The 60,948-nt window shown below is 42.0% G+C and overlaps 4 protein-coding genes across 7 annotated transcripts; 3 read left to right on the forward strand and 1 right to left on the reverse strand.

The window, feature by feature from the left end:
• Positions 1 to 4,286: 4,286 nt before the first annotated feature.
• Positions 4,287 to 22,099, forward strand: SLC13A5 (solute carrier family 13 member 5). Its single transcript, XM_005154389.3, has 13 exons — positions 4,287 to 4,361; positions 9,082 to 9,189; positions 11,969 to 12,097; positions 12,956 to 13,092; positions 13,497 to 13,711; positions 15,611 to 15,779; positions 17,166 to 17,288; positions 17,830 to 18,042; positions 18,829 to 18,950; positions 19,235 to 19,347; positions 19,718 to 19,879; positions 21,099 to 21,236; positions 21,971 to 22,099. Exons 1-13 carry the CDS (start codon positions 4,302 to 4,304, stop codon positions 22,097 to 22,099), a joined length of 1,818 nt encoding a protein of 605 aa, XP_005154446.3. The 5' UTR covers positions 4,287 to 4,301.
• Positions 22,100 to 29,775: 7,676 nt separating this feature from the next.
• MED31 (mediator complex subunit 31) lies at positions 29,776 to 32,978 on the forward strand. The gene is made up of 4 exons (XM_005154390.4): positions 29,776 to 29,834; positions 30,386 to 30,463; positions 31,022 to 31,118; positions 31,817 to 32,978. The coding sequence occupies exons 1-4, from the start codon at positions 29,825 to 29,827 to the stop codon at positions 32,007 to 32,009; spliced, it is 378 nt and encodes a 125-aa protein (XP_005154447.1). The 5' UTR covers positions 29,776 to 29,824; the 3' UTR covers positions 32,010 to 32,978.
• Positions 32,979 to 33,151: 173 nt separating this feature from the next.
• TXNDC17 (thioredoxin domain containing 17) lies at positions 33,152 to 35,146 on the reverse strand. The gene is made up of 4 exons (XM_005154391.3): positions 34,962 to 35,146; positions 34,337 to 34,418; positions 34,008 to 34,083; positions 33,152 to 33,428 (listed from the first exon to the last, which is right to left on the reverse strand). The coding sequence occupies exons 1-4, from the start codon at positions 35,101 to 35,103 to the stop codon at positions 33,360 to 33,362; spliced, it is 369 nt and encodes a 122-aa protein (XP_005154448.2). The 5' UTR covers positions 35,104 to 35,146; the 3' UTR covers positions 33,152 to 33,359.
• Positions 35,147 to 35,240: 94 nt separating this feature from the next.
• KIAA0753 (KIAA0753 ortholog) lies at positions 35,241 to 52,398 on the forward strand. Of its 4 annotated transcripts, none has more exons than XM_034069059.1 (15): positions 35,241 to 35,270; positions 36,004 to 36,147; positions 36,568 to 37,180; positions 37,896 to 38,002; positions 38,297 to 38,359; positions 39,183 to 39,398; positions 40,346 to 40,556; positions 41,845 to 42,044; positions 43,051 to 43,220; positions 44,253 to 44,340; positions 45,662 to 45,835; positions 46,876 to 46,957; positions 48,842 to 48,962; positions 49,119 to 49,343; positions 50,817 to 52,398. In XM_034069059.1, the coding sequence occupies exons 2-15, from the start codon at positions 36,058 to 36,060 to the stop codon at positions 50,932 to 50,934; spliced, it is 2,478 nt and encodes an 825-aa protein (XP_033924950.1). In that variant the 5' UTR covers positions 35,241 to 35,270; positions 36,004 to 36,057; the 3' UTR covers positions 50,935 to 52,398. The 4 variants fall into 4 exon arrangements, with proteins under 4 accessions (XP_033924950.1, XP_012985823.2, XP_030909588.2 ...); XM_013130369.3 differs by lacking the exon at positions 35,241 to 35,270 and adding an exon at positions 35,291 to 35,371; XM_031053728.2 differs by lacking the exon at positions 35,241 to 35,270 and adding an exon at positions 35,291 to 35,371 and having other exon boundaries at positions 45,665 to 45,835.
• The last annotated feature ends 8,550 nt before the right edge of the window (positions 52,399 to 60,948 follow it).

A 60,948-nucleotide genomic window follows, 5' to 3' on the forward strand; every position in this document is an offset into this window, starting at 1 on the left:
AAAACACTGGCTCTGAAGCAGTGCTTGCTTAATGCAATCTCATGGGAACCTACTGTTTGTTGGAATCTAAAGAGCTTTGTGATATTCTGAGTATTAGCGCTTCTAGATGCACTTCCTCTGTAAAATACCTCATTGTTCCTCTCAACACAATGCAGAATAATCCTGAATGATTAATTCTGTTCTTAATTTCTGAAATACCTTTTTCTCCATGGCTTGATTCTTGTTTCACCCTGGCATTTTTTAGTGATGTCAAAACTGGGTGTTTGATCTAGAAAAATATGTAAAAGTCATATGAGGTGAGAATTTAACATATTTAACATCAGTCACATTCAGGAGGGAGAAAAATGGGTCCCTTTGTTGGGATGGAAAGTTACCTAGAGTTTCATCTCTGATGAAGCTGAGATATAGTCATACTATTTGCTTAGCAGGAACAATATCAGCCTTAAGCAAATAAGGACCGTTGCTGAAGACTTTGCAGGATTTGAGCTTAAAATCAATGGCTTGAGTCCTGGTTATTATTTTCCCAAACTCATGCAGACTATAGGCAATAGGTCTTGTTTGTGTAGATGTGAGCATAAAAACTCAATGGAATTAACAAATCCCACACTTTACTGTGAACGTAAACTTCACAGTGACCTTACTCTGGTCAGCATTTCAGGAAGCTATGGAGTCTAGAAATGGGCACTGGGACCCTGGGCAGTGTGGAGGTAGGTAGTGACTCTGTGAGTACCGCTCTTGGCACGTAGGAGGCCAAGTCAAATGTATCATTACTCACCTCATGCTTCCAAAGGGTTGGAAGTGGCAGAAGGATGTTGCTATGAACACAGGTCACCAGCATATCTAAAGACTGGGTGTCTTTAAGAGCTTGAGGTGATGTGGAAAGTCTGCATCTTGTGAGAGAGGGAAAGTTGATCTTTTTGTTCTTTGAGAGTTTAAGCAAAGTTTTGGAGGTCAATGGCTGGTTCCTTTCTTTTTGGGATGGACATCTTTCCATACCATTGCATTCCCAGAGCAGGAAGAGGAAGACAGATAGGAAGATTGTGGTGGATCACTGCTGAATTTTGAAGCTGACTGGCCAGCAATAACTTTTGTCAGTTTATGGGCTGCACTGCATTTATTCTGGTAAAAGAGAGTATTCATGATGAGGTGAAGATTGGCATTACACCCAACTGTGTGGTACACTGTCACTTGCAAGATGTGAGTCATGGGGAGGGTCAGGGGACACCCCCTCACAGCGATGTTTCAGCTGGACACACTGTATTGTGAAGCTATAGTCTGAAGAGCCAAGACACACTGCTCTTTCTTACCTCATATGTAGCTTTTCAGAGAAATAACCTGTCTGGAAATTAAACACAGACAATTCTCTCACACGGTTTCAAATGTGCTTACCAGATGTTGGCAGTATTGGCCATCTGGGAATGACTTACTGCATTTCCAACAAAGATTGCCACCAGTACCTTCAGAAGCAAAAACAAATTGAGAGAATCAGTAATGTCACTAGTCATCTAGGCAGGCTGCTCAGATCCACGTATGATCACTGGTTCTAGAGAAACACAGAATGTTGATTCCACTGGCCAAAGGGAATTAGAGCTGCTCTTGGCACCACTCAAAACCAATCTGCCATCCCTTCTCTCAAACTGCAGGATATTTGACATTCCACTGCAGCTCCATGTTTTGTGGTTCAAAATGCTTCACTCATACCCTGGCCTAGAGAATTCTGTTGCTATGGAGTTTTGCTTTCTATAGTTTATTTTGCCAATCCCTGCACCTTCTGATGCCTGTTCTTTTCTGGAATCATTGACAGGATTAAGGAATTTTTTGTTTTGACACAGTGCCCAATACCTTAGGCCTAATAAAGCTCCTCTCAGCTTCAGGAAACCAAGGTATGCATCACTCACTTTATATATGAAGGAGGAGGAAATTCTAAATATTTTTTTTTCCTGTGAGACAAACAGTAAGAGGAAGAAGTTCCATTTATTTCTGACAGGCAAAATTTCACTTCCAGGATGTGAGAGGCATAAAAGAACATGGCCAAAGACCTACCAGTCAGTGGAACCACATTGGCTTTACAATAACCAGCATAATAAAAAGCAACATTTGGCCCTTTCACTGTGGTTGGTTAAACAACAATCCCTTCTAGCTGAATTACTGAGGACTGTAGAGAAGGCAAGAGACATTTCAGTGACATTTAACAGAGTTGACCCAGTCCACGCCAATGAGGAATTTTGCAATGGCTAGCCTACACCCTCCGGCCATGTGGTTCTTCCTCTTCTCTTTGTTACAGGAAAACTAGATAATGTTGGGGAAAATAATAGAAAACTCTTCAAATCTCCACACTTTGTAGGGATGGAGAGGGAGAAAGAGCTCTCCCCAGTGTTTGCAGAACCTGCTCTCTTCTGTCATTGTTTTTATTCTTCTGGATAGCTTTTCCTCTAAGAGCAGAGAATAAAAAGATAAAAAGCCTCTGGTGCAATAACTCCTCCCTAAACAGCTGCTTACCCATCCTTTAAAGGAGGAGCAGCAGCACTACCAGACAAGTATTAGTTTTTAGTGGGAGTTTCACAAGCAGATTGGTTTGCTAGTCCTTAGAGAAACTATGGGGTGTCATCTTGCTTCCTTCCCAAATAAGTTTAATTCACAGCAGGACCTGAGCTGCCAGCCATACAGCTCCACATCTTTGCATAGAGAACTTCAGAAGAAATTTAAGTTAGAGAGAAAAGAACCAGAACTTCACAATTTCACTTCAGTGCAAGTGATCTTCTGATGGAAGGCCTACCATCTCTTGTGCCAGCTACTGCAACTGATCCCTTATAGTAGCATGACACAAACAGCTCTTCTCTGAGGTCATATATCCTGCCCAGTGTGGAGCAATGAGATACAGGAGATGCAAAAAATAAGAACTGACCTTCTCAGTCTGTAAAATGGGAACAAGATTATTAAGTCTTCTACTTTGCAGAGGTATTGGGAGGAGTCAATCACTAGTATTTGCATAATGTATTGTAATGCCATTCACAACTGATGCCCCAGATGTTACTCAGAAACCAGTGTGGTTCATTTCCCATGCGAACAAGCCCTTTCTGTTCCTATTTTTCTCTGGGAAATATGAAAGAAGAAGAAAAAGGAAGCCCAATAAGCCATTATTTAGACTTGGGAATAATGAGTGTTTATCTGGATTTTGTAACACAAATTATGTAATGAGGCAGAGAAAAGGCTTTTGAACAAATATGTTAATGAGGTGGCAGCTAAGGGAAGGTTACGGAGTTGCCAATTCCAAATCACATCTTTTAATATCATTTTATTTTCTTTTTGTTTCTTTCTTTCTTTTGTAGTCATTACCTTGCAAGCATTCAAATGTGCTTTAGAGCTTCATGCAGACTATTCAGGCATTACCAATTCTAGGTCAAGAAAGCCTGATCAGCAGCACACACTGACTGAGAAAACCCCACTGACTCAAAATTCATAATGAGGGCTTTTATGTAGGAAGTTGTTGGGCACAGGGATTGTACTGAAAGGACTGCTCATTCAGAGCCTCAAAAGCTTTCTTGGAAAAGTATCAGATGCTCCACTGGGAACTTAGTTGAAAGATACTCCTAAAGCAACACAGTGGACTTGCAGTGGCTGGAAAGTACTGATTGGAGGGAAAATGGAAAGTAATGAAACAGGGATTCTCTCTGAATGCTGGCAATAACTCTTTCCATTTAAATGCCATGTAAACCTTCCAGCATATAACATTATTGTACAAGAGCTCCTCCAGGCACCTTTTTAAGTTGAGCATCACACAGAGGTAAGTTCTGAGCTGGTTATTTTTTAATGTGATTTTCAAAAGCCTGGGCAGAAGTCAGTTCTGCCACTGCTAAGTCCTGGGATGTCTCAGGGTCAGGGTTTTTTCAGTTTTGTTTCTCAGTGTCAAGTATGGTACATCTTAAAGTCCTTGTTTAATATAATTTTGTTAACACTTTTGTACCTCTGGATGTTGCATGGAGCCTGCAACATGACTATGTGGAGAGTTTTTGTCTTGAGAGGGAATAGCAGTAATCAAATGGACTGCTTTAAAACAGGCAAACTGTACTTGTGTGCTTGGGCAGCATTTGAATTAGTGGTGAAAAATATGTGTATCTCTAATTAAATGAATCAACTGGTACCTGCAAAGCCTCCTTGCCACAGACTATTCCTATCCAGCACTAACAGGAGTAACTGGGATTGGCTTGTAGTGAATAAGATATAAGAGAAAAGCAGCTTATTGGGAAACTACATTAAAACCTTTCCTTTCCAATTTCTCCACCCAGACTGATGACCCTAGAATGCCTAGCTTTCAAGGGGACTTGATTCCTAATCCCTTTCTACTAGCCAAAACAATGCAGGTCAGCCTTTGTTAACTGGTCTTCAACAGTGTCCCTCTTTTGAGTGGAACTCTTTACAGTGGCTTACAACATTGAATCTGGTATCTTAAGTTCAAATTGGAAGATCACAAGACCCTATGTGTGGTTTGATAAGCAGACTGTCAAGCTCATCTCTGAATCTGCTGTCTTGAAAGTTGCTGCTGTTCCTGTCCCAGCTGTTCCAGTTCCCAGCCATAACCGGCCCAGTCTCTTGAGCTGGCTTTGGTGCTCACTGAACACTCCATTGAACATATTCAGCTCACTAACTCAGCAAAAAAATGTTCTGCTCTCTTCATCAAGTTAAATTCCAGTGAGGCCCAGAACTACCAGCGAAGAAACAGATAGAGAGCTGGGACAGATCAGTGGCAGTGAGCCGTGAGATGGGCTTGGGTCTGTTACTGCACCATATCCTTGGTCCTTCACATGCTTTAAAATGCCTGTGTTTATTAAGGCAGCATAGCAGCAAATGGGAAGTGGCATCCAGTAACCAAGAAAAGAGGCTGAGGTACAGGAGACGTGATTCAGCTCCTGGTTGTGCTTCATGTTACAACTGATATCTAAGTCTCTTTGTAACACAAAGATCTGAGTTCCTCTGTACACTGATTTGAAACTTACTACCAAAACAAAAAGAGCAGCAAATTTATTATTCAAAGAGTATCAACATTTAGCCCAAAGGCTGCTACAATCTTCCACTTCTAAATGGTGTCTGCAACCAAAAGTTACACCATTTTTTACCTACCATTTACCATAATTTTACCTAATGTCTTTAAAGAAGTAGTAAAAGACCATGAAAGCACACATCTTGCATACATATTTGTAAATAATGCGCTAGTCTCTGCTATGTTCAGAGCTGTACTCACTGAAGATTCCTTTTTCTTGAAGGCCTTCAGTTAGTGCTCAATTAGCATGAGCTAAATTTCAGGCTGTGAAAGGTTTTAGTTTGAATGCTCTCTGAACCATCTGAACTGGAGCACGATGGGCTTTCTGCAGCTTCCTTTTGCCTGGCTTTCAGACTAGTTCTGTAAAGTAAGCAGCTAAGGCTTTGTCTGCCTCCTCCTTGGCACAGTGAAGAGGAAGCTCGTGTGCAAATTATGTGAAAGATCTGCCATTCCTGTAGCACTCTCATCCAGCCAGTGCCAAGTGTATCTGAGTTGTAAGCACAGACTGAGGAAGGCAGGGAACAGCTGGAAGACTTCCAAACCGTACACGCTTCTCTGTGCTTCTCTCTGTTGGTGCAGACCCCTTAAAGAGCAGTGCCCAGCCTTGGCATTCATTGTAAACTGCCCTCTTTCCCCTTTTCATCCAGTCCTGCTCTCCCCTTCCTGCATCTTTACTATGCATTGCACAGCCTTACCACCTCCTTGTCTGAAGGTAGGCATCTTTTCTCTTGCACCCAGTATTCTTATTCCCACCCACATTCTGCTGTTTATGATGATATGTGAGTATGTGATTCTAACGTCTGGATTCAAGCAACTTCTCAGCCTCCTGATTCTTACAGCAGAACATGAACTGACACATGAAAACCTTCAATGGTTTGTAAAACAGTAATAGTACTACCTTAAATATGAAGTGTGGGTGGCAGGATGGCTTGAGCAAGGGGGTAACAAGGTCAGAATTTACCTTCAAGATTACAGGTTCAGTTCAGTGCAGGACTTTGTCCCTGGTGTTCTGCAGCAGCCAGTGGCTTTGCTTGGGTTTAGCAGAATTCCTAGCAGACTCCACAGGAACTGAAGCTGGGACTAATACGATTTCTCCTCAGCAGAGTCAGCACAGATGTTTTTCATGAACGCATATTTCACATGCACTCCAACAAACCAACCTACTCTCCTCCTGAAGCAAGTCTCTAGAAAAGGAGCCTACTTTTGCAAGAACAAGTAAAGAAACGAAAGTTACTTTTTCTCTGGTCATGCTTAAGATTTTTTCCTAGCTTTTGCTTTAGTCAGAGTGCTGGGAATGCCTCCACATTTAGGTTTCGAACCTCAGTTTATCAGTCTTGGCCTTGATTCATAAACAGATTTCAATTGCTAAGTTTGGGACCCAGGTCTTAGATACAACCATGCTCAGATAAAGGTGATACAGACACACTTTCTTTCAAATCTGGACTCCATGTTGTTCCTGTATCTCCCTCTCTCATTCCACTGGTATTGTCCAGGCAGCTCCATGGGTAGAAGTGGGTATTTATCTCTAAGGGTCAGGTCCTTGCTGATCTTGATTGGCAACTCCCTGTTTTCCTCCTTTCTGCTTTATAATCTCTTGGGAGGCCTGCACCATATTCTTATCCCTGTCACCAGTCAGCTGTTCCTAAGATCCCTAGGAAACATTGTGTTTCACATGCCCCTTCCCTTCTCCTCCCAAAGGTACACCATTCTGGTTGACAATTGCTATATGAACAGCAGAAAACGGTACTCCACTATCTTTCAAGCTGATTTCCTACTATTCAAATTCTTGTTCTTTTGTGTAAATCCTTTATTTGTTTTGTTGTGTATCACAGAGTGTACTTTGCATGACACACTGAAGGCAAGCTTGCAATAATTCTGCACAACAAGTAAGTATGGATTCCCTTCTCTGTATCAGACACTGAGGCATGGGCTAGTTAACTGATTTGCCTGCAGGATCGCATTCCTAGCTGATCTCATTCCTAGCTACAAGACTCCTTTCACAGGGCTAGTCAATCTAAAGATGTCAACACGTGTTTGTGGGTTTTCTTTTCATTTTTTCCTTACTACATCTTGTAAGACAGACAATCATATTTGCACTGCTCTATCAAAGTGTGCCTAGTACAGCTCTTTTACAGTTAATTCTGCGTTTTCTTATTTAAGTGCTTGTAGCCTCTTTTCTTTGTTGACTATAGACCATTTTTTCATTGGAGACTGGCCACAGAAATGCAAGTTTCGGCCATTTCCCCACTTTCTTCTAGGCTTTGCACTGGTGTGAAATTTCCTCTGTGTTGGTAAGTTATCCAGAGGGACTGCTGCTAAAAGGTCTGAAGATTTGGAGTCAGTCCAGATCCGGTTGGCTACTGTTTTCCTTAGTGGACATTCACTGCTTTTACAAACAAAACAGTAACATTGGAGTGTCTTGTTTTGAATTTCTGTCACTCAAGTTCCTCTGGTCAGCAAAGGACAAATAGCGCAGGCTGTAGTCAAAGCTCCCTCATTACTTGCTGTGGAATCTGCAAAGCTTTATTCCTGTGAGTAATTGCTTGGTAAGACTGTACTAAGGGACTGAAGGATCAGACTGTTATGATATGATTTACACCAGACTTCAATTTCAGGTGGCTGTTGACATCCCAAAAGCAGAACATAAAATATCAATTATCTGTCTTCAGTCTGATTTCCAGTAGCTCCAGTTGTTCCTTTCTGGCATCTTGACAGTGCTTGAGACCCTTTTAGTGGCACCATCACTTATAATTCCTATTCTGTGGCTACACTTGGACCAAATCACTAAAATGAATGGCATCAAAAATAACCTTTCAAATTAACCTTTCTGGGTTATTTTTAACCCAGGTCGCAGGCACACAATCCCTCACAGAATAGTAGGCAGTGAAGTACAACCATGCATGCCTGCACAGACCTTTGTTTTGGGGAGACCACCACTGTGGTTTAAACTCTCATTTCCCTAAAGGAGCTAAGTCCTTCCTCACCACTGTGTAAATGAGTGACAGATATCCCCCCTTGGCATCATCAGCACCTGCTGAAAGCCCAGCACCTGCGAGAAGCCGTGTGCCACACTTTGGTCCCTACATATACATCCCTACATTATGAGGGTTACCCACAGCCATGAGGCAGCTTTCCTCGCTCTGGGCAGAGGGGATCTGAGCACCCGGGAAATGCTCCCCCCGTGTCCCGACGCCCGTGTGATGGAGCGGCCCGGCCCCACCTGACCCGGGCCGCGCCGGCCTGAGGAAACCTCCCGGAGCCGGCGAGGGCTTGAGGGCACCGGGCTCACGCCAGGACGGTGGCTCCGGGGCGGCGCGATCGCTCCGGACCCGCGTCTGCAGCGCTGCCCGGGACGCAGCCCGGTGCCCGTTAGGGACGGAACGAGCCCGGTGCCCGTGAGGGACAGAACGAGCCCAGTGCCCCGTTAGGGACGGAACGAGCCCGGTGCCCGTGAGGGACGCAACGAGCCCGGTGCCCCGTGAGGGACGCAACGACCCCGGTGCCCGTGAGGGACAGAACGAGCCCGGTGCCCCGTGAGGGACGCAACGAGCCCGGTGCCCCGTGAGGGACGCAACGACCCCGGTGCCCGTGAGGGACAGAACGAGCGCGGTGCCCGTGAGGGACGGAACGAGCCCGGTGCCCCGTGAGGGACGCAACGAGCCCGGTGCCCCGTGAGGGACGGAACGGGCTCGGTGCCCCGTGAGGGACGGAACGAGCCCGGTGCCCGTGAGGGACAGAACGAGCGCGGTGCCCGTGAGGGACGGAACGAGCCTGGTGCCCCGTGAGGGACGCAACGAGCCCGGTGCCCCGTGAGGGACGCAACGAGCCCGGTGCCCCGTGAGGGAAGGAACGAGCCCGGTGCCCGTTAGGGACAGAACGAGCCCGGTGCCCGTTAGGGACAGAACGAGCCCGGTACCCCGTGAGGGCGGGAGTGGCCGGCCCCCGTCCGGCTGCGGGCGGGTCGCGTCGCCCGAGCCGTGTCCCTCCGTACTTAAGGCGGCGGGTGCTGCTCCTGCGGGCTCCCTGACCGTTTGTGCCCACAGAAGATGGCTCCGCCCTGCTTACAGACCCTGCTGAGGTGCCGGTCCTTCGCCATCCTCTTCCTCACGCCGCTGCTGCTTCTGCCGCTGCCGATCGCTGTGCCGACGAGGGTAAGTGCCTGCGGGGTCCCCTCGGAGAACAGAAACCCCAGCTCCTGCCCCCGCTACCCCAAGAGTCCCTGGTCTGGGCCCCTCTGCCCAGGAGCCCCTGCCCCAGCCGGCCACCCCGTTCCCTGTCCAGGCTTGCTGTGCTCCTGCCTGCTTGCCCACCTCGTGCAGGCCGTACCCTGGACATGCTGTGCAGCACCGGCCATGCTCGCCACAGCATCTCCCTTGCACCGGAGCAAAGTACCTGATCCTTGTTAAGGTAACTTCGTTTCCCCGCAGGGGACTGGAGCAGCTCCTTCCTGCACCTCATCTCTGAAGCATTTCTGCCACTGGGTCCCAGATCTCAGGAGCGCGTGTTGCAGGTTTCACTGCCAAATCTTCAGGCACTGGTGCTCAGCAGCCCAGCTCGCAGAAGAAGCTCTGTGCCAATCTCTGTTCACCCTAAGGGTTGTGCCACTGCCAGGACCCGGGGATCCCATGGACCCAACCTGTCTTGCAAATTGGACCTGATTCTTTTTGAGCCAAAGACAAATATACATATAACTGGCCTGCACATTTAGAATTGTATCTTGCACTATCCACTAGTGGTGGCAGTGGGCTGAAAGATAGGACTTCTGGGTTCTCCAGCCTGCCCGGCTGCTGAGGCTCTGATGCACTTCAAGGAGAGTTGCTGAGTGGCATTCTTCGTCAGTGGTGCATTTAGGAGCTGTGCATTGTGCTCTACGCAGCGATCACAACAGGTTTTTAAATGCAATATTCTCCAATTCACATCCATCTTACTCTAGAGGTGGTGATGGTTCAACTCCTTTGCTTTCAGTGGAGTTATACCAGCATAAAATTGGAATAACCCAGTGAAGAGCTTGATCTCTAATGTCTACTAGCATTCTTGGCAAAGTGTGAAAGCTCTGTTTATGGTATTTTAACCTACTAGAGCTATAGAGGCTATTCTAATGCTAAAAGCAGCCTTTCTTCTGAGTGATCTGTATTGCTCAATATATTATAAAGTGCAGGAAAATGTCATGCATATTTATAAGGCCAAGATTGCCAGCCATTCTGGTTCACCTGTGTAATATCAGCACTGCCTTTCAGTTGAATGCTGGTGTTTTACAGAAAGAGGAATTCCTGACTGTTAGACACTGCTTTGACCAACACTAAGACAATTTCCCTAAATATGGCTTAAGGTTTTGGCATTTGTAGGAATATTGTGTCATCGGTCTAATCTGGGAAATTACAGTATTTCACAGTGGGAAAGGAATATGTCCACTGGTGATTGCTTTTTCAGCTCTCAGTGAGAGGGCAGCTCACTGTCTCTGCTGTCAACTGACTCGACACCAAAGAAACATTCTGTGACTGTTCCCATAAATCACAGATTGATGTAGATATAGACACTGTCATCTATTTCATTTCAGATCCTTGGTTGTTTGAATTGCTTATGGTCAATTTGAGTCAATTTATAAGTATGGTTGTATTTTTGAACTTCATATAAATTATTTACTCTCCACTCTATGAAACCAGAGTTTCTTCTGTATTGTGATTTTTAGTCACTTCAGGGTGTTTATCTGTGTTCATACTGACAACATATTAACTACAATCAGTTCTAGCACTTGGCGACTGTGGTGTAGCATAAATTCTGTCATGAGCTCACCTCATACTTGTTAAGGGAAGAGACCTATAGGATCTGTGTGATATCTTTTAGTGTCTGAAGAAATATTCCTTTTTCAAAACTTGTGCTATAATTAATTCCTGGAAACCTGGAGGAAAAAGAAAATCATCTCATTGCTGACAAAGGCTGTTTTCTGGTTCCTCAGCTTCTCAAAAAAATAAAGGAAAACACACCCCTATTTATAAATATCACCTTACAGCACTTTTAAATGTCACTGTAACACCATTTATTTTTGCAATAGAGTCCCGTTTGTTGTTTTAAAATAAAATCCTATAAACACATACTCTAAACATGAGCAAATTCTGAACTACAGAACATTGGCTTAAGCTTTAAAACCCTGTTTACCATTGGCTAATGAATGCTTCTCTGAACTACTTTGAAAGTACAGACCAAGAAAGGCTGTGGTACAGGAATGCCTCATCAACAGTGTAAAAGGGTTGCAACATTTCTAACCTAGGGAATCTCCTTTCCCTGTCTCGGTAAGCACAGTCTGAATTGGGAAAGTAGTGAAATACCTCAAATGTGCTTAGTCAGAAAATAAAATAAAATAAAAAAAGGCAAAAAGATTTTACTTTAAGAGTGATTTTTAAAAGTTAAGAACTTTTAAATGATTCAGTGATAATAGTTTCTGGGTTCAGGTGTGCCACTGGACACACCTCAAAGACTTGTGATTTCTGACAAGCTAATCACATGCACTGGGAAATCTGGCTATCCCTGTCAAAATAATTAACTCAAAATAGAAATACCCAAATCTACAAACACTGTTAACAATTCTTGGCTCCTAGATGTGAAATCTTCTCACCTCAGCTGCCAAAAGGTAATTGTACACTGCAGACTGTATGTACCTAGTTGTGAAAGGTTTGTTTTTCTCACACTGTACATCTTGGGATCATACATTAAAACAAATACTGTGGTCAAAAAGATCTTTTTATGCAAGTGACTTCAGAACAAGCTTTAAAAGTACAAGTTTAAATCCTCAGGTTTTCTGCTACCTATTTCAGCATAACTGGTTAAGCTACAAAGAATTGAATATTTAGGCTTTTTGTAAGAGCTACCAACATGTTTCTTATCTTTAAGAATAATTTTCTGTGCTAAAATGTGTCTTCCATCATATTGCAGGAGGCCAAATGTGCATATATGATCATCATCATGGCTGTGTACTGGTGCACTGAAGTGATCCCACTGGCTGTTACCTCCCTCATGCCTGTGGTATTTTTCCCTCTGCTTGGAGTTCTGAGCTCTAAATTGGTAAGAAGCTTGCTCAATCCAGATCTGATACAGGGAAATACATTTCTATGCTCCCCCCAGAATATTTAGCAAACAAGTCAGGTAGGAAAGTGCTCCAGTTCTGTGGTGCTGTTCCTGACTCGAGCAATGTTCAGGGCTCCTGTATGGGAAGATGCTGAACTAAATATATATTTTCTCAAAATGTTATGGATGTGGGGCTTAAGGTAGTAGAGGGAAAGGTCTGTTTCTAGGCATGGATCCTGCTTCACCTACTAATGCCAGCAGTTTGTGTGTTCATAACCCATCCCGTAAGAGAGCAGTGTGGCATATTCTCTGTGAGATTTCAAAATGCATGGAACAAACTTCTTCCAACAGGGAGATCATGATGCCAGCAACTACACTAGGTCCCCTCCAAAGATCATTCTGGCTGTTTGTGCTAGTGCTTTAGTCCAAGGCTAAACTAGGTACTGTAGCTCAGGTTCACTTCCAGCCAACAAGCTAGTAAGGGTAGGTATGATTGCTAAAGGTGCTAAGAAAGCCATTTTGGAGCTCAGCATTTCTGGTACCTACACAATACTTTGAGCTCCTAACAATGTTTTAGGAAACTGCTGTCATTTTGTACTTTATTAACTCCTGATGATCCAGAAAGAAGGTGCATGATGCGAAAAAAGCCTCTGCACTGAACATTTCAGCACTTAAACAGGAGATCAAGAGTTCAGGAAACTGAAAGTAGCTGTAAGGCTGGATCTTCCCCTTCTGCCAGTGTTGGGATGGGGTCTGGTGCAGAAAATGGCTTTGAGAGAACAGAAGGTAAAACATATTAGTGAAGCTAGCAGGAGGCAGCATTTTGGCACCTGACCTACCTTCTCTGTCTTTCAGGTGTGCTTTCAGTACCTAAATGACACAAGCATGCTCTTCGTTGGAGGGCTGATTGTTGCCATTTCTGTTGAACATTGGAATCTTCACAAAAGGATTGCGCTGAGAGTGCTGCTGATTCTTGGGGCGAAACCTGCACTGTAAGAGTATTGCATTATTTCTTCCTTGCCTCTGTCAATTTTGCAGAGGCGTAGGGGTGGTGTTTAACAATCAGCAAAGAAGGGAACCTTCAAGAACTGCTTTAGCTCTCTGCACTTGTACAGACTTTACAGAGGTGAAGTTTAACAGCAGGAGCAGTGTATTTATCCTTTAGCCAAAATCAGCACCTGACTAAATTTAGGTGCTTGCCATTGGAGGCAAAATGATGACAGACTTCATAATGTGCAGACTAAGGAGCTAACTGGCTTTCTGGGATTCCTTCAGTGAAATGGCAGAACTGTCCTGGAAGGAAATCTGGACACTACACACATCTCTGTGACCACAGTGCCTAGAAGAGTCTGTTTTCTTTTCCTCCTTTCTCCTCTGACAGTTTCTCTCTTTTCAGCCTCATGCTGGGATTTATGATTGTCACTGCTTTCCTGTCCATGTGGATAAGTAACACAGCCACCACTGCTATGATGGTTCCCATTGTCCAGGCTGTCCTGGATCAAATGGACAACACAGAGTATGATATGACCATGATGGAACAAGCAACTGGACAAACAAATAAAGTGATCGAGCTGGAGGAAAAGAATGCGTCAGATCCCACTTCAGCAAATGGTAGGAGCCTCTGCAGTGAGTTGATTCTACTGAACTTGCTATGCTCAGAGCTCCCTGACCTAGAAAAAGTTCTCTGTGCCTTTTCCAAAGAAAGAGAATGGTGACCTGACTGAAAACACCAAATGCATGACACCTAGGTTTTACAAAATGGTTTCCCATTTTCCTGGTTGCCGTTTTGTTCTGCTTGGTGCTAGATCCCACGTAGATTGTTATGTTCTTTCCTTCAAGCTGTGGTCATTCTCCCATAGTTTCCCTAGACTTAACTGCCTTCTCATGGAAGTGAAAAGCATATCCTGTGGGAAGTATAATCCAACCCTGAGAATCCCAGTCTTGTGATTATCAGTGGGGATTCAGCTTCTAAGCCACGTAGGAGTGCTTGAAAAGCTTTGTGGAAACACAGCCTATTTCGGTTCTGGAGTAATACATATCTTTTTATTGACCTAATTGTACGTGGAGTTGGGGAGAAGAAAGAGAAATACTTTAAAAGCTACATGGACGAGAGGAGCTGGTGTCATTTGACTCACAGTAGACAAACTGCTGTTTGGAATGCTTTCAAGTGTGATCTTAACCTGATGCTTGACTCCACAAGGTTCTTCTGTCAATGCTGTGGTTCTGCAGTAGGTTTCACTTGATTTGAACCATGTGCACAAACTCAGTCCCTCTGGTTTCGCTTCTCTGCAGTGCCTGTAAAGAAGGCTACATTACTAAATACAATTAAAGATGAGATTTGTGGTGCCCTTCTCTTTCAGAAGAGGAAGGGCTGTTCTGGGGATCTTAATGGAGATGTGATTTTACCAAATTAGCAAGTTATTCTGCCACAAGTCCCTGTGTGACTGTGTGCAAGGACAAGTGCAAATGTTGGTAGCGCATTCTGTGTCCCACATTTCAAGCTTTCTGCCCAGGACACATCTGGCCCATTTTCTGGCTGACATGTCCATGGGAGACACAATGTAATAAAAAGGGTGTTTATGTATGCCAGACATTGTTCTCTTATGAGATTGACTCATAACTGCTGTAATTGTTTAGACCTTGGAGACATGGTTTAGATACAACTGTGATCTCTGCTTTTTGGTTGCTTTATTTCTTATCTCACTTGTGAAGGGAGAATGCATTATGATTGTACAAAGCTCAGACATCACGTTTATGTAAGATGTGCAAACCCACAAGTGTGTCACTTGGTCACACAGATTGCTCTGTAGGGATGCTCATTTCTAGCTTCCAAACAGTTGTATTAAAGATATATTTTCATATTTACAAATGCTCTTTTTAATGTTGGTTAGAAGTATGTGCATGGCTTTGCTGGCTAATTTATTGTAGCATGTAGTGAAGGTAATAAATGTGTGCAAAAATACCTTTTGGTATTGTTGAGTTGGTTGTAATTGCCATAAATTCGTTGTCCTGCTTCATTAGCCTAGTCAGACTTCAAAATTAGGCAGTTAACCTCAGAGAACAATGGACAAAGCAGCAAAATTTCATGGCTGATGTAAACTGACACAACATATTGATCTTAACAGTTATGCCAGGCAATACTTTGGGTTTGGGTGGGGTGTTTTCTGCCTATATTACAGCTATTAAAGCTAGTTAGGTTCTTTTTGTGGTATTGGAATGGTTCCAATGACTTCAGTATGTGGCTGGTGGTAAGCCTTTCTGTGAAACAGGAAATTACTGCTGAGAAACTATGGCACCTATATGGAACAACAGCAACTTTGGATCATGTAGACCCAGATATTCAGCCTCTCTCTTTAGCTACTCATGAACATGAGTCCAAAGTATTTGGAGACATATCTGTGTTTTCTTGAACTAAAATAAATGACATACACACAGTGTACTGAACCTACAGACCCTGTCCTGAACTTTCTGAAACCCTAACTTTCCCTTAGTCGTGTTCTTTGTGTTTAGTCATAAGCAGTGGACAAGACCCTGATGATGTCAGATCTGAAGAAAAGAAGAAGAGGAAGCGGATACGTAAGGGAATGACACTTTGTATATGCTACGCTGCCAGCATTGGAGGAACTGCAACACTCACTGGAACAGCACCAAACATGGTATTGAAAGGCCAGATGAATCAGTAAGTAATTTTTGCTGTTTCTCTTACTTATACTGTTTTACTGTTTCTGTGACCAGCTAATTTGTCTTAGATGGCAATTTCAGTTGCAAGCCATAAGCAATAACTAAGAGTGAGGAATGTGTATAAAGTGATGGGACTCATTGTTTCGCTTCAGCCTTTTTTAGGCAGCTATGTGTTGATGTCATAGGTCTCCTGAGAAACTTGGCCATACTTGCTGGCAACCAGCAGAAAGCTTGTTGATCAGAAATACTGGTTCTTCTGCCTCCACTTTTTCACTGAAATGTAACACATCAGCAGAGGAACTGCAGTGAAGAACATCAGAAGGGTGTATGATTAACTCATAAGTACACTGAAGAGAGCTAAACATAGTTTAGCCTCTCTTACAAGATTATTCCTCTATGCTGTGGCTGTGGAAACTGTGCAGACACTGTTGTAAAGAAAAGGGGTTATCCAAAAAATCCTCTCTTCACTGAGTGTGGGAATTGATCTAAATGCAACTCAATCTACAGTGGAAATTTTGCAGATTCCACAACAGTCCCTCCACAGTCTTTCCAAGTCCTGTAAGTGTAGATGAGGCCGTCAGTGACACGGTTTAGTGGTGGTCTTGGCACTCCTGGGGTAATGGTTGGACATGATCATAGAATCATAGAATAGTTAGGGTTGGAAAGGACCTTAAGATCATCCAGTTCCAACCCCCCTGCCATGGGCAGGGACACCTCACATTAACCATATCACCCAAGGCTTCATCCAACCTAGCCTTGAACACTGCCATGATGGTCCTAAAGGTCTTTTCCAATCAAGCTTATTCTACGATTCTATGATTCTGTTGGGAGTACTTCAGCCTCAGCTGCCACATTACCCATTGGTTTTAACACCCAGCTGGAAATTTGCTATTAAATAAAAATTGCAGTTCTTAAAATACTAACTTCATTTTTTGAAGCCAACCAGCGACTTTGTCTTCTGTTGGAGCGATCTGAAGTACAGCTATTAACTTCAGGAAAGACAATTCCTGCTGTCTTATTAGCATGAATGGGGAGGAAGAAAGAATGTCCTGTCTTGGGGTAAACAAACAGGCATGTTGGAAGTGAAAGCTACCTAGGATGTGTGTGGGATCTTTCAGCAGTGCTTGTCTTACTGAGATCTAAAAGATCAACATGAGCTTCTGTATGCATTAAAATAAAATTCAGGGAAAATCAAGGATTATATAGGTTTTCCCTGAAATCAAGGCTGCCTTCCTCTTGACTTCAGTTATAGGCTATGGATGTTACCTATGATTACATAAATGGTTGTTCCAGATTTACATGTACAATTATCATTTGCACATATTAAAGGGAGAGCAGATTACTAAATGTCTTGACATTCATACGAAAACATTTATCTTTTCAGGTTATACCCCAACAATAACGATATTGTGAATTTTGCTTCCTGGTTTGGGTTTTCATTCCCAAACATGATTCTTATGCTGGTATTTGCCTGGCTTTGGTTACAATGCTCCTTCATAGGATTCAAGTGAGTATTTAACTATATGATACTGTGGAAACCCCTCAGCTAATGCAGATCAGCTTACTGAGAAATACAGGTCAGACAAATCCGCTGACAAGTTACTAATTTTGTATCAGAAAGCATTTCCATTTCACAGGAATTTCTGAGGTCTGGAAACCTTTTGTGTTCATGGGAGTTGCACTAAGGCAAAAGCTTTATGTATTCTTAATATTCAGACAGAATTGCCTTTTTATATTTCAATTTCTCATCTGTGAATGTCAACCCTAGGAGAGCTAGAGTATCTGGTTTGCTACCCTTGATTCAAACCTGTGGTTTTCATTCTAGGCTGCTCAAAATTGGACAGATACTTAGATTCATTCATAGATTCCATTCTTCTGTGAGAACTGGCATGTCCCCATGAAATACTTTGACGCTCTTGTCATTTCTTTGTTCTTGGCCTCTGCTATAGTCTGTGTCTGTGCCCAGGAGTGACAGCTTCAGAATAGCAAGCATGTTAAATCCTGCTAGTATGTTAATACTTACAGTATTTTCTTCTTTTTTCTTCAAGCTTTAAGGAAAGCTGGGGCTGTGGAGCAGAGAAAAGTGATAAAGAAAAAGCGGCATACAATGTGCTGAAGACAGAATTGAAGAAGTTAGGCCCTATCTCTTATGCTGAATTCAATGTCCTCCTAATGTTTATTTCTCTGGTTCTCTTGTGGTTTTCCAGACACCCAGGCTTTGTAAAAGGCTGGGCCGCTGCGCTCTTCCCAGGAGGAGAAAAGTAAGTTTTAGGGGATTTTTGTCTTGCACCCTCTTGACTGTGAATCAGATTCCCTTGCTCTTACATTCCATTTTGAGTGTGGAGGAGTCATTAATTCCAACCTTATTGGGATTCACATGCTTCCTGGGCTTGATCCTATCACTTGTGTGTGAGATCACCAGTTGATCTATTGTTCGACAGTTTGTACTGCAATGAAGGCTGGAGGCTGGGACATGGAGAGAGCTGAAACTCCTAAAAAAGAGAAACTTCTGCAATGATGGTCTTAGTTACACTGGTATACATGTTACTGTTTTGTTTTTATGAGCTCCAGTAAGTTGTGGCATCATATGAATATTTGGTAATATCACCTCTGAACAATAGCTTAGAACTCACTGGGAAACTGATTTGGTGCTCTGAATGGGTTCTTTGCAGACTGTCTGTGGCATATTAAGGGGCATAAAATGCCCTTAATGCACAACGGGATTATTATTCAGGCCATTTCTTTACACATTGTCCTTTGAGATACAACTGTTGAACGCTGGCTTCACCACAGAGAAGGAATTCTGCTCCCAGGAGCAGTTTGTCATCTGTGACTCTGGTTATCGATGTGTACTGTAGCTAGCTTCTTTAACTACTGTCTCTGTTGTGGCAGGTCTGAGAGACCTCAGTCGTGACCTAATGACCCATATTGCTAATGTATAAGCCCCAAACAGGACACCAAAGAGAGTGACTAAGATGCTAGAAGGCAGCCATCTTCTAGGAGGAAAGATACCAATTTTCTAAGCTATATTCTCTTTTTTTCTTCAGGTATATCACTGATTCTGCTCCTGCTATATTTATTGCCTTGCTACTCTTTATCCTTCCTGCTAACAAACCCAAATTCACAAGCTGGAATGCAAGCACGTCTGATCCTGAACAGACTAAAGAAGGTATCTAAAAGAAAAAGTGTGACATTGTGAAACAGCCAGTTCCAGCTAACATGACAGACACATATACTGGATTTGCATGAAGTTCTTCAGGGTAGCTCACCTCTCTCTCACTTCTTGGGCAGGGCTGGGGCACCGTCCTTGCTCATGTGTACTACCCTTACCCTATGCAGGTTTCTCAGTAACACGCAACTGCTTATCGGGTCTTTTCCTGGTAGCTTATAGAACAGGAGACAAAATGTCTTCACTCTCTTAAAACATGTTCTGCTTTTCATTTCTCATTTCAGATACAAAAAAGCCATTAGCCCCGCTGCTAGAGTGGAATGTGGTTCAAAGGAAGATGCCCTGGAGCGTTGTGCTGCTGCTGGGAGGAGGTTTTGCATTGGCCGATGCAAGCGCAGTATGTCCTCACATCTGTTTTTCTCTGACTCAAAGGCAAACTTCCCTGGTTTGTTATCTAGTCCTGTATTACTGGGCATGCACCCAAAGCCACACCCAGCAGAGATATTGAGATCTGGAGGCAGATCCAAAGTAGCAAAACCTGGGAGGAGAGGTGAATATTTGTGGCTATTTTTCAGGAGTTTGTGTGCTCTGACCAAGTTCTTCAATTTATCTTACCTCTTGGAGGCTGACACACTTTGCCGAATGGTGTTTATATAATTCAGGTGTCATTTGGCATCATTTGGCAGGAATGCTACACACAGTGTGAGTTCCTCTTCACAAGCCAGGGGTTCTGAGCCTCACTGAAAATCATTCTTCTATCTTGCCAGAAATCTGGGCTCTCAGTTTGGCTGGGTCGTCAAATGACTCCATTAGGACACATCCCACCATGGGCCACTGCAACGGTAATTTCGCTTACAGTAGCTGTCTTCACAGAATGCACCAGCAATGTTGCCACAGCCACCCTCTTCCTACCTGTCTTTGCATCCATGGTAAGATTACTTCCATCCTGTTATCCTACCGACTGAGAAATCAGAGTTAAACTGGTAATCTCTAGTGGCAAAGCAGTATTGTATTTATTGTCTTGAATGTTGCTCCAATGTTAATCTGAAAGCCAGTAATGAAACAGTTCATCTGACAGTATACCATAATGGATAGTGATTTTAGCTGGTGTTCACTGCTATGTTTATAGCATCATATGTACATAAAAAGTGGGAATGCAAACTTTCTCCAATCTACCCTACCTATCCACCTGGAACCTGAGAACAACCAACCCGTGAGAAGCAGCTAATTCAGGATGCCTGTCTGATGGCACCCTCTCTGAAAAGGAAGCCAGTTCAAGCTTTCTGTAAGGTGTGTCCCTTGGACCTGGAGAAAGTGGAGTGAGAGTCCATTTTTTTAGTACAGATTAACAAACCTCAGTAACTTCTAGTCATTTTGTATTTAAACCATCAACTCACAACTGGAAAAACAACCAAAAACATTAAAATGAAACCAAAATCCAGCATTTTCTATTCATCCCTTTGTGTGGTTCCTTCATCTTCATGGTTTTCTGCTAAACAACAGAAAGTGGTAGGCCCAATTATTAGAAATGTGTCATTCTCCATAGGAAGCTAGAGCAATTTTAAAACTTACAGAGGAAAACCTGGTAACTTTTGCTGCCTTTTCTGAGCAGAATTGAAACTGTAACATAAAGGAAAAAATAGGTCACTTTGCTTTTTAATTTGGAAAATACAACCACTTTATTCTTAGACCACTTCATCAAAGTAAATTGATCCCAATCAAGGTGTTGAGCAATTAGTGACTTAAATTGGCACTTAAGTTCTGAGTCCCACAGAGTTTATGTAGCATCTGAGAGTGGTACTCCACATGCCTAGTAATTATAATCCCACCCCTGTGTTACCCTGGCACAAGCATGGTCTGAGGTCAAAGAAAAGACTGTTAGATAAATTTGACCAGAACTCCAAATTATACCATAGAGCAAAACAAACAATGAGAAAGAAACAAGCTTTGTTTTTAAGTATTGTGGGACAGGAAATGAGAGCAAAGTTATCTTTAAGTATGTGTGGATTTCAGAATAAAATGTTTGCAAATTGGTAATGTAATAGCAGGAAACAATATGAGCCCATGTGCCCCAATGGGCTGGAAAATGTTCTTTATGCTTTTCTTTTGGAACACTTTCAGTGTGATATTCTCTCCATTTCATTGCAGGCTACATCTGTCAAAATCAATCCTTTGTATCTTATGCTGCCTGGTACTCTTAGTGCTTCGCTTGCCTTCATGCTACCTGTTGCAACACCACCAAATGCAATAGTGTTTTCCTATGGCCACATCCATGTTTTGGATATGGTAAGATGATAATTGTCTGTTCTCTTATCTAAAGCTCCCTACTGCCCTTGTCCTGAAATATGGTGAGAGTTTAATTTTCTTAGCCAGGTATTTACAAAGTACCAGGAAGATCCTGTGGCTGTAACTATCACTGTATACCTCTCTCTTATGCAGTCTTAATATTGCAATAAGGGTTTGCATCTCTGAAGTAACAGTACCTTTCTCACAGGTTTTGACAGACATACAGCCCAGACCCATTGCAATTAAAAACTGACAAGTTATAAGTTTAACACTGAAGGGTTAAAATGCAGCCAGTGCTTTCCAGTCTTGTGGGGCTTTGGCAAGTGTAGCTGAAGCCTTGTTTCCACTGGAGCTGAAAGCAGAAGGTAACAATCAGCTGCCCTAGGCTCTGGTTCTCTGATTGCCTGCCAGACCACACAGTGCAGGTTTTGTGCCCAGTACCCAAGCATTATCGGGTTTTGAAGTGGAGACCTGAAGGAGGCAGAACTGTTCTTTAACTAATAAGAATAATTTGTACATGCCTTAAAGGTCCTAGATCAGTTATAAAGCAAAGTGTTCAAAGACTTTGCACAGTGTGTTCCACCTAAGCAAGAACATGGGACAGCTGGTACAATGGCTATTTCTGTGATTTATTTGACCATGTGTCCTTCTTGTGTATGTATAAATGGGCTTTGATGCAATTTGATGTGCTGGTGTTTAGTTATTGTTGTTGGTTTGGACTTGTGTCCTCACAGGTTAAAGCTGGAATAGTGATGAACATTATTGGAGTCTTCTGTGTCTCAGTGGCCATCAACACGTGGGGAAGACCTATGTTTGGGCTGGACACATTCCCAGCATGGGCAAACACCACAGTTATCCCGTGAACGGTGAAGAATTCATGTGTTCAAGAAGGAAAGGACTCTTAATACTCCTCCCTATTGCCCAAAGGCCTATACAGAGTCTCATCACCACTTCAGATCCAGTGTCCGGTGTCTGTTTCCTTCTGGCAGGCACACATCACTTCAGGATGAACCAGCTGTTCTATCAAATGGTTTGAAATACCCTATCACCAGTATGGACTTGTAAATCGTTAGCAGTGGGCACTGCACTCAAGCAGGGGCTGAAAATTCATTACCTGTTACTTGCATCCACAAGTCAGCAGCTATACAAAGAAATCCCTGTCATTTCTTGTCTGGTGAAAGAAGGGGTATACTATGTTACGTTACGTTATGTTATGTTGTTATGTTATGTTATATTGTGTTATGCTATGTTATGTTTCTGCCTCCTGAGGAACATCTAAGGAATGGAAATACAAAGGATAAGTGGTTTATTTGTTGGTTTTTTGTTCTGCTGTGGCTTGATGCCCCATAGCAGCAGGAGTCAAAAGATCAGAGAAAGACCCTAATAAATACAGGAAGGCATGAATGCCTACAATTACCAATGTTATGCAGATGAGAACTCCACTGTTCATACACTTTGTAAAGCATTTATACACCCTGTGTAGCAGGTGTCATGGTTTAAATCAAGTCCACACACAGCTCGTTCATTCACTTCCCCCCTTTGCTCCCCCAACTCCCCGAGAGTTAGGAAGGAGAATCCAAAGAATGTAGCCCCCACAGATTGAGATAAGAACGGTTTAATAGCTAAGTGTCGTGGTTTAAACTAAATCTGCACAGTTCCCCCTTTGTTTCCCCTCCCCCCCTCACCTTCCCACTCCTGGAGGGATGGGAAGGAGAGCCAGAGGAATACAACTCCCACGGATCGAGGTAAGATCAGTCCAGCAATCAAGGTATAACAGAAATAACTACCAGTACCAATAACAAATCAATGTTAGAGGAGACAAACAGGGAGAGAGAATAGGATACCACCCACCGCCACGAGCCCAGCCCGGAAGAGAGAGCGAGCTTCCCCCCTCCCCTCCTGGCCAGCTTCCAGTTGCCTCCCTGAGCCCAGCCCGGCGTGTTAACCCCTTCCCTCCCGGCCAGCTTCCAGTCCCCTCCCCAAGCAGGACGTGCTGTGGTATGGAATACCTCCCCGACTAGCCCAGACCAGGCGCCCTATCTCTCCCTCCTCCCTGGCAGAGCATGAGCTACTGCTGAACCCATGACACTAAGGCACAACACAAATCACTACTGCCATTACTACTACAAATAATGATGATAAAGCCAGTAACAAGTGAAGAGAATACAACATCTCACCAGCCACCGACCCATAACTCACCCCACCCTGCCCGACCGAGCACGGACTGACACCTCCTCCATCCCCCCAGCGCTCCAGCCCTTCTGGGTCTCTCCTGGTTACATCCTGGGTATGACATTCTATGGTATGGAATACCTCTTTGGCTAGCCTGGGTCAGCTGTCTTGTCTCTCCTTCCTCCCGGCCTCCCCTCCTCCTTGGCAGAGAATGAGCTCAGAAAAGGCCTTGGACAAACCAAACATTTGAGCAGTAACTCAAAACATACTTGCTATCAGCAACCGTTCTCAGCCCAAAAGTCAAAACAGAGCACTGCACCAGCTACCAAGAAGGAGAAAAATGACTGCTACTGCTCAAACCAGGACACAGGGTCACTCTGTAAAGACTGTCCAGTACTCTACTGTAGGCCTGGCTTTCAAAGGTTATGGGCCTTGCCTCCCATCTAAATATACTCCAGAGTGTATTTAGATTTGATCCCTGAGGAATTCGGCACTTTTGTTTGCCTGAAGACTGTATAATCTTGACTATAAACACTGACAGGTTGGCTAGCATGCAACTAAAGAGAGGGTTTATATTCCTGCCAAATATTGATGTAGCCATACACGAAACTAACTATTTGTGCACCCCCTTTGCAGTGACCAAGAATTAAGGTTATTTTCGTCATGAATGGGTGAGGTTGTGGGTGAGTGCTTGCCAGCAAGAAGGAATCTCACTAATCATATTTTCATTATTGGAGACCATGCATTTCCAGCTCTCTAACAGTAACTGCAATGCTATTTCCAGGATAGTTAAGATGTTCCTGTGCAAGAATAGGAGAATGTGATTTTTTTTTCACCTGATTCTGTCAAGTCAGGCAGTTGAGATGGCAAATAAGTTGTGTGGGGTTTCTATTTTGGCCAATGATTTAACTAACATTACTTATTTATTATCAGAACTCTAATTCCTGGCATTTCATAGCTGTGATCCTTAGCTGACAAGAACTGGCAGGTTTATACAAACTTCAGCTGCTCATCCCACTTATACCTGGAGAAGGCAGCTTGAGTCTGAATCAGTATTGTACATCAGTATGTATTGTCATGCTCTGTTATCACTAAAGTAGCACCTATGAGCCAAACATATCATGGTTTAAGCCCAGCCAGTAACTCAGAACCACACAGCTGTTCTCTTACTCCCCAACTTCTTTCTCCCCCAGTTCCTGAAGGGATGGGGAGGAGTATGGGAAGAATGTAACCCTCATGGATTGAGATAAGAACAGTCCAGTAACTAAGGTATAACACAAACCACTACTGCTACCACCAGTAATAATAATAAGGGAAATAACAAGGGGAGAGAATAAAACTGCTCACCACCAACACTCAGCCCGATCCAAGCAGCGACCTGGTCCTTCTGGGTGACTCCCCCACTTTCTATCCTGGGCATGACGTGCTGTGGTATGAAATACCTCTTTGGGCAGTTTGGGTCAGGTGTCCTGTCTCTGCTTCCTCCCGGCTTCCTATTCACCTCCTCACTGTCAGAGGAGTGACAGTCCATGAGACTGAAAAGTCCTTGACCAGAGTAAACATTACTGAGCAACAACTAAAACCATCAGTGTTATCAGCTTTGTTTTCAGGCTGAAGTTGAAAACACAGCACTGGACCAGCTACTAAGAAGGAGAAAAATGACTGCTACTGCTGAATCCAGGATGGTCTGGAACTTCACATGATCCGTATTAGTTGGTTTTGAGAGCTCTGATCTGCCAGGGCCCCGGGTAAGTCTAAACCTCCTTTGGATCTCAGCTTGTGGCTCAAGTTGCAGCAGTTTGTCTCATTTAGCATTTTAGGGATGAGCAAGTTGAATGCTGTTGCTTGTCTGCCATCAGCTTGCTTTCTCTAGACCACAATGTCAGCCCCACCTTTTGAACCTTCTGGAAAGGCCTGAGGCTTTCACCTTACTCCCTACAGAAGAACTCAGTATCTGAGCTGTCAGAGCAGCTCTGTGCAATAGCTCACTACTCAGCTCTGTATTTCTGTTGTTCGTGCGCAGGATTAACATTTGTGCCAGTTACAAGCAGACCAAACCTAAATATCCAAAATTTACATTCACTCATAGTACCTCTGTGTGTGACTCACCTGGCTCTTGAGCTTTTAGGCTATACTGGATAAAATGATCACATTCCCAAGCTTCTGTTCTCAGCGGTAGTGCCAGGAAACTTCCTTGGTTTTATCTAAATAAGAACCCTCCCCCATTCCCATAAGGAATACGTTGCCATGCCAGTTGGCAGAGCTGCTGATCAGTTCTTATGATTCTTAAGAAAAATGCCCTCACCTGAGGTCTATGTGAGCATACCTATTGGTTGCAGCACCAAATTGGTTATTTCTTGTTATTTCTAACACTATGTTAAAGCTATGCATTTGCTATGTCAAAGCATATTATAAAGTGGATACGTTTTTCATTAATTCTATATTGATGCCAATGATTTCCTTAGTCTTATACATCATTCTTCCTGGTGTTTTCCCTGCATCCTTCCACTCAGTGCCACAGTCGAAGAGCCTAAAAATGAAATGGCATAGAAAGTCCATCAAACTACATCATTATTGGATAACTATTTGGAAAACTGAATAACTGCAATAGTAATCCAAAATATAATGGAAAACAACTGAAATTATTCATATATCTATTTTATCTATTTTACAATAATTAGTTTATTGTTCTGCAAGCTTGTCTATGGATCCTTGACTTGAGAAGTTTTACATTCCTTCATTGCTGGGAAATGCGTTTGTTTCTGGCCTGTTTGGCATCCAACAGGATAGAGTTCCTTCAGATGAGGCCCCATATATCCTGGCTCACTGCAGAATTCTTTGATTAGAGTACCTTAAAAGGGGCTTTAAATAGCAAGCAATACATTTGTGAGGATGTTCCTTGTGAACTGCTGTTCTCAAATTCAGGTTATATTGCTCCTAGCAAATGTCTGGCTTCAAATTCACCTGCCTTCGAGATATCCTAAGAATGGAAGACTGATACATTTTTAAAGAACTTGTTTAAGAAAACCATAAATTGCTTTCTGACGCTTGACATATAATCCTGAATTTATCTTTGCTTTCTAATGCTTGTTTGAAGCTAGAGGAGTACCTTAGTCACATACATACGCATTCCAGTGTCTGCAGGAAGCTACAGTGTGTTAAGTCTTTTTACACCATTTCACCAAATTTACAGCTCTGCTGAATGGTGTTTAACAGTCTTCAGATGGAGATTGCTCTACCATGATTGTCATAGGCTGGCTTTGAAATGCACATTACCTGCCAGTTTCTTGACCTCAAAAAATAGAACTCTGTGAATGCTTAAGTCTTTCATTAAATATGTTCTGACAATTGTTTCAGTCACTGATAACTATGATCTTGTTTCTATTGAATTACAATTACAACATTGGAGTAAAAAAATTGCAGACTTTGTGCTGGCTTGTTATAAATATAACATAATTCATACTCTGTTCTCTGTTATTTGACCATATTTGAAGCAGGATACTCTCCAGTCTGCAGAATTCTGTCTTCCATTCTATGGGTAAAAACCTTTAAGATGTCATTACCCATGTCAATACTAGTTTGCACTCTATTCTAAAGCAGACAGGTAAATGCATGAATAAAAGGAGTTCCAAGGATTAAGTATAAAATACTTACTAGGTATAAAAAACTTGATCAGTTTTCAATCACGAAGCTTTATTGGATCTTCTTTTCTTTCTAATGCAAACACACTAAACTGTGGTGCTGTAGATAAACCCTCTGTACCATCTCACTTCCTCAGTATTCACTTTTGAGATTCAATAGCATATCAGACAAGACTGTATTTTCTCCTGTACCTAATGGAGTCTTGGTGCCTTCATACCCCACAAGTGGCATGAAAGTTTGACTCAACTGATATTTAAAAGCAGAAAATAATACCAACTTTTCCTAGAGAATGTTCTCAGTTATACTGAGTTTGACTTTCACTTTTGTTCCTAGTTTTGATGGCCAAGAATTGAGACGTTTGACTTAACTCTGGCAAAAATACACAGTAATTTATTCCTGTGACCAGTCTTTTTTTGGGATTCTCTCTTCTGAAGTCAGTCTTGGAAGAGAAGTCATAGTTCAGAATAGCAATGCAGACACATGGGATCTGTTTGATCTCTGCTTTTAGCCCAAAGACTGTGTTTACTGGGGAGTGACTTGGTATGTTTTGATATAGTAATGGTAGTATTCCACAACCACTAAAACCCTGTCTTTAAAAAGCAACCATATTTTATTAAGAAAAACTATGCATAAATCCTTTTTAGATGGTTTTTGTAACCCAATTCCCAGAAGGAAGGGAAAAAAACCTCACACTGCATAGGAAAAGACAGTGTTCTAGAAAATTGCCAACTCAGATGCTGAAAATAGTTCAGCAAGTGAAAATAGCAAATAATTAAACAAGAAATAGTGTTTCCAGTAAGCCTGTATCGAGCGTGCTGCTGCACAAGAGCCCATCGCAGTGAAGCTCAGCTAGCTTGGCCTGACGGGGCCTTTGCTTCATCTGTGCTCTGACAATTCAGTGTGTGACACCAGGATCAGCAGCAACTTCTGGAACCAATGCAGCGCCTGAGGAGCCAGGCTCCTCTGCAGGGTGCTGGTGCCACTGAGCAGCTCTGCCCTGTGCTCTCAGAGTGTTTGTGCCTTGCAAATGGGTCTCAATCTGGCAAAGTTCTTTCTTGTTTTAATGAATGATGAGCTAAGTGAGAGGCTGAAGGGAATCTCCTTCTCCCACTGTGAAGTCACCGTGAAAATCAAGAGAGAGTCCAAGCTCAAAGCTCTGCTCAATATGCAGAGAGACAAAAATTATCAAAGAGAGTCTAGTGTTTCAGGGCTGAGTCCCTCCTTTTCCTTTTCTTTCTGCCCTGGAAGGGCTCAACAATGGTTTGTCCAGCACAAAGTTAACATGAACATTTGGCAAACAAACACAAATCATCTGATTTCTTTCTATCCTGGAAAAACAAACAAACAAACCCCCCATTACCAGAACATTGACTCCAAAGCTCCCTTTTAATGGAATTGGAACTGTATGATAAAAGCTTCCTTACATAACAGAAAAAAAAACCACTTCTCCAACATTTTCTTCCAAAGGTTGTATATTCATATGTTACATTATTAAATCTGTGATGCTTGAACATGAACAGAGATTTGGAACATGAGGTCTTCCTGAGAAACCTGGAGGATTAATGACTCTCTAATGGCAGCAATGATAACCCGAATGCAAAGATCCATGGCAAAAATGAGCATGTCACAGCCTCCCATAACAGCAACAACAGTGCCAGGTAAGTACAATGAGATCCTGGCTGTGGGTTTGATTGCTCTGTAGGTAACAGCTGCCTAGAGACAAACCCTCCACCAGCTCCACGGAGACGAGGCTCCGACACGAGCTCAGCTTCAGACATTATAGAACCTCCAGAGAAAGAAGCTGCACAGACCCAGATTTTGTTAACTTCTGGTGTTCATGGATTTCCTTGGATGATCTTCATTTCTGTTGGCACATCCTGACTCTAACAGTGATTTTTAGAAAGACATATTGAATTCTAACTTGAAATCTTTTGTACAGTTAGAAAAGCAATAACCTCTTAACATAGACCATAAAGAGATCAAAATAATGAAATATCAAATAATAATTTCTGCTTGAATTTTAAGTGCAAGGCACTTTTTAATAACATAAGTACCGAGCTGCTTATGTTGCAGTAGTTCTTAAGGCTTTCCCTCCAACTGACTGCAATGCCTCATTCCAAACCGATTCTCCACTTGGAAAGGACTTGTGTGCCCATTTTATGGCAAGTCCATCGTTTCTGGAAGATCAGTTACATTTAACCTGCAGCCTCCTCCAGGATCCTGCTGCTGTTGTTCTGGGCCAGTGCAGAAGCCCAAGAAACTTGCTCCTGAAATGCCTCCTTGCTCATCTTCCCAGCGGATCGGTCAGACCGCTGGTGTGGGACACCCCACGAACACTGACCAAATGCTCACCTTTCCAGCCACATTACTGTTAGAAGGAATAGTCTCCTGTTAGGAAACAAGCCTATAAAGTGCAGTCATAGGATGTCATGCCTGCACTGGATCCCATCCAAACTGGCATCGCATATGTGATCTTTTCTCTCCAGACAATGAAAGCATCAGGTGTTTGGATGCTGCTACGTAAAGGTGCTCGGTGAAGCGGCCAGAGATCCCTCTGGTTTTCTTGCAAGGTTTCCAGAGTGTAAAACTGACCTCTGCTCGCTAAGAACACGGTGGTAGTGCTTTGATGGCTGACTCCTGCCAGCACCGCTCCGAGTACCGGCCCGTTGCCGGGCTACCACCGCCTCCTTCCCGGCGTACCTCACCGCTGCTCCCCGCCGGGCTTCCGTCCGCCGCCATCTTGTTCCTGACGGGCGGCGGAGCAGGCGGCTGCCATGGACACAGGTGAGGAGCGCTCGGGGAGCCGAGGCTGGCGGGGGCTGAGCGGGGTCTGAGCCCGGTTCCTCGCACCCCCTCCCGTTCTGCTCTGTTTCTGCCGGGCGCGGCCCCGCTGGCTCCGCCGCCGCCGGCACTACGGGAGAGGCGCAGTCGTGGCTGTGAGCCTGAAGCCTTCCCGGAGCTCGGGCACCGCTTCCGCGGGTACCTCGACCCCGTTATTAGTAGGTGTTCGTGTCAGGATTCAGCTGCAGATCTGAGAGCACGAGGCCTCCAGGCTTCTTGCTGTTCCCTTTTCCTTCACTCTAAGTCAGGTGTCAGCATTCCTTCGTTCTTTGTACTTGGCTGTAAAAACAAACCAACCTCAGCATGTCTCTTAATGCAGGCCAAACGCCGATTGATGTAATGAAGGCTTTGCTAAATTAATCTGTATTATTATGGGGAGTTACTGCTTTTGCTCCTGTTTAAACACGTTTTCTGTATTTGTGTGGCTCAAACCGAGAAAATTTCTTTCAAATCTATGGTGTGGATCAAATTCTTACCGCTTTTCTCACTGTCAGATGACACGGGAAATCGACTTCGGTTCCAGCTGGAGTTAGAGTTTGTTCAGTGTCTGGCGAATCCAAATTACCTCAACTGTGAGTACTGAACAGGAACTATTCGGATCCTGAGGAATGAGTATAGTTTTAATGTTGTTTGTTATTACTGGGAATGTTAAACAGGAGGGAGAGGGCTAAACAAAATAAAAGGAGAGGGTCTTTCACAACATAAAGGTGGTCTGTCAATAATTTAATTTGTCTATATTTCTAACAGGTGAGTTTAAAAAAATGTAAAATATTTAATTTTTCGACATAAAAATAATGCACCTATCTGGGGGATCAAAAAATGTAAGTTGAGGTATGTAGTTAAGAAGTAATGTCAAGTCAACAGTGTGCCTTATCTGAAAACAGAATTTCAGGCACTATACGTAATGCCCTTCCAATTTTTACGCTAAGTCAGAATTTCCTGTTTCAAAAACCTGTTTTCTTCCTGGGTGTTTTATAAGATACTGTCAGGATTGACATAAAAATATCTTTTTCATTTTTCTTTCTTAATTTTTAATAATCAAAATTTGCCTCTGTACTTATTCTTCAAGGTCGACAGATTTTTTTAATGCATCTGTAACTGACAATTCTTTATTTGTCATTTTATTTCAGTTCTTGCACAAAGAGGCTATTTCAAAGACAAAGCTTTTGTAAATTATCTTAAATATTTACTTTATTGGAAAGAACCCGAATATGCAAAATACCTGAAGTAAGTGTTAAAATCACTTTGGTTTCTGCATTTAAATGATTTTGTTTACCTTCTGTTATGTACTGCACAGCAGCATGTCAGTAATTGATTTCCACCTGTAACCCTACTTTTGTTCTCCCTGCTGTGTTTATATGCATCACAAATTTTCCTGTTTTCCAACAGTGCAGATGTAGCAATAAACAAGAATAGAAAACTTGTCTTTCATGGGTTGTGCATGGAATCTTCCCTTTGCAGCCTTCATCTGCACTTTGGCAGACCATTATGGTACAGAACTACTTCAGTTAGGCCCAGTAAATACATGGTGAGAGTAATTCTGCAGTGTTGATGCTTACATGCAACAATGTCTTTGCATTTTTGTGAGTATGCAGACTCCCTCTTGGTTATGTTCTTTGAGTTCTGGAAACAGATATTGTAGCCATGTATTTGCTTTAGTGAAATCTAGGTATTAGAAAAGCTACTCTACGCAAGCATGTATATACATTTACAAGCCGTTAGTGGACTTCTTGTTTCCTAGCCTAATACCGAAGCTACTGAGTTACAGCATGTAACAGTGGAATAGATACAGTCTTTAGTCATTTGATATTTGAGTAAAACACATACATTATAGAACTAAAATAAAGAATGCAGAATTTCTGGAGACTCCAGTTTTAATGCATCTCACAAAACCCTGTATTAAGGGGCCTCTATTTTTAATGCAGGTATCCGCAGTGTTTGCATATGTTAGAGCTGCTCCAGTATGAACATTTCCGCAAAGAACTGGTGAATGCTCAGTGTGCCAAGTTCATTGATGAGCAGCAGATTCTTCACTGGCAGCACTATTCCAGGAAAAGAATGCGCCTCCAGCAAGCACTTGCAGAGCAGCAGCAACAAAACAACACCTCTGTAAAATGAGACCATGTGGGAGCCAGTTGATGAGGTTACTCTGTGTCAACTCGAGTAGCTTAGGAGAGGAAGGAGCCCTTGTGTGGGTTTGGCTCTCGGGGGTGTATGTTTCATTGTTTTATTTGTTAAGTGAGTTTTTAAAAATTTCATCTTGTTTAAAAATACAAGACTGATAAAACCTCTGCAGTTTATTTTGTAGCATGGATGATTTTGTAAGAGCATTACTGCAATTATTGATTCCTTTTCATTTTGAAAAAGAAATCTGACACTACTGACATTTAAATAACAAAAAGTGTAGCTCAGAAGCCTGTTCTTAGGCATTTTCACTGGAGAATAACGATGGATTTTAAGTGTGGCTAATAACTCCCCCATGTACTCCTTTTTGTAACTGCAGGATGAGCAAAGTTGAAGTAATGGTGTTCTACAAAATCTAAATTATGGATTTTTGTCTTGAAACCGACCTGAGCTGTTGTTATTTCGGTTTACCTGGTAATCCTTGTTGCTGGGGGTCATAGAAAACAAGTGTGACAAGAGGACTGCAGGAGTGGAGCAGAGATAAGTAATAATAAGCATTGCAGATACTCAGAAGGAAATAGGCTGTAGTTGTATCTATTCCATTACAGTCAGCTTACTTTAATCTTGGCTTTCTGCCAGTGAAACAGTGGCTGCGCCTGGGCTTCTCTACAGGATGTGTAGAGAAAACAATTTGTGTTATAAAAAAGGTGTAAATGCTCTAGCAGGATTGGAGAAGCATTTGCCATTTATTCCTACAGTTTTTATTGTAAGAACACAGATACTAGCAGTTTCCAGGGGTTTATATTTCATGTTTTAGGTTGTATTCGTGCTGCATTCATGTTATATTTGATAGCCTTGTAGGAGCAGGTACTGCAACTGTTAATATGTGATCAGTGACACCAAGACTTGTTGGCCTTCAGCTTATCATACTTAAGACTGAACAAATAAAACAGTAAACATTTTGACATTCAGTACCTTCACTAGCTATGTGAATTCAGATTTAGGAAGAATAATGAGTTTTTTTCTGTGTTTTCAACCCCTTACTGTTAAAGGTATAACAGCAGTTAAGCCTTTCTCTTCAATAACTGTAGGCTGCACTCTCCATTTATAACATGAGCACAGCTTCTTTGAAAAAAGACTCTTTTCAAACTCAAGTTTATTTTAATGTGAAAAGAAAGATATAGGCATTTTCTTGCAAGATTTCAGTGGAAGGCTGGGACCTAGAATTTAATGATATTTATCTTGACTAGTCAGAAGTAAAGTTTTAACAAAGGTTAAAGGTTGAAAGGACGCCACAAACAACTTGAGGTTAATGTCTTCAGAAATGATTGACTACTGGAGGACTTAGTCTTCAGTAAACAACATGCGCACAAGCTCTGCTTTAAAACATTCTTCTTCAACCAGCTTCTGAGGCTGAAATAAAAGTTAAGATGCTTTAGGGGGAATTCAAAGCCCTGTTCTAAGACTACAGCTATTTGTACTTATTAATATTAGCCATACTGCAGGAAAATGCCTGAGGGTTTTGTGGCCTTGGAAGAGGCATTCTTGAGAAAGTAATTGCTAATTTAAATAGATGCACAAGTTAAAACTTGAACTGCACTCCATTTGAATCAAGAGTATACTGCACGTAGCTTCGCTCCTGTAATACAGCATTTGGATTTGTTTTAAATCTGAGGAGCTGCAAGTCAGGAAATTAAGAGTATATTGTTAAGAATTTTCTCTGCCTCTCAACCACTGCATGCTAGATTTACCTATTGCATTTTTGTTTACTACAGACAACGTTATGCTGAAAGCACAGTGGCTTTCTCTTGAGGAACTATGTGAGCCAGAAAATGTGCATGAATGGGAGCAGAACTGTTCCTAATTGTCTGCTCTTTTTAAACAAGAGAGGGTATCAGACAACATACGTGACTAATTCATTTACAGTCATAAGTTCCTGCCAGATTCCCATATGAACGCCTGTAGATCCGGAACATACAACATATCACTTACTGTTCCATATTTAAGTAGTGTAGGCACTGCTGTTAATTTCAGATTCTTCCTGAATTCATTGTTGGGATCTTTCCAGCTGTTCAGGAAGAAAGGGTTAACTGTTTGTAGAGATGCAATTAAAATTCCTTCAAAAGGATGACTCATAACTACCTCACCCTGCTTCTCAGAGCAAACATGCAGATACTTCACATTAGGGATGTGAAGTCAAAACCAATGCTTCATTCCTTGTGGAAAAGCACAGTTTGGTGACTTGTTCCAACAGGTTAGTTAACCTCTAGCCGAAAACCAGCAAAGTTGTACTGGTTGTTGGTTTTAAAACAGTTACTTACTAGGCTCTGTCTCCTACTAGGCAGTAGATGAATACAGACTCGTCAGGCATGTTATGAAGTTCCTTTCTCACAACCGGTTCAGCTGGAAAAGAAAATTTTAAGAACTCAATATATTAATACTTCCATCATACTACAGAATGACACAGATCTGCTCTGACCAGCAAGGTTGCTAACAGACCTTGCCTGCTTCACATAGAGATCTGTGTTTTGTTTCCTCTGGTCATCCATGAGCTGTGCAGAATTCAGTTCAATCTTGAAGGGACTTGTCTTTACAGCATGTTAACATCACTTGCCATTCAGTGCAACGTGGCCAGCAAGGGCAGGGCAGGCTGCAGCCCGTTAGCTTTAGCTAGTCCCGGTCACGGCCCACACCTCGGCGGCAACTGCAGCGAGGGCTTCAAACCGGAACTCGGCCCAGGCCGCTCCGATCCCCGGTAACGGAGGCCGGGAGTCGTGAGGCGCTGCGCGGCGCTAGGGCATAGACGGCACGGTCCCCGTGGCGCTGAGCGCGAGGCCGCCACAGCGGTGGCTCCGCTGCTGTCGGGGCCCCACGAGGGTGAAAGGCACTTCCCAAACGAGTCCCCCCACACACACAGCGGGGAGGGGGACGTCCCGCAGGCCTCACCCGTCACGCAGTCCGGGCACCAGCTCTTGCCCTCGGCATCCTTGTCGCCGCAGAAGAGTGCGAAGATGGGCCGGCCATGGTAGTGCTGCGCCGTCCGCACGAACTCGGAGTACCCGCGGACCTGCTTCTCCTCCCAGCCCATGGTGCCCGCGGGACTCGGCGGGGTGGGACCCGGGCTCCGCCTCTCCGCGGGCGGTGGCTGGGCGGGGCCCAGGCTCCGCCTCGCCGCTCACCGGCCGCCGTACTTCCGCGACCTTCCCGGCGTCCTCTGCGGCGGCGGCTGCAGGAGCGGGTTTGAATAGCGGCTCGGTGGGTGTCCCCGTGGGTCTGGGCCGCTTCACCGTCCGCCCTCCTTTCCTCAGCGGCAGTGTGGGGACGTCCCCGGTGCAAGTCTCGGCTGTTCGGATGCTGTGAGCGCAGGCGGAACGTGGGGCGGGCCGGGTGTGGGCTGTGCGGCTGGGACCCCCTCACACGGGCGCGTCGTGCGAGGCCCGAGGACAGCTTCAGCGACAGGAGGAGCAGAGGCAAAGCCTCAGTCGTGATAGAGTTTTAACAGCGTTATGTGTCGGGTCCTGCTGATTTCTTAATTCCCAGAGCGGATGAAGGAGATGCGCACCTGGCTGCCTCTGCACATCGCTTTTAGTTTAAACCTCTGCAAAACTTTAGGCATGGGCATGCCCTTGATCTGCTTTCCGTTGACACTGATGGTTTTTGTACAGGCCGTGTACCTGAAGCAATGCCTTAAGCTGTCGTGCTGATCTGTTTTCTTATCTTTACAGTATGCTATTTCCTTTTTAGGTATATAATAATAATAATAGCAGTACTGCAACAGTCTTCTTGTGGTTCATGGTGTGAGCCTCATTGGCTGTAGTGGTGCTCCTCAACTCTCTATGGTGGTGTGTAAAAGAACAATATAAATTGTAAAATTTGCCTTAAATGACAGGATTTGATACCATCCATGTGAGTGCACAATGTGCTTTCCATGCATGACCTAGGATTGCTTTTGAGAGGCGGAAATAATGTTTGATTCTTATGTTTATAGTTGTCATTGTAAGGAAAAGACAAATAATTGGAATTTCATAATCAAGCCTGTGTGATGGGACCAAGCAAGGCAACTGTGTCTGATGCTACATTTGCATTCGCTACCCAGCTCTACAGGAACAAAGCAAAGGCTTTACAAACACAGGTATTATTTGACTTCTGCAGCGATGCTGAATTGGCTTTCATTTGTGATTGTTACAGAAAGATGACTATGACCAACTGAGATTGACAGTCACTAGCAGGCTGTCTTCATACTTGCTTTCATGATGCTCTCATACATAATCTTCACACTGCCTTTTTGTTAGGGTATAGACCAGAAATCACATCTGTAAATATAATTTATAAAATGATCTAAATGTTTAATTCAAAATAACTTTTAATAATGGTATTTGTCTCAGTGGATGGAATACCTTGCGTGCATTGCAGAAGTACTGTCATGACAGAATGCATTCTAGTATGAAAGAAGGTCTGTTTTATTTACTTTTCAACACTATAGGCACATTCCCTGTGGAAAGTGTCCTTTGTAACATTAGATCTATTTGGTTTTTTTTACACTTTGGAACAGCTCCAGTTCAACAGAAATGTTCCTGCAGCTCCAGAGAACCTGGCTCTCCAATTCTCTAACCCTCGTCCAATTATAATAGAAAAACTGAAGGCATCCAATAATCAGAGAAATCTGAGTGGAAGTGAGGACCCCAGCATGAGAAGCTCTGGCATATTTTCAGTGGTATCTGAAGAGAGACTAAAATTGGCTCTTCAGCTAGCCAAAAGGGACATAAAACGAAGACAACTTGAAGAGCAAGTGAAACAGCAAGTATGTGGGGATGCTGCCAGTAAACCTCTATTGGCCCAGAAGTCACAACAGCAGAAGGCTGAAGTATTTGAAATCCCAGAAAATAAAAATGCCCTCAAGTCTCAAACTTGCTTGAAATATCAGCAGAAGCTTGGTCAGGCATCCAAAGTGGAGACTGCCACCTCTGGGGCTAAAGTTTATCTCTACACACCAAATAAGGGAACGCTAATACCGGCTGGTCTGGGCTCTCCACCCAGTCATGGCACAGGGCCAGCCCCCAAGCCAAGCATCAACAAAAAAGAAGATAAAAGCATGCAGGAAGTCCGACGGCTGCACAAGGAGCTGAGGAACTATGTCCAGAAAATTGAAGAATTGACAAAAAAAGGTAAGAACAATCAAGAACAGTCATGGGATGAAAAGGCAATCACTTACTACCTCCCACAAGTAGATGCAATGCCCAGCTAACCTGTGAGCAATGGCTACCTTCCTTCCCAAAAAAGTTCATTGTTATTGCTGAGCATGGTGTGGAGCATCCCTTTGGTCAGTTGGGGTCAGCTGTCCCAGCCATGTCCCCTCCTAGTTTCTTGCACGCACCCAGGCTATGCACTGATAGGGCATAGTTAGTGCTGTGCAAGTATGGCTCAACAATAGCCAGAACACTGGGATGCTATCAACACTTTTAGTCATAAATCCAAACCAGCAACATACTGGTGATCCTGAAGAAGACCAACTCCATGGCAGCCAGCCCCAGTGCACACAACATTGGTTCTTTTGTAACAACTACTTGAAAGTTTAGCTGTTCCTAACTTTGAGTGCTTTACCTGCATTGCTGTCATAAAACTAAGAGATCACGTTGTTTTGGAAGCTATAACTAATAGGCTATATTATATAAGAATGTTTTGTCAAATTCTAGATAGAAACATGATGTAGAGTTAAGCTAGTTTGCATTACTGCTCAAGGGAGCACTGCAAAAATGATCCCTTGTGTATTGGTTCTGCATGAAAGAGGCTTATTGCTAAACTTTGTTTGTTCTCATGTCTTAATTAGGATTTTTGCAGGTTAAATTAAGACATAAAACTGTTTCATTTCATGCTTTTTAGGTGGAGAGAGAGAAATTTTAGATCCTGATAAAGAGCAGCGAGTTTGTGCTAGGAGACGGGAGCAAGCTGCACGGTCAGCTCGGATGCTTTATGTACTCCAGCAACAGGTAAGAATCAGCATTTTGAATTGGGATGCATAGTAGTTAGCTTATTGTGATGAATTTGACAGAAATGAACTGAAACATAAGAAATTTGATCTGCTTATCTCTGAACTTCCATAGCATTCTAGTTCAGGTCTGAATGGTGTCACTAATTTCTCTCATGACTGGACAGATATGAGCATCATCAGTGGTAAATTTAAACTTTGACTCGGACATTATAGTGAAGATTAATTGTTCATTTATAGACACAGAACTCATTCTGACTGACTTTCCCCTGTTCCCCTATTTCTTGTTAAACAGGTAAAAGAAATTCAGGATGATTTAGAGAAACTGAGTCCTCGTAAAGTCAAACATACGAAAAAGGTAAGATGTAATTATCCTTCAGGCTGTGAGTAATTGAGAGGAAGCTATCTACCTAATTGGGTTTGTCTAGGGTACACCTGAGCCCTCTCTAGAAGTGAGACTCTCTTTGTATCTTGCGCCTTTCATCTCATTCTCACAGAACTATGTCTCACATGGTCTGATACTGCCTTTGCTGCTTCCCTCTTCTCAGTTCTTGCCCACCTACAGCAAACCAAAGAGGAAGGCTGTTGGTCTGCTTTTATGTGGCTCCTAATTCCTTCTTCATTCCACTTCCTTTTCTGAATAACACTGGGCTCTACTCTTGCCCACTTTTTTTAACTTTCCATTGATGTCACTCAGTCTTGTCAGCCCCTTTGTGCTTTTCTTCTCTGATTGACATCTTTCAGAAAGATAGTACTGAGATTATGCTTAGTTTTTGGCCGGTACTGTCCTGTTGTTCTGTTGTGCTTCTCCAACATATGTATTTTATTCTGTAATAAAAAGTGGAGGAAGGAGAATGTTCTATGTTTGTGCAATTGTTGCACATCAGGATCAAGCCCGTAACTATCGTCCTCTGCTAGCATAGGTAGTAGAAACATCTGAATACATTATAACCAGACTATTTTATCTGAAGCTAGCATGATACTTGATATGAGTACTGGTGTGTAGTACTTTAGTAGGTTACTTAAGTGCCTGTTTTGTTTTATCTCACGAATGCCCTCATATCCATCAGAATTATCCCAAGCCTGAGTGTTTCTCCATGAAATATTGGTGACAGTTCTTCAAATAATATCAATATTCATAGAAACTGTAGCTATTAAAACATTTATTTTTCATGTTCTAGTCTCGAGCAGCATCCAGGTTGGCAGCGGCACACAGAGGAGCTGTACGAGCCTTGCAGGCATTTGCCAATCAGTTTACAGATCAAACAGAGCAGCAGATTCCTACCCACTACAAGGAACTGGGCAGTCTCATTCGACAACTGTCTCTCTGTTCTGCCAAACTAGAAGTGGATTCTTCTATTTCAGATGTTATCCTAGATATTTTGCTGCAAGTTGAAGTAAGAAAAAACACTCTGGTTTTGCTAAGCAGAAAAGACATAGTGAAATACAAAACTGTAAACTATGTTGTGTGTTCATGAATGGCAGAATATTGAACTGGAGTTTGGGGAGTTTTGCTGTTAGTTGTTTGTTTTTTTTTTTTAAGGATGTATTTTCACATCTATAAATGCATTCCTAAGTAATGGTGGCATAAAATAGACTTGCATCCTAAACACGGAAGCTACCTGATGCCCTTCTTGTTGATGCCCTTGCAATGCCTTTTGTTAGTGATATCTGATGTCTTAAAACATGTTGTTGGTATAATAGAAAAGTTCTGATTAACGTTTCCTGCTGTAATTCCCACCAACAAGACTATTTTTTTTTTACGTAAGAGCCTATGGAACCTGAACTATTATAAAACCAGTATTTTAATTAATTTGAATGAAAGCAACTGATACCGTAGTCATATTTTCCTTAAAATATTGTTCTAACTGTAAGAGCTGTGTTTTCAGTTTTATTGTTCTGCAATGCTTATGAGAACAGTAACAGTTCTCATAAGAACTGTTACTGAGAACAGTAACAGTAACAGTGCTGACTGCCTGGGAATTGCAAAGGAGGTAGAATTATTTGAGTTTGGACTTTGCATTGGAAGATGTGTCTGTCTTCCCTGAGTTGTGTGGGCTTTTGTCGTTTTGTCTGTAGCCTTTGTGTCCATTTTTGAACATGCTGTAAGCAGATAATTTGCTGGGAGTCAATTGTAAGTACAAAACCACAAGTCTTTTCTGTAAGGTTTAAGTTAATACTACAAAGAAGCTTCTGCAGGAACAAGCTGTCAGGAATAATCACTACCACAAAAAACAGAATCACATCAAAAAAGTTCCAACTACCTAGAATCTCTGAATTTTCTGTCTCACTATTACATCAGTTTTACTGAGAGAGTAATTAACATTCTAAATATATGGTGCAGGATCTAGATTCACTGCTGGAAAAGAAACAAACACCCCAAAAAATGAAGAAGTGTATTTCATCATCTCAGGGCAAATCTCCAAGGAACACTGAGACATTTCCATCCAGAAAGCAGCTTGTATCTCCAAAACGGGAAAACAAATGTCTCATTTTAAAGGGACAACGTGGCCAAGAACCTAGAAAACCTCCAGCTGCCGGGAGTCTCTCAACTGGTTTGTGTTTTGAATTCTAAAATACGTTTTTATCAGTTAACTTGCCACCTCCTCTCAGTTTTGTAGTGTGTTAGGTATTGTCAGTCAGAAGTGCATGACAGCTCATATGTAGTCCTTAGACTCACGCAGCCTTGTTAGGTGTTTTTTTTCAGCTGTTCTCTGAGAACGTCAGGCTGCAGGTTTATAAGCCTCCTTATAACTGTGTTATTATTATCATGTTCTGCCTTTTTTGTCTATTTCTTTTACTGTGGGTTGAACTTGGATTGGCTTTCCACAGGTACACCTAAATTGCAGTTTACAAGCTGACATTAATGATGCATACAGAATATTTCCAAATACCTACCTACCTAGTACTGTGTAGGTACATTATTCTGGAGTGCAAAGTTGCTGACTGTTAGCAAATCTCCAACAAAACTATTGTTGCTTAACTGTTTACAGTGAAAAGATTAACTCAAGTCTTGGCTCAGAATTTCTTTGATTTGTGCAGTTTTTTTGCTTTTGAGGGGGGTGGCTCTGTTTTATTCTTGCCAGTTCATAAACATTAATGTCTTCTGCCCAGTAATCACAGTTTCAGCACCTAGAGACACATTAACTGATTGTTAAGCTGAAGACACTGGTTTTTTTCCACTATTAGTTTGCCATGCAACCATTTCAATGATTTATTTATTGAAAAATAAGTTACTTTGTTTCTTTAACTTCATAGAATACTTAGGGTTGGAAAGGGCCTTAAGATCATCTGGTTCCAGCCCCCCTGCCATGGGCAGGGACACCTCACACTAAACCATATCACCCAAGGCTTCATCCAAGCTGGCCTTGAACACTGCCAGGGATGGAGCATTCACTACCTCCCTGGGCAACCCATTCCAGTACCTCAGCACCCTAACAGTAAAGAATTTCTTCCTTATATCCAATCTAAACCTCTGCTGTTTAAGTTTTAACCCGTTACCCCTTGTCCTATCACTACAGTCCCTAATGAATAGTCTGTCACCAGCACCCCTATAGGCCCCCTTCAGATACTTTCATATGTGCAAGGAAGTGGGCTTTATTCTTTCTCATGGTGTTAGAGATAAATTTACCACCTGAAATATTTTGCCGCCTCATGTAAGCCATTGTAGCTTATTGCATTATTACATAACCTATATGAATTGGTTTTCTTCTTTAAGGTATCATTCTCATACCTCGTCCTGTTTTTTACTAGAATAGTATTTCTTTCTAGCCCTAGGAAAGGGCATTCAAGAAGTATGCTTAGTTGAAAACTTATTTTTCATACATGTTGTAAATATTTCAGCACTTCAGAAGGCAAACAGTTGTGCTCGGATGTTGCACAATAAATTCCAAGAAGACAGTAAACCACCTGCTCCAGAGAAAAATGCCACTTCACAAGGAAGCACAGATGCATTGCTGAGACGTAGAGCTGTGATAAAAGATCCCATGCTTGAAGGTGTCCCATTGAAGAAGAAAGGTGTGTTATTGCCTGCAAAATCACAGGTACAGAAGTCATGAAAGAACTTATGCTTTTTTTACTTCTGGGATTTGTTGTATAATGGAAGATGCTGTGCAGCTTTGCACTTCCTCACAACCTTTTTATGCCGATCTAGGAGGCAGAGAGGGATAAATTGTGTAATTTGCCTACAGTATTTCTTGTGGTTATGACTATTTTATCAGCTGTTTTCTGAGAGTAGTGTTACTGTTGCTTGGAAAGGTGCCTTACAACGAGGACCAATAAGTAACAGCATTAGCAAGGAAAACTTTTAGCAAAACTAGTTTCATGTTTGAAATTAGTGTGGTTGTTTTTCAACTTAAAAGCTGGAATATTTTCCTCTTATTGGTCATTCTCTGTCATGAAAAATGCAGTTGGTGGTAATGTTGTGTTAATGTTTCTAGGAGGAGACAATTTGGGCAAATTTAGAATCATAAAATCATACAATAGTTAAGGTTGGAAATTACCTTAAGATCAAGTTCTTTTCCTTTCCTTTCCTTTCTTTCCTTTCTTTCCTCTTGAAAATCAGGTTGCCATAGTAACATAGACATATATGTATGTAACTTTTACTACTTCCTGTATCTATGCATGCAGCTGTGAGCAGGAAAGTTAAGCATTTCAGTAATTCATACTGAGGGGATGAATCTAAGAGTCCTTGTAGTAAATACAAATATGGTGATATTTTAGTTTCATGGCTGAATAAAATGTTACTGTGGAAACCTTCTGTTTGGAACTGTTCCAAGTTAATGTCAAGTATAAGCGTAAAAATCTGAAAATAAGTTTTTTCCCATGAAGGGCAACATTGGAAATCTTGGAACTGTTTGCAAAGAGAAGAGTTGTAGGATTAAGCATATGTTCTGTTCAGGCACAGTTGTACATCCCTTTAAGTCATGTCAACTGTGCAACAAAGCAAATAGGCAGGACTTCAAGACAAATTCTGATGCAGAATGTAAAATACTTTAAAAATTCAACAACTGGAATATGTGTTTTTAATGTGCTTGTGCTTATTTCAAGGGAACACCGAAATCTGTAAAATCAAGAGAGATGCAGCCTCAAGGAAAGCATGCCCGATTTCAAGAGACAACTATAGCTTTCCAGCTAAAAGAGAACAAACGACTTGCTAGGGAGAGTAGAATACCCCGCACGCCTCCAAACCCTGCACACCCACCTCTCGCACCTAAGTGGTACGTTCACAGAGGAGTAGAACCTGTCTTTACCCTGATTTCCTGTGGAAATGCTGCTGTATCTGTACTAATAAGTGGGATGGATTTGGCCTGGCTGTCAGACCATGAAGGCAGGTGGCACAGCACAGGTTGCTACCTGCTAGTTGTATGCTTCTCCCAGCTGGCACAAAGTGGTCTTATACATACAGCCTGGGAAGAGCCATTGCTTTATGATTTTTTTATGGATCAGGTTCAAGTATTGTCTGGAAGTTGCCATCCAAACTGTGCTAGGCAGGGTGTTGTCTGAAACACACAGTATACAGAATGGATATTTACTGCACCGTGGTAAGAAAGGAAATATTTCCCTGTTCCAAAAAGAATATATATCTTTGTCCTAGCCAGTAATAGAGTGTAGTCTTGTTTATTTTAAGCTATGTTTGGCATACGAGACCAGGGCTCCCCGAATTAGCTTTGGAACTACTGTCTGTGGCAATTGGAGCGGGAAATCCACATGCTGGTCCAGCTGCTGCATCTGTACTGAGCAGTGTGCATGGTAAGACAGCAAGCCTGTCTTTCCATGCAGTGTTTGTGAGTAGTCATGAAGTTGCCTGTTTGCCAGTAGCAGAAATGTAACTAAAGGTCCCTGGTTCTTAACAGAATTTCCTGGTGCATATGGTGTTAAAGTCAGCATTAATTTTGTCTCTAAAGTGTTTTGCAAGTTTTCAAAACTAATATTCAGAATCACATTATTTCATTCTTCAGTTGTTAAAATGCCCATTTTGTAACCCTCTATGCTGCTGGTTTATTTTTTAAGACTAGCATGACCTGAAGCAGAAACTTTGGAAGAGTGAGTGTTCTCACTGACCTTAGTAGAGGAGAAATGAAAAAATACAAAAGTAGTTATTTGGTTTGAAGAGCTAATAAATGATGTCAGATGTGATGTCGTCTCCTCACCACTCCACCAGTCCCCAGAAAAGGACATTTATGTGGTTTTTTTAAAGTTCCTGTTGTCATACCATGTTTCAGGATGGCATTGTCATTTGTTTTGCGTAGGTCACGGAGTGCTTCTCCAACACAGTATGCAAAGAGAGCTGAGAAGGCAGTGTGCGAGCCCTTAAAACCTCTGTCATATAGGACACAGGTAGTACAGTCAAGCTCATGCCACTGTTTGAAGGATGCCTTTAGAGCTGAAAAAGATTTATATAGGGGCAACACAGTATCTTTTCAAATCATATTTATGTAGTCAACAGAGTTTTGGACATTTGGAGAGTGTATTTCCATTTCAGTGTGTGGGCCTTGAATGGAGTTATAGATTTTGGCAAAGCTGTGTTAAATTTTCCTTTTTTTTTTTTGTTAGCTTCTTATCAAGTAGATGCATTTTTAAATTGGTTTTGAGTGGTTGTAACAGTCCCATGCTGAACATGACTGAACTTGATAAGATTGGCTCAATGATTCTTATAATACCATATTTAATGACTAAATAAATTTGGACCAGTAATATTAATGGCTAGTACTATAGAAAGCTTTATTAGTGTGAGAGGTTTTATGCTTTATTTAGAAAATGAATCTCTCCTTGGAAACAAACTCATTTGAAGGAGTCTTCATTTATAAATCACTTTTTAACTCATACATATGAGAAGGTGTATTCTACCTGTATGTCATAGAGTAAAGCTGTTTGACATTTAAGATTACTTTTAATTTTTGCCATATCGCAGAATGCATCTGGAAGTGTAGTACTGATTTCCCAAACTTAGCAATTTCAACTTACATAAGCCATATCTTTAAAAATGTGCCTTCTAAAGTATTGTTTGGTAACCACATACAATATGAAACAATGAAAAAGTTCTTTCTAACATTGTCTTTTTTCTGGTTTTTTTTTCTTGATGTGACCTTGAATGAATGTGGTTGCTTACGGGGAAAGATGTTTTCTTTTAAAGTAATGTAGGTAAATGAATAATGAAATCGCTAACTGGCAAAATTGGATGTAACTGAAAGCTACAGCTGTGGCCTGGATTCTATATATTTACTTATACCCACCTGGAGCTGCTCTGAGGCTGTTCCTGTATGAGAAGTTAAATGTGTGTGTAGTGTTCTGTGAGATGAGTGAAGCATTTGCTTCACTGTATTGAATTCTTGGGTGATCTCTGAACCTGTGACAGTTTTGTCTTCTATTTGGGAACAAGATTGTGTAGCAAGTGTTTTCCATATTCATTGGTTTTATTGATTTGGCTTACTGTATGGGTCGAAAATTTATTTGGATTTTCATTGAAGAGAAAAGTTGAATGGCAGTTGGACTATTTCCATGAGCTGCTGGAAGAAATGTTCTTTCCCCTCAGTTATTTGGGGCTTTTTTGTTTGGGTTTTTTTTTCCTTTCTTTCTTGCGTTGCCAGGGGGGGAATGTTTTGGTTTTATTGGTTGGTTTGGTGGTGATCTGGTTTGGGTTTTTGTTTCGTTTTAATAGCAGGTTGCAGAAAATGCAGATACTCTGAGTGAAAAGTTATTGAATGATCCTTTAGAAGATACTGCTCAGGAACTGTGGAGTATGGAGCAGCATGAGCAACTCCAGAGCAAGGCTCTGCCTGTGGCTGACACTCACAATCTGGAGTCAATGCTGGAAAGAATGGAAGAAATTGAAGTAAGATTTTTCTCTCTTGGATGGTCTCATTAGTGCTAATTTCTAGTTTTATTACCCATAAGTTGTAATATCTGTAAGTATCTACATTCTTAAATGAAGCAAGGTCTGACTGGGTTAATGCCTGAAATGAAAGACTTGGAAGGAATTTGGACTTCCAGCAAAACACTGTGAAAATGGAAGAAGGTTTGCTCTAATGGTTTTATTGCTAGCTTTAAAGCCCTTAGACCTGAGTTTGCTTCCCACCTCAAGATTTTATGGGTTGGGTCATATATGAATGGGACAATCAGTATGGCGATTATGTTGATTATGTTGATTGTCTCCCAGATTGGAAAGTATTTGAATATGATTTTTTTGTGTGTGTGCTCTGGGATCCCAGTATTCCAGGAGCATGAGCATCTCGAGGAAATACGCTCTGACAATTCAGAATATTTCACAGGGCAGCATGGGGAAAGTCAGACAAATACATGGTTATCTGTATCCCTTATTTATCCATCTTTCTGTGTAAATATAATGGGGTCATGAATTCCTTGACTTGAACTTTCTCATTTATTGCTTTCTTAATTTTTGATATTTTTATCAGCTTTCCTACACTTTCTGGTTCAAGTCCCATTTCAACCTTCCTGTTCAGTGAAATATATTATAATACAGATCTACAGAGCTTAGTGCCATTCTAGAGATCTATTTGTAACTTGGAAGCATGAAGTTACATTGTGTAGGGTCTTTATCATATGAGGTACTTAAGCACGCATTTGATTTTTCTGTTGGTAGTAACAAGGGCCCTTCAGTTGTTCGTCTAGCTGCTGTTGAGCTGAAATGGGAGCAGTTGTCATGCTACTGACTAGTTACATCTTCCAAGAATGGCATTTTGAATGAGAGCAGTATCTGTGATTTCATGCCCCTACTGCTTTTGTGTGTTAACTAGGCAAAATAAGCTTACTTTGACCACAGAGGATCATGACCTGCTTTCTGATTGGGTCAAAACAGCCAGTACAGCTGAACTGCTGTGTGTTAATTGATGGAATTTGTATGTTCAAAACCAGAGATACCAGGAGGCTGTACGCAGGAGATTCACCCGCATTGTATACAGTGATTTGGAGTTCTGGGCTCAGGAAGACAAAATGGGTAAGTGTCTTTTTAATGCAACTCATTTTTTCTGTAATCTGTATTTTTAAATTCATGTTGTGAAGTAAAAATAATTCGATTATGTGTGATCAAATAACATCATCCAGACACATTTTTTACTATAGGTGCCCCTTTCAGAAGACTGTTTCTAAAATCTTGTTCTAAAATCAGTATTGTAAAGGGGAAGAATTTCATCTGAGAACTGGCTGCCATTTTCTTATTGCTTTTGTTGGGGCTGCATTTGGGTGGAAAAACCTACTAGTGCAGTTTACCTGAAGGATAGGAATCTAACACATTCTTCCAATCATCAAGTAACTTTGAATGTTGTCCCTTTTCTAGGCATTTGCATTCCTTAGCTTAAATGTTTTCTACTAAAATGTAATGATTTTCATGCAGTGAAGGTGATATTCCATAAGTACATACCTTCCAATGCACTACTTGAATTTACTGCAGAGGACAGCTAATTTACTAAGTCTGAGGCCTAATCCTAAAGCCACTTGTTTTCCTGTTAAGCTCTGCATGTCTTCTCTGTCTTCAGTTTTGAGATACTGGCAAATCTGTAAATTTTAATCTTGAGAAGAGTATTTAGTGTGTTCTCATTTGACTTGATTTCTTTGAAACACCATTAGCTACATAGCAGTGATCATTTTCATACTAATGATTTCCAAACTATTTAGAGTTAACAAGCTGAGGTAAGGTATGAAGTCTCTGTCCTGCTGTCAATTTGCTTAGGCAGAAGCAAGCAGATACTTACCTTCTAGTTTGCTTTTCCTGTTTCTCCCCCTTCCCCCCTTTATTTTAATAAACTATTGGTTTAAATGGTTTAGAGTTCAAGAGTAAATGTTAGGTAAATATTAAGATAGGAGTGAACCCATGACAGTTTAATGTTTTTCTGGCAATACATAATTGATAATAATTAAGTTACTTAAGTTTAGAAGATTTTTCTCGTTCCTTATTCCTTTCAAGTGATGGTGATACTGGTTTTAGATCTTGTCGCATACATGCAAGTTTAATTTTTGCAGCATCAGAACATCTGGTCTTTTTCTCTACAGAATTCACTCTCCAACATGCTTCAGCAAAAAGTATTTAATCCTTGAAAGAAAACCATGATTTTGTTGCGCCCAGTTCACATTAATCACATTTTTCTTGCTTGTTTTTATTGGATAGAAAAATAAATGAATCAATGTAAAGTCCTTCAGATGAAAAATAACTAACTTTTCACATCAATTTTTAATTGAGAAGGACCAAAGTAATATTAGTTGGAAATTGCTCACTAGTGAAAGGTAGCATTCCAAACAATAGCTTGATGATTCCATACATAAGTGTACATACTTTAATATTGTTTACCACAATGGCATGCTAATAAGAATGACTTATGCTTGCTGTTTTTCCCATCTTTCTGCTCTGTTCTTTATCTTACTATTAGATTGAGTACAATAATGAAGCTACATTGATTTTTCAAGCTGAGTATCTGATCACATACTGACTTTAATGGAATGGTGTTTTATACCAGTTAGAAAATCTCCAAATAAGACTGGTGAAGCTTAGCCCAAGTCTTGTTGGATTTTTTTCCCATGTCTTGTATTTACTGCCAAGCTCAATACATTACATAGTTTTAGAGTGGTGTTTTCTGTCTCTTCAGTAGAAGTGCCCACTGACACAACAAGCTATACTAAAGGTAGGATTTCTAAAATGCTCAGCTTTAATACACTGAGCTCGTGGAAATTTTACATTGAACATACATATCAGTACTTGAGGCTCAGTACTTCACTTATCTGAAAGACTTCCTCTTAAAAGAAGCAAAAGTCTTTGTGAGGACTTACCTGCAGTAAATATATTTTTTCTCTTCCAAAGAAACAATTTCAAATGTTTTCTTCCTTCTAGAACAGCAAATTGCATCAATAGCTGACAGACCTGCATCTCCTCCTCCAATTCAAATAACCACAGTAAGCAGATGCACAGAGCCAGAAACAGACGCTGTATTTGAAAAACCTTTTGATGGCAAGTAAGTAGAATATTTGGCCCTACACTAGGCTGTGGTGACTATCAGCTGTGTGTCTTCATTACAGAAAATTGTAGTTACTGTTTGAAGAGATTTTCTGGTCATTCAACAAGATATTCAAAATCTGGTTCTGGCTTAATGACCATTTCATTTTTCCAGTGGTACTGAGGAAAACAAAGAAGCAGAGGAGAAATTGCAGCCTGGAAATGACATTCTGCTGCCCTTGACTCGTAACTCTCTACAGAAAGATGGCTGTGTGCCTCTTTCTGTGCCAAAACATATGCTTCAGAGCATCTTGGATTATAACAGCAGATACAAGCATCACTTAAAGCTTATTTCCCATGAGGCAGTCGGCAGTTTCAATCCATGGCAGATTGCTGAGAGGTATGTGAAGTATCTTTGTGTTTCTGATGTGAATATATCAGCTGCTGGACAGGTTTTTCTGTCCTTCAGGGAAAGTCATTGGGAGGGGGACATTTAAATTCCATATTGAAAGCCCGAAGCCTGTTGGACTGTTTCTCTACGTGGTGTTCATGGGAGGAAAGGGTATGGGAGCAGAATGACCTGGAGGAGTGATGATTTTTCACATCTTTCTATGGTGTTACCACAGAAACAACTGTGTGAAATATAGGGTGACTAAAGTTATTTTCAGAATTCTATCATCAACAGGTAAATTGAAGGAAAACAAAACAAAGTTTTTGTGAGTGAAAAAAGTAATAAAGCCCTGTAAATGACCATGCAAGTTTTAATCTTTGTGGTGAGGGATTATGTAGTAGCATTAAAATCAGTGATACAGTTCATTTGAGTGGCATTTGGCATCTACATTAGTGTTTCCCAGAACAGGTCCTGCAGTATTGGAGATTATTTGCATGAGTGAAGTTAATCATGTGTGGTGATGGTTTGCTCAATTAGGCAGAGGTTTTAGTAACTGTGGTTAGACCACTCTATTTGAATTTCCCTGAAATATGCCTTGTCAGTTCTCAGTACTGTCATTCTGCCTTCTAAACTGTACTGCTGTTTACAGTTGATGTGATGATGGGTAGTTCAAAGAGTGGCACCTTCTTGGGATTGGCAGATGAAATGGTAGTAATCTCTCCTGACAGCTGAATTCCACTGTTGCCATGTGATACATGTTGTTCCTTGGAATTAAACTGCAGTGCTGTACAGCATGCTTCGTTGACTTATCCTTACCATCAGAGGGCATTACAAATCTTTTTCCATAAAATCGTATCCCAGCATGTTTAAAAGAAACGCTCCTGTGCCATGGTCAGAAGGTCTTAGGAAGACTAACAGACTAACTTATGATGTTTTAGAATATATGCAAAACTGAAGAACAGTTTTCAAGAAGCCAGTAAGCAATTGGGTTCTTACACTAAAATAGTTTTTCCTTCTGTAACATCTGTTACAGTGCTCCAGAGATCACTGAAAAGTGAAATTTCTCCTCTCACTTTTTTCTTAAACTTTATTGCTTTCAGTAAGGCCTGATTTGGTGGCAGCTGAAATCAGTAAGAAGCTTCCTATTTGCTTCAACGGCCTTTGGATGAGCACCACAGCATGTCAGCTCTTATTCCTACTGCAGGATGAATATCTAAGAGCTTGAAAAAACAAAACAACTGAGGTCTCTTAACCCTTTAACTCAAAGTGTGTCCTTTTCTATGACCCAGATTGAGGATAGAATTTCTGGTATCTTACGGAACACACATCAGAACATGTATCACCTATTTTCCTGGGGTAAACAGTAGAAAGTACGAAAAACTTAGTTTTGCTTTCTGAAATCAGAGCATTTGTAGCAGTGGAATGAATGACTGGAATCTGGAATTTTACTTTCTGAACCTTTTTCTTTTTCCTCTCCCTCAGTCTTGCAGAGGAGTTAACAGAAGAAGCCCTGTGTGATGTGGCAGCAGAGCTGCAGGATGTTTGTGAGGATTATGCAGAAGCTGTATTCACGTCCGAGTTTTTGCAGCCAGAGCAGTAAAGGCTTTCAGATCTGCCCCATTATCAAATGTAATGTCAGCCTCGGTTGTAATGGTCTTATCAGATGATGTAATTTTTTGTGTTTTTTAGAAATCTGTGAGGTTCTGTTCACCAAAGGAATTGAATTCATAAAGGATTTGCCTCAGGTTTTTATAAAACCATTATCATAATGTTTTCCTTTTCAGACTTTGTTGTACTGCATTTTTCAGGACTTTTGTGTTTTTAGCCAGTGTTTCAACAGAATGAAGTAAACTGTGACAGGTAAAGTTTATGTATTTTGATAAGAATACTGATCTGTTTGTATGCCTGTATTATTTCATTCATTTTAATGTATGGTTTTCTTAATAGAATAAAATACTGTGAGAACGACTGGTTTCAAGCAGTGTCATCGACTTAGCTGTACTGTGCCTCAATTTTCTGCTTTAAGTGGAGAGAATCTGCCTTATCTACCTCAGAAGGGAGCTGTGGGGTTTAGTTTAGTGTTCTTTGTGAAACTAGTTGAATATATCTGATAGTTGTGTTGGAAGAATGAAGCATTATTGGTATTTCTAAAGCCAAGATGGAACAGTCCAGAGTAAAATCTGTTTAATTTGCTGTTTAGGGCTTTCGGACTCATTTAAGAAACATGTTGTCTGACCATCACACTTAGCATATATACTAGGGTTGGTTCTTTTGAGGATGTGCCTATCCAAAGGAAGGATTTTCGTGGCACAGCATTAAGTTGATGTAAACACTTGTCACTCATCATGCTCACAGGCCACGAGCCTGATTGGGCTCTTGCAGTCAGCTTCTGAATGTAGTACCTATTCTGCTGATTTCTGAAATATCGCTAGTACATTATGCACAGGCAAATGAGACCTTTCAATAGAAGCATATCATGGAGATTTTCTTCCTTTTTTTTTTTCCTCAAGTTACTCTAAAATACTATTATTTTATCAGTATTTAGTGATCCAGCCTCATTCCTTGCTCTTAAGAATCCCACATATAGAGAACAATAAAATAAATGAACAGTTGGCATTTCTGCAATGTTGAATTGTTTATTTCAAGTAATCAAAGTGCTAGTTTGGGAGGGAGCAGTGAGTAATAATTACTTCTGGTAGTATTCAGGCCTTAAGATAACCCAAACCCCAACATGACAGTTGACATGTCCTTTGACAAATTCATTTTCTCCAATACTGTTCAACCTATAACAGAATAATTTTTAACCTTCTAAGATTTATTTTTATTTCCTCTAATTAGAACATACATTTAAAAAATATTGTTTTTATTGAAGTCTGGTTTACTGTTTTGTTTGTCTTGAAATCTGCACCGAATGTAATGATGTAAATGTTAGTGCTGATGTGTGACTTTGATTTCTGTAATTTAAACACTACCTTTTTTTATTTCTGAGGTTATAGAGATAAGTGTGGTTTTAAGTCCAGAAGATTTAAAGTCATAGTGTCTCTATGTATGTATACATATATATATACACACATGCTTGTCAAAGTGTTTTCAAGTTATTTCATTTTCTAATAAACTGCACTTGTTTCTTAGGCCTGAACTTAGTTTTAATTTAAGAGAACTTCCATCTGAACCTGTTTGGAATAGTCAGCACCCAACAAGCAAGGGAGTATATGGCAGCATTACATGAGTCAGACTACCAGCCAATATGCCTTGAAGCAATGTGGTCATCTATCAAGGTAAACATACTTCCTCTTAAATCCCCATGATACCATGGTATCCTCTGACTGCTGATGCCAAAGTGAACTTTTATTCTGGGTGAGAATTTGGTGGCATTTGTGTGCCGCCTTGGAGCAGAGATGTGCGGAGAGTGAAGGCTTTATGTAGGATCTCTGACTTTCACACTCTTCGATCCTTCCTAAGGAATTTAACTAAAGGATATTGTAATGCATTATTTGCACAGGCAAGCTAGACAATAGCAAAGTTTCTACTCTGTGAAATTTCAGAGTTGTAGGGATTCATCTGAATGTGAGTCTGCATGGCATTTTTCGTAAGGGACAAACTGGCATTGAGCTGGAAAACATTATACACGTACATAATTCTTGTTGCAGTATGTTGACAGTGACTATATATGGACCTGAAACGTGCAGCCGTAATACCACTGCATAACTAATATGCATCTACATACTACACAGCTGTGTAAACTGGCAATACACTTATTTAAAGCAGTGTCATGTGCCTCAGTCTGTACTTTAAAGCTAAGTCATGGGAGAGTACCAGAAGCAGTTTCAGATATAAAGAGTGTTTTAGTGGTATATGTAGTGAAGCACACATTTTCTTGCAGATTTCATTGTAAGATCTTTGCAGGCCTGGTGTTGGTTTTTGGTTTTGTTTGGTTTTTTTTTTGTCTTGGCTCTTTATGTACAAGTTTCTTCAGTGTCAGAGCTATGAGAAGGATGATGCAAAAACAACATGAAAGAATTCAGTAATTCTATAGACATGTGGATGACTCCAGCAAATACCAATTGCTGCTGTCATATGTAGCTGAAGTAAAATTTAAGTTTACAGAGTGGGTCAGGGTGGCTTAGGTGATGGCTGGTAGAAGAATATTAGTTTGATGCAAGGGCAGTGGCATATACTGGGTGCACCAAGAGGCATTAACCCCCCTGCCTAACCTGCCTGGGACCTCTGCCTGTGACCAAGAGTACCCCTTGCAGTCAGGCAAATCCCTTGTGCTTGCTGAAATTGTGCTGCAGGTGCAGCCATGTCCTCCCTGGTCCCTGCTCATCCAGACTTGCTTGACCTTGACTCCAACTCATTGGCTTTGTGATCTGGTGATGCCTGGACTGTCAGTGCAACCTATGACTGTCGCCTTCCTGCCTTGCTCAGGTGCTGTGGGACTGTGTCCTGCTGGTGCAGTCACTTTCCCAGGCTGTGCCATGGACACCCTTGGCTCCCAGCTTGTCCTCCCTCCTGGAGCAGCTGTGCTCCTCTTTCCTGGTGGATAACCAGGTGTGCAGGGAGCAACAAAGCTGGAAGCTGAGGGGTGACTCCAGAAATCCTCTGTGAGGACCCTGAAGACAGATTTGCATTCTGCGAGCTGCTCATGCAGCTCCTGAAATCATACAATCTGCCCTGTAAATATTTAACCATAGGAATTAAATCACATGCTTCTGGGAGTGAGGTAGTTATGGCAACAGCAGCTGCTCTACCAGTGCTTTGGAGAGCTGCTGTTTTCTACTAATGCTGGACCTAATTCAGCTTCCATTAATGTCAATGTAAGAGCATAATTGAACTTGTTCTTCTTCGGCTTGTTATGTCTCTGAGTTACTCCTGGAGGTGAACTTTCTGCACATCCTGCTTCTCTATGTGTCCATCAGTAAAGGGGCTCTGCTCATGACGTATGTGTCCATCAGTAAAGGGCCTCTGTTCATGATGTATGTGTCCATCAGTAAAGGGGCTCTGAAGACAGGCTGAGAAAGTTGGGGCTGTTCAGCCTGGAGAAGAGAAGGCTGCATGGAGACCTCATAGCAGCCTTCCAGTATCTGAAGGGGGCCTACAGGGATGCTGGTGAGGGACTGTTCATTAGGGACTGTAGTGATAGGACAAGGGGTAACGGGTTAAAACTTAAACGGGGAGGTTTAGATTGGATACAAGGAAGAAATTCTTTACTGTTAGGATGGTGAGGCACTGGAATGGGTTGCCCAGGAGGGTAGTGAATGCTCCATCCCTGGCAGTGTTCAAGGCCAGGTTGGATGAAGCCTTGGGTGATATGGTTTAGTGTGAGGTGTCCCTGCTCATGGCAGGGGGGTTGGAACTGGATGATCTTAAGGTCCTTTCCAACCCTAACTGTTCTATGATTCTATGATGTATGTGTCCATCAGTTATCTGCCAAATACAAGATCTGCTTCAGTATGTCTTCTCTAAGTAGGTCCTGAAAGAACATGATAGTTAGGTTTTGGTTGTTTTTTTTTCTTCCTCAGATGACACCACATTCTCTCTTACAGAATGTTTGAAGTACTAGATTGCACTTTGTTTTAAGATGGTAGTCTGGTCTGATTAAAAAGAAGCAGGGTGAAGGACAGTGGTCCCAACTGGTCATTTATCATCTGTTTCCTTATGCTTTGCCTGTGTGTTTGTGTCTGCTGGTTGTCTTTTGCATAACAGAGGTTACAGCATAGTGGTAAAAGGACTGAGCAGTATTTTTAAGGACGGATTTTTAATATATTTACTTTCATTTTAACTGTTCTTTAAGCAGCTCCCTGGTTTGCCAAGATGTGTGTAAAAATTGCTGAACTCTGAGCTAATTCGTGAGCTACATGAGTTTTCCTTCAATCAAATTCTTACTGTACCACATATACCTTGTAAATCTAGCTATAGATTCCAGCTTTAAAACCAACACAGAATATGGTCTCACTGCATCAAGTTTGCAGTCAGTGCTTTCGTTTTGCCCCATTTTCCCTCAGTGGAGATTTATATTTTCAGCCTGTGCCAAAAGCACACTCACAGAAGACAAGGGTCATGCTACAAAGTGGGGTACATGCCACAGGTGATGGTGCTGCTGCTGTGTCTAGTAGTTCAAGGGGCTAAGACGAAGCAGTCTTACAGTAGCCATGGGAAGGTAAGAGCCATAGTCCTGTGTGGGAGTAAAGGAGCCAGCTGGGTTGGACTGACCACAGCTGCAGTGACTGCTGTTACTGGTTCTAGCCTGTATGAGCAGGTATTGAGGGTGAAAATGCTGCAGCTTGGGACTGTGCAGGACCATGTACTTGCTGTTTCCACCTCTCTCTGCAGAAGGCATTGCTGGAATACTTTGTGTGTTTCCTTCTGGGACTGAGAAAACTGCCCAGGAACCAGCTGGAGGAGTGAGATTGGTCCCCACTCTGAGCTCAGATTTCTGGAGCAGGCCAGTGCTCTAGAGATTGGTGTAGGTAGACTTCCTCTGGGGAATACAGAGTGGACCAGACTGTTAGAATAGTGTGAGAACTGGGGGAGGAATGGAATAAAGAGAAAGCATGAGTTATGTCTCAGTATCTCTCAAGTCATGCTCAATTAGCTGTTAGGAATGTTTTCTCAGGACCTAGATAACATAGATTAATTCTTTTAATGGCACTTTGTATACAGTGAGAACTGTAACCTTTTCTTATGCATTAAGCATTCATCTTCCACCCTCTAATACCCTAAAGCTCTGTGGGTGACAGAGCTTGGCTCACACTGGAGATTTTTGAAGCTGCTTGGTAGCGCTTTGGGCTCGTGCCCAAAATCAATTGGGACTGGATGTCATTGATTCTCTCAAGGATCTATTTCAGTGCTATTTCTTGTAACCCTGTTACATAAACCTGACCTTGTGCCAGCCTGCTTGGCTGGGAGTGAATGCAGCCCTGATCTGAAAGGGCTGGATCAGTGTGTAACAGCACCCTGTTGCAAAGCAATAAACCTGCAGGACTGAAAGCTTGAAGGATGCTCTAGCCTGCTAAGTCCTTTGTTTAATCTCAGCCTTGTCACTGTGTGATGTAGGGTGGGCTTATTAATTGTGGAAGACTTAGAAGTGGGGAGAGGGGGAAGCATAGAGGGTGTCCTATAAAGAAGATTCTTCTGTGTTAGCTGATTAGAATTCCTTTATTGTTTCCTCTTTTGGGAAAGGTTTTGGCTTTCTGTATATGTGCTGGAGTTGAGGAAACAGTAAGGTTTAATAGGTTTGGAGGCCAGGAAAGGCTATAACTTAGATAATTTTGTGAGTAAAATGTCTGTCCATTCCCCACTGTACCCTACATTATCCCTGTAGTTGTAAAAGTCCTTCAGCAGGGGTCTACGTGGGATTAGTAGCTGCACAGGGCCTCTCTGCGGGCTGTGTTTGAATTGGAAATCAAAGTATATCAATGGAGGTTTTTGGCTGGTGTTTCAAGGTGCTGAGGCCAGAAGGAACCATGTCAGCCCTGTGCCCTGCACTCTGCTGCAGCAGTGACAGCTTTGGGCTTAGCAGGTCTGTGGGCTGACAGCAAAGAGCTGGTCTGGCCCAGCTGAAGACTGCTCTGAGGCCATCAGTAACTTGGCAGGCTGCTTTTTGTACAGTGAACCCCATGAGGGTACCTGAATGGACTGTTGTGTTCTGCTCAGCTCGTTCTCGGGCACATCTGGGCTGTTCATACCTGACATACCACAAAGCCTGTCTCTGTGGGCTGATTATGGAAAAATAGATGATGAAAAAGGAGGGGGTTGGAAATCGTAGTGGGCTTGGCCAGGAAAACCAGTGTCTCCTTAGTCTGTCCTCTCCGCTGACAGCTGAAAGGAAACTGGCTGTTCCTGGTAATGTGCATTAACTCCATTAGGCCCTTTTCATTTTTGTATTGTTGTTCATTAGATCTTGATTTATATTGATAGGAAAGATGTACCTCAGGCTATGCAAGATGCCTTTGGAGTTTACTCTCTCTTTGAAATGGAAGCAGTGCCAATTGGTTATCACTTGTTTATAGCTGTCTAAATTCTTATTCTGTAATGCATTTGTCCCTGAGCAAGTGGTAGAGAGTGAAATTATCTTGATAAACCAAATGCAAAGCAAAAGAACAACCAGTGCTGCTGAAGTCAGGGGCAGAAAATGCTGATTAACGAAAAATATTAAATTGCCATTCTTTTTCTGCTGCACCCTCTGTGTCTTCAGGGAAGTTTTGCTCAGCCTTGTAATGAGCAGAACAAAAGCTTAAGACGTCTCACTTGCATCTGCCTGATAGAAATGCAGCAATCCCAGATTTTTGCAGGCTTTGACCTCTGGTGGAAATCTGAGTCTCATTTATTTATTTATTGAAGTGTTTTAATCTTTTATGTTTGGCTATTCCTTTCCTTCTGTGAGTCACACGTCAGAATAGCAGTGTTAGGAGGGTTGATTTCTGGGGAGCTGGTCTTCAGTTGTCCCAGTGAATTCTTGGTAGAGACAAGCTCCTGCAATTTCAGTTTGTGCTTAACGCTCAGCAATTGTCAGTATTTGGCCTTCTGTTTGGGGCAGCTGTGAAGAACTTGGCCTTCATATTATAAAAAGCTAGTTCACCATCAAGGTGTTTTCACTGGAAATTGCATTTGTCTCTGAGGTTTGTAAATGTGGCAGAAATTCAAATGAAAGGTTATGCCCTACACAGTTGGCTGTTGTCTTTTAATCGGGAAAAGAAGCTTGTTCTGAATATGGAACTAAGTAGCATGAATTAAGGTAAAGGTAAGGCTGCTGCTGCTTTCTCCCTCAATCCCCATCCCTCTTGCTTCCCTTCCCTGCCTCTGCAACCAGACTGAGTATTTAGGCTGAGGAAAGATCCAGCCAACCAGAACAGGGTGACCAGGAAGGAGACACAGAGCAAGTAAGCTTCTTTAAAAGGCAAAGAAAGAAAAGCTGTTGTTAGGACTTCCAGTGTAGGTTTCTAACCACCTCAGGAGCACATGCTTAACAATGATTATATCAGCAGGAGGTGGCACCATCCGTGTCAGTTATTAATAAACCTCTTAAAATGCCCATGCTGACTCTTTTTCCTCCTATTTTTTTTAACTCACTGTAGCAATTTGTCACTTTTTGAGCTGGCACAGAACAGGAAGTCTACAGTGTTAGTGAAATATAAAGAGCGCTGTTCCAATGGACCCAAATTGAGATGCTCCAGGGAGATCAAGATGTGCAATTCCATACAGGCAGCTCCTTCAGTTGTCTCTTAGAGTGTCCCGAAATCTGCCTGAAATAGAACCAACCATATGAGATGAAGGCTGCCCAGAGAATAATACGAAGAAATCAAATAAAAGTCAGCAACTAGCACGTTTGTTCCCTTTCTGAAACATCTTTTGCTTCTCCAGCAGCCCTCCCTAGCCTTGGGTTTTGGGGGTAGGTTGTGGAGTGATGGTGTGCAGGCTTAAAATATATGCTGTTGAGGTCCAGGGACTTTGCTTTTCTGCTTTGTGACGAAGCTGTTGACAGTGTGTTTGTTCTCTGAATCTAAGCCCAAAGAAACTTGTCTTCTAATCCAGATTTCAGTCCGTTTCTAGAACACGACAAACGGCCTGGAAGCAGTTGCAGGCTTGGACTTTTCCTGCAGGCACAGCCAGCATTCCCCAGGGCTGGGGTGAAAGTTAGTGTCCTCTTGTACCTTGTGGGTTTTGCTAAGAAGGAGTCCAGCCCCATTACTAGTCTAAGACCAGCAGAAACTTGCTGCCTAGCCCCAGAGGGAGTGAGGCTCTGGATCAGTGTCAGTGTTGTGGGGAAAGATGCAATGGATTTATTTTGCCTTGTGTATGTTTAGTCCTGTGGGCAGTGCGAACTGACTGTTTAGGCAGTGAATTATGCAGAAGCAGAACAAGTGGAAGAGCAAGTCTCTCTCCACAACAACCTTGCTGCTGGGTTGAATCTTACCCAAGCATCTGAATACCATGAATGTCTGCTTAATGCACCTGGCTGGTACCAACAGGGAATGAGTTGTGGCAAGGAGGCAGGGGGAAAAAATATCTGCAATCCAGTCATGTTTTTTGAAAACTCACCAGGATGAAGAGAGTGTCAAAAAATTGTCAAACTCCCTTTTGTCACAGAAGAGGAAAGGCTGACTGTGACCTGGAGTAGCTGAGCCTGAGGCTCATGAAGGAGCTTGAAAATATCAGCCTTGGAAGCATAGTTTCTGCATGCTCGACGTTGTTTCTCCCATGCATTACACAAATGGTTCTGTAGCCTTCTCTTGATGGGTACTGATAAATAAGAGGGCTATGGATGTCACCAAGGGAAATGATGTGCATGGAGTTGCCCAGCATATGCACAGCAGGCTGTATGTGAATGTCTCCATCCTGCTGTGTAGGGCAGATATAACTTCAGCTACTCTTCTCTGCCCAATTCCTTGGGCTCCGTTCCCTTACTTCACTCACAATGGGGCTGGAGTGTGAGCACGGTTCACCCTGGTTTGTCTGTCATGCAGCGAGCTCTCCACAAGCCTGGCTGGGTGCTGGGAGCTGCGGACCTGTGGCAGAGCTCAGCTACTTGAAGTGTTGCTCCCAGCAGCAGGGTGAACAGTTTGCCCTAGCTGAGACTGGCCTGTGCCTGAGCAAGCCAGTGGAATTGAGGTTGGGTATGTCTGTGCACACAGCTGCTGTGCTGCAGAACAGGAATGCTCCACAGATGCTTTCAAAAAGCCTGGTATCACGGTTTCTCCCTCTCTCCTCAGCATTTCAGTTAGGAAGCAGATGACTAAAAATAGCTTACTGTCTGAAGCATGCAGAGCTGTGCTGTCGCATTACTCCTTTAACATTTAATGTTTGTTCTCCTGACTGTATGCAGTTGTTTGTTGTTTGGTTTTGTTTTCTGTGGTGTTTTTGGGGGGTTGTTTTTATTAAAACCCAGTCCTTCATTTAGTTAAAAAAAAAAAGATGGATTTAGGATCAGGCTGATATTCATCAATGAATCTTATTGCGCTTATCCATAGTCCTTCCTCCTACTGGTCTTTCCTAACATTTTGCTCTGCTATGGACCAGCAGTCAGGCTCTGGGAAGAGGCTTCCTAGCAATGCATCAAGCCACTGTAATGTTTTAAGGAAAACACACTGTCTTTATGAAAATAAACATTGGGAAACCAATAGACTTTTCCACATTGAAAGAACAGATGCTGTGTTCTTATCCACTGTAACGGAGAGACTCTGCAACTTTATCACCATCTTCTTTTTTTTACAGCCACACATCCAGCTTCAGCTGCGAAGCTGAGTATTTCTGGTGTCAGTGAGTGCAACTGTAGTAAAAAAGGCTGTACGAGGTCTTTATGGTATCGGAGATTAACCAGAGCTAGGAGCAACCTGGCAACATCCCAGCCTCCTCACCAAGCCATGTACCTTCTGGCTAGACAATTTGCTGTACCTGGGAATACCATAAAGTTGCCCATCCATTGCTGTCTTCTGTTATGCCTCTGATTATGATTTAGTCCCCTTTGTTTTTTGACAGAATGCTGCTCTCCTCTAAAGTGCTGAGCTCTAACATGTCCTGTCTCTTTTTTATTTTGGCTGTGGGTAGCATGAAAACAGTGCAGAGGCCTCTTAAACTATATGAGGTTATGTTCCAAGTGTTGCTATCTCAAGGC

This window comes from Melopsittacus undulatus, chromosome 13 (genome assembly GCF_012275295.1).
Source record: "Melopsittacus undulatus isolate bMelUnd1 chromosome 13, bMelUnd1.mat.Z, whole genome shotgun sequence".
NCBI classification, from domain to species: domain Eukaryota; kingdom Metazoa; phylum Chordata; class Aves; order Psittaciformes; family Psittaculidae; genus Melopsittacus; species Melopsittacus undulatus.

Bases quoted from the DNA above. Each gene is read 5' to 3' on its own strand.
- SLC13A5 (XM_005154389.3), top strand. From the start codon at position 4,302: ATGCCTAGCTTTCAAGGGGACTTGATTCCTAATCCCTTTCTACTAGCC. The intron at 15,780-17,165 runs GTAAGTAATTTT...TTATCTTTTCAG, and splicing joins TTGAAAGGCCAGATGAATCA to GTTATACCCCAACAATAACG. The intron at 18,043-18,828 runs GTAAGTTTTAGG...TTTTTTCTTCAG, and splicing joins CTCTTCCCAGGAGGAGAAAA to GTATATCACTGATTCTGCTC.
- MED31 (XM_005154390.4), top strand. The intron at 30,464-31,021 runs GTGAGTACTGAA...ATTTTATTTCAG, and splicing joins GAATCCAAATTACCTCAACT to TTCTTGCACAAAGAGGCTAT. The intron at 31,119-31,816 runs GTAAGTGTTAAA...TTTTTAATGCAG, and splicing joins GAATATGCAAAATACCTGAA to GTATCCGCAGTGTTTGCATA.
- TXNDC17 (XM_005154391.3), bottom strand. From the start codon at position 35,103: ATGGGCTGGGAGGAGAAGCAGGTCCGCGGGTACTCCGAGTTCGTGCGG. The intron at 34,084-34,336 runs GTAAGTAACTGT...CTTCCTGAACAG, and splicing joins CTAGTAGGAGACAGAGCCTA to CTGGAAAGATCCCAACAATG. The intron at 33,429-34,007 runs GTAAGTGATATG...CTTTTATTTCAG, and splicing joins CACTACTTAAATATGGAACA to CCTCAGAAGCTGGTTGAAGA.
- KIAA0753 (XM_034069059.1), top strand. From the start codon at position 36,058: ATGGGACCAAGCAAGGCAACTGTGTCTGATGCTACATTTGCATTCGCT. The intron at 40,557-41,844 runs GTTTGTGTTTTG...TAAATATTTCAG, and splicing joins TGCCGGGAGTCTCTCAACTG to CACTTCAGAAGGCAAACAGT. The intron at 48,963-49,118 runs GTAAGTAGAATA...TCATTTTTCCAG, and splicing joins GAAAAACCTTTTGATGGCAA to TGGTACTGAGGAAAACAAAG.